General features: G+C 39.3%; 1 protein-coding gene across 2 annotated transcripts; it reads left to right on the top strand.

Annotated features, from left to right (window-relative positions):
- The first annotated feature begins 31614 nt into the window (after window positions 1-31614).
- Window positions 31615-69515, top strand: LOC143855713 (uncharacterized). Of its 2 annotated transcripts, XM_077365796.1 has the most exons (15): window positions 31615-31860; window positions 32809-32936; window positions 33124-33195; window positions 33264-33377; window positions 37547-37615; window positions 37727-37783; window positions 42931-42984; window positions 43051-43113; window positions 43284-43346; window positions 52081-52245; window positions 53602-53757; window positions 58891-58971; window positions 59103-59164; window positions 59333-59463; window positions 69168-69515. In XM_077365796.1, the coding sequence occupies exons 1-14, from the start codon at window positions 31710-31712 to the stop codon at window positions 59412-59414; spliced, it is 1317 nt and encodes a 438-aa protein (XP_077221911.1). In that variant the 5' UTR covers window positions 31615-31709; the 3' UTR covers window positions 59415-59463; window positions 69168-69515. The 2 variants fall into 2 exon arrangements, with proteins under 2 accessions (XP_077221911.1, XP_077221912.1); XM_077365797.1 differs by lacking the exons at window positions 37547-37615; window positions 37727-37783.
- The last annotated feature ends 2574 nt before the right edge of the window (window positions 69516-72089 follow it).

The raw sequence follows: 72089 nt of genomic DNA, 5'->3' as shown, positions 1-72089 counted from the left end.
TATGGGCTTATAAACATGTGGAATACCCAAAAGGCTTACAACTATTAGCTTATCTCAAAGAGTATCTGCTCCTCCTATTATGGTTCTTCTCTTCATATTAAATTTATGTACATTTCTCATTGATTTTACTAATTGTGGGTTGTTTATCTATTCATTCATTTTCTCATGAATTCATTTTCTCTTAACTTTGCTGAATATGTATATTTTATTATTCACAAGTTTATTGAAGGGTTTTATATCCAGTTTATTATTACTTGGCTCGCCGATAAATTTCCTCTTCTTCTCTAAAAAACCCATATCTTCTTCTATAATATTTTATTTGTGAACCTGATGAAACGGAGTGACTTGGATTACAGGATCAAGTTGTTATCACCTCATATGCATGCTATAAGAGATATGGAAGATGAGGAGGTGCGGAGGTGCGGAGTTTCTCCTTTGAGATATCATCATGGCAAGTAATATCTGATGATTGCTTTGGTTTCAGGCTTTCGATTGATATACTGTGTTGTCGCCTAGCCTAAAAATCTAATGTTGTTAATCACTATTGCAAGTTTCGTTGGCGAGGAGCTTTTCTACTGCGCAACTTTGCTGGTTTGCCTCATAAACGGGATTTGCTACAGTCCATCTCTTAAGGCATTTCGCGGATGGGCTGTTGCATGTGAGAGCAGCCACCTTATGAATGCAGACAAAATCTACTGAATAGTGAGCCTCTGTGGGAGCTCTCACATGCAACGCCCATTCGTGAAATGCCTTTTGCGATGGACGCTAACAAATCCCTTTTTAAACACTTATTTATTAGTTATTTATTTATAACCATGGTTTAAAATTTCGACCGAAATCCAAAATTTCGAATTTCGGTGCAGACTCAAGGTGGCAAACAGGCCATGCCGGCCCGCGGCCCGGCAAGGCACGGCACGGCAGGAATAGCTACAGTGAGCGTGCCGTGCTGGCCCGGCACGAAGTCGCAGGCTGTGCCGGGCCTTGTTGGCCGGCACGGCGGGCTGGCATGGCGGGCCGGCACGGCATGGCCCGTTTGCCAAGGCACGGCACGGCACGGCATGCCCGGCCCTGCCCGGCACGGCACGGCCCGCGAGCCCGGTTCCCCTTTAGAAAATGCATTTTTTTTTTGTAAAACCCGAAAATACCCCCCAAAAGTTATTTCAAACGGCTAGTTTGTGGGGTATTTTCGTCCAAAACATATATTTTCATATAATCTTGAAAATACCCCCAACAACTCTTTTTTGGGGGGTATTTTAGGATTTTCATTGTTCAAATTTTTTACATTCCCTAAATACCCTCCCCAACAACTTTTTTTTGTGGATATTTAAGTCATTTCATGTCTTTTACCAAATTAACCCCCCAACAACTAGTTTTGGAGGGTATTTTGGATTTTTATTGTTTAAATGTTTTACCTTCCCTAAATACCCTCCCCAACAACTCTTTTTTGTGGATATTTAAGTCATTTCATGTCTTTTACCAAATTAAGCAGCCCAACAACTATTTTTTGGGGGTATTTTGGGAAGTCAAAAAATAACTCACTCAATCCTATAAATACAATTTTCCACCCCCTTCATTTCTCACCAAAGCTCACTCTCTCTCTCTCTATTATCTAAACTCTCAAATTAACTTCTCTCTCTCTCTAATCAAATTCTCTCTCTCCTTAATCAAGTTCACCCTCTCTCCCAATCAACTTCTCCCTCTCTCTCTCCAATCAATTTCTCTCTCTACTTAGTAGCACTAAGTACTCATCAAGAAGGCGGCGATTGGCGGCGATCAACAAGAGGGCGAGATTTTTCTCAAATAGGTTGAGGTTGGTACCCATTTAAATATTCAATTATAATTCTCCTTTCATTAATTTTTTTTAAGCCTCTCTTAATGACCGATTCGGAAGAAGTTTTCTACCCCAACATTGGCCATGACAATAACCATGTCATGGGCAATGATGAGTTAATGGAAGCTTGTTTTGGAGGTCAGTGGAGTGAAGACGAGGTTGAATTTGGAGTCGAAAATGAACCCAACCTTAGTGCTAGTGGGAGCCAAGCTCATTCTCGCTCTAAAGTTAAAAGGGGTAGAACTTCAACTGTTTGGTCTACCTTCACTCGTGAAGAGATAACACGTCTAGATGGGAAAGTAGAAGTTAGGGCAATTTGTAAACATTGTAAAAGGGATCTTAGTTGTAATGTTTCGGGTGGAAAGGGCCACTTAAAAAGGCATGTCGATGCTTGTGGTAAAAAGCAGGGCCCGTTAGACCCTAAGCAAACCCAACTAAGTCGCACATCTAGTTCAATAGGAACATTTTCCTACTCTCATGATAATAATAGAAGAGAAATAGCCACATACGTTATACACTCCGAGCAACCATTTGTTTTTGGAGAAGATAAACGTTTTGAAAATATGCTAAACAAGCTTTAAATCCTGCTTTTAAAAGGGTACCTAGAAACACTCTAAAATCAGACAGTTGTAAAAATTTTAATGAATATAAACAACAATTGATTTCATATTTTGAAGGATTTAATGAGAAAATTGCACTTACTTCCGATATTTAGAGTACCAAAAAGGGTTATTCATATATTTGTGTAACCGCATACTATATCAACTCTAATTGGCTTTTAGAAAAAAGAATTATTAGCTTTAGTCTTATTGATTACCCACATACTGGAAATGTTATATCAACACATATTTTAAATACTGCTCGTGAATATAATATTACAAAAAAAATTTGTTCTATAACTCTTGATAATGCTAGTAATAATATTTCCGCAGTAGAGTTATTAAAAACTGAATTGAAACCTATTTTAAGTGGAAAACTTTTTCATATTAGATGTGCATGCCATATTTTAAATTTGGCTGTTCAAGATGGTTTAGCTCTTATTGACCCACAAATGGAAAATATTAAAACTTATATTACATTTATCAATTCTTCAATGTTTAGAAGACAAGAATTTGGAAAATTATGCAACACCTATGGAAAAGAATTTTCTAAATTCAAATTAGATGTTAGACATAGGTGGAATTCAACTTATTTAATGTTGAAACATTGCCTCCCATATAAAAATTTAATTCAATCATTTGGTAATGAAAATATACATCAACCTCTCCATTACACTGTAAGTCTCCTAGAATGGAACACTTGTGAGAGTTTCATGAGTTTTCTTGAAGTTTTTTATACTACAACTAATGCTTTTTCTGCTGTTTACAAACCAACCTCAAACATAATTATGAGTAACTTATATAACATCACGCTTACTTTTAAAAAAAAATAGAACTGAAAGACATGAACAAATAATTGAAGTCATGGAGGCTAAATTTAAAAAATATTTTAATGAAATTCCACTTTTATATTCCTTAAGTACAGTAATGGACCCTAGGTTTAAGTTACAAGGTTTAGAAGTCTTGCTAGAAGAGTGCAATAACAACCTCGGTAATGATCCTGAAGATTCAGGGAATAATATAAATGAAAATAAATCATTATTAAGGTCTATGTATCATATATATGAGGTGGAACATGGACAAAGAAGATCCAGTTCTTCTACGAGCTCGGGGCCTAAAAATAATCCAATTTTTACTTTAATAAGCCTAAAAATAGCAAAACCTAGTAGTGTTGGTGAAGCATCTTGCAGTGAGTTATCATTGTATTTGGAAAATGAACATTATATCAATCCCGAAGAATGGGAAACTTTTGACATTTTGCCATGGTGGAAAGCAAATGAGAAAACATATCCAGTACTATCCATCATGGCACGTGATATACTAACCTCCCTCGGTGTCTACAGTAGCATCAGAGTCTGCTTTTAGTTCAGGTAACAGGATTTTAGAAGACAAAAGAACCAAAATGTCATCAAAAACATTGGAGGTATGTGTGTGCTTGAAGGACTGGCTTGATGCAGATTCTAGGATACAAGGACTGGAAGGCTCAAGCTCATCATCTGAAGATTGTTGAAGACTTTTAATTTAAAAGTTGTATTTATTTTTTCTCTTTTCTTTTCTTTAAAGGGTTAGAGGCAAGGTTCTATGTCCTCCTCAGCTCCTCTTTTCTTGTTATAATATTTGATATTAATAAAATTTAAAGGTGCCGCCCGGGTTCCTGGATAAATATTCCTGGCACAATCGATCTTTGTTTCTAAATTACTATTGTAAAGTAATTGTAAATAAAATTGCCAAAAGGGGACCAAGAAAATTGTTCACAAAATATGGACAAAAAAATAATTTGAGAACAGAAATGTTCTCGGAATTCCGAGAACATTTCTTGGAACTCCGTGGGATACCCACGGTGTTCCGACAAATGTTCTGTTTCAAAAAAAAATTCTCAGAACTCCGTGGTTATCCCACGGAGTTCCAAGAAAAATTTTAATTAAAAAAAAAAAACACGGGCCAGCACGGCACGGTGGGCTGCAGGCCGCGGGTAGTGCCGTGCCTAGCCTTGAGGATTTCGGCCAGTGAACCCTTCCGTGCCATGCCGTGCCCGGCCCATGAGCCTTTCCGAGCCTCATTTGATCGTCACGGCACGTTTGCCACCTTGAGTGCAGACCGACACCGAAATCCGTAAAACCCGAAACGGGTTATTATTTCGCCGAAATTTTGGAAATTTCGGAATTTGAACCGAAACCCCGGCAGGCTGCTTACAAAATTTCGGCCGAAATTTCCGAAATTTGTACGAAATTTCCGAAATTTGTACGAAATTTCCAAAATTCCCATGAAATTTCCAGATTTTATTTTCCCAACTTTTGTGCAAGTTGGGAAAATGCGTTACTTGTGCAAGTTGGGAAAATGCCTTGCCATGATTAGACATAAGAAGCCTTGCTTGTGAAAAAATTTTGTCCCCTTGTGTGCAAGGCATGTGAAATTGTCATTTGTGAATATGTGATGGCACTAAGGCACATGCCACATGGCAGGGCATCAATGATTCAATGTCATGATTTAATTGCATGTGAAAGTCTTTTGTTACCTTATGCCCACTAATGTATCATCAGTCCATCACTTTTGCAGAGGCATGAGGGAATCAAATTTTTTAAATGAGGGAGCCATACCATATGTAATCTTTAGTTCTTTACTTTTGAACTCTTTATTCCCTGTAATGAAGTAGGATGGGAAGGCTATGTTGAGCTTCAGTTAAAAAACAATGTGCTATGAAGGGAAATATATAGCTAAAATTTCTGGAGTTGAGCCCTGAGTTTGAGTTTCTGTTTTTTTTTTTTTGAAAAGTAAGTGAAAATTCTGTCATTTCTATTAATTTCCCCAAGCCAAACCTTTAATTAATTCAAGTTGGGTGAAAATGTTCAGACCTTGTGTTATCCCTAAAACAATTTTAAGGTCTTGAAATGAATTTAGACGGTTATCTAAAGAAGGAAGTTGTTGATCAAATTCTGTCCAGGTTTGGGAAGGAGGCTTCACTTGCATTAGTATAAATGGATATCTGTACATACATGTTAAGATATTATTGTTGAATGATTTTTGTTGTCTTTTTTACTCATTATTAAAGAAACAATTTTTCGCTCATCTTTAGTATTGAAAGAATGACCTTGGCAGTTATACTTGACAGATGTATAGCTTTATTGATCTTTTATGTTCTTAAGCCTATAAGGCTATGGTTTTAGTTCTCTAGACTAGGCGTGAGCATGTCAGTTAGCACATCTTCCTCTAAGTTAAAATTCCTTTTTGGAAAATATGCAATTTATGTGTGAAGAGTAACTGTGGTTTAATTGTTGAGTTGGTTAAATTAAAGGATTATGAAGGTTTGGAAAGTTTGGAATATACTTGTAGTTTCAAGGGATTTTTTTTTATTTTAGCAGAAATTTTCTGGATGTCTTAAGATGTGATGACAATAATCTTACTAGTTATGCTAGAAGAATTTTGATAAATGATCTTTCAAATTTTGCACTTTCAATTATATGCAGAACTTTTTATCACATTAGGAAATTTCATATGTATTTCGGTGGTGGTTATTTCTTATTATTCATTATATGGTGAGATCAAAAATAGCCTTTTCTCCTTCTTCAAGTGTTTTCTCTGAGTCTTTTAAAGTAGGCTGCATTTTTGTGTGTTTTAGAAAAAGTATTATGAAAATAAATTATGAAGTTTGAAATAGTTGTGAGTTATTTGTTCTTTAAGTTGATCATAAAGAGACTTATGGGATTACATACTTATTGATTTCATTTTCTGTTTCGGTTTACTCACAAAAATCGTAGTAGCTATGATAAATTGGTGTAGTTTTAAAAAGAAAAAAAAAGAAAAGAGGAAGAAAGGGTGATGAAAGCGTTAGCCCAAGCCCATCATTAGGGGACTCACTTAGTCCGAGTAGCACTCCCCTTTGTTATAAGACTTGCCAAGTTTTTCTTAGATACCTTAAACCATAGAGTCCTCCCTCATTGCATGGGCAATGATGAGGATACTTGAAGCCCCATAGGAGACATGCTTTGTCTCGTTAGTATTAGATGTTTCCTACATAGGAGACATACTTTGTCTTGTTAGCCCCTATTTAAGTGATATTATTAGAGAGACTTTGGCTCATTCATCCTTTGATAGCGATATTAGAGAGTCTTTGACTCATTTTCCCCCATTTCCTTTAGTATTTTTGGTTAGGATTTCTCCTTAGTGTTTTCGTCGCTTCTCTTCTTTAGAGACTAGCACAGTCGCATTGGAGCTTTGCCTTCTAGGATCCTCTTATTTTCTTGTCTTTGACATTAGTTTACCAGGTTTAGGGGTTTCCCCTGTTAGCCCTAGGGTTTGGCCCAGGGTGTTTACTTTCTGTGTTTCCTTAGGTCATTGACCAAAAGGGTGAAATCAGAAATTTAAAATCCAAAAAACACTTGAAATTTTAAATCCATAAAACACTTGAAATTTTAAATCCAAAAACAGTTGAATATTTCAAAATCTCAAAAACATCAAAAATTTAAAACATTAAAAACATTTGAAAAGCTTTAAAACCCAAAAACATTGAATATTTTAAAACTAAAAAATATTAGAAATTTGAAACATCAAAAACATTTTAAAACCTTAAAAATCTAAAGTGTTGAGTGTTTTAGAAGAGGTAATTAGGAGAATTCATATTCGAACTACGTTGGCTTGATCCTCTTCCACGAGGTACGTAGTGCAGCTTGGGATCCATATCCCAAGTCCAGCCAAATTTTGTAAATAAATCATTCGAACTCTTTCAAAAAGTGCAAAATATTTCATAAACCTGTTTTCGAAAAATCTTCCTCTAGAGTTAGGACTTTGTCCTAGATAGAGAGTTTTAGAGTTAGGGTTTGGTCTTTGATTTGTTGTGTGCTTGTTTTAAAGTTAGGGTTTGTCCTAGAGTTATAGGAATGCCTCCGCCCGATCAGTCGGCGATCCACATCACCAACTGATGAATAGAATAGGATGCGTTAGTCCGCCCTTTGTTTTTCTTAGGAAACACAGTCTAGTTACACATAGGTTGTAGGAACCACCTGTATTAGTTTAGGGCTAACCTGCATTTAGTTAGGGCATATAGGGTGTCCTAAAATTCACAATTCACTGGAATTTAAATAATCACACAAGAAACTTTAATAACTAGTCTGGTCTTTTAGATCGAGTCTAGGATAGAGGTCTAGGTGTCTTAGGCATCCTAGCTTAGAATAGGCGCGAAGAACTACGTTGCTCTGATTCTCGTGGAGGCGGGGATACGTAGGCTTCTTTGGATAAACATCAGACCATCCGATGACTCGGGCTCAATCGTTTAGAGTCTTAGGATTTGTTATGCTGTGTGTTTTGCTATGTTTTCTTACTTTCATGCGCAGACCTTATACCTTTAGCTGTAGCATGCATGCGTTCGACCACCAGAACTTAGACACCCATTAGGAATGTCACTCATAACCTAGCTGTGCTTAGGCGACATATCTTTTATTTTATTTTATGTGTGTTTATTATTTCATCCCCGAGTCGTGCATGATTAGGTAGACGTTCACTCGGGGATATTTGTTCCCATTTCACATGATTTTTACCCAAACTTCTTTGGAGTTAATGAAAATGGCATAAGAGACCAAGTGCTTGCACTCGGACGAATTGGGGGTGCTCTTCAGACCTTCTCCATTCGTAATCAGGCACGAGCCCATATATATTTCTGGCTATCCATTGCACAGAGGATTTGATTTTGGGATTCCATGGCCTATCCATGGATGGCGACTCTGAGTTATTTTAGGTACGTCATGGTTTGGGGATTTATCCTTCGATCAAGAGGTATCTCATTTATCGCCACTCGTGCTATGCTATGAGTGTGGCATCCGTTTCGAGAGTTCCTTAGCAGAGCTCTCTTTCACGTGGATGATCCATAGGTAGTGTAGGGACTCGTTTTCTCATCGTATCTCAGATCGGGATCCACATTTATGAGATTATGAACATAACAAAATCATCAGAAGTAGAGATGTTATATTCAATGAGAATTGCATGTATAAAGATAGACAACAACAAAGTGGAAAAGGTGAAACAGAGTTTTTAGAACTCGATGAGATTGCCGAGTCATACCTAGCGTGCAGAAAATTCTAGAAAACTCAGATGATGATTTTGGAAATTCAAATGGTGAGTCTGCAAGCAGTTATGGTGATAATCTTCAAGTGCAGGAATCGGAAACTCCTGTTTTCAAAAGATCTTCAAGACAGATTAAACCTCCTGAAATGTATTCTCCTGCTTTAAGTTATATTTTGTATACTGATTCGGGTGAGCCAGAATGTTTTCAGGAAGCATTGCAAGATGATTCCAAAATAAAGTGGGAGCAAGCCATGAATGAGGAGATAGCCTCATTGAAACAAAACAAAACTTAGGATTTGGTGAAGCTGCTAGCTGGAAAGAAGGCATTGTACAACAAATGGCTATACAGGGTGAAAGATGAAATCAGGGGAACGAAGAAGTACAAAGCAAGGCTTGTGGTAAAAGGGTTTGCACAAAAGAAAGGTATTGACTTTAAAGAAATATTGTCTCCTGTTGTTAAAATGACTTCAATTCGTATTTTGTTGAGTATCGTGGCTGTAGAAAATTTACATCTTGAGCAATTAGATGTCAAAACTGCTTTTCTCCATGGTGATTTGGAAGAAGAGATCTACATGCATCAACCTGAAGGGTTTGAAGTCAAGGGGAAGGAGAATATGGTTTGCAAATTAAATAGGAATTTGTATGGCCTCAAACAAGCTCCAAGACAGTGGTATTTGAAATTTGACAAGTTTATGCAAGTTTCAAATTTTACTAGATGTGTAGACACTCCATTTTGACCGAACCCTAATTTTCAAAATCGAATAAAATTCCGAAGTCGAGCAGGTGCCTTAAAGTCAACCTGAGTCCCGAAAGATTGATCCTTGTGTAAATTCGGGAAGGCAGAAGAGGGGCGCATTATCAAAGATGTGTGTGCCAATACCAACCCCGCGGGTACCAAAGAAAAGGAGCGATATATTTGTCCCTTTTATACTTGGGACAGCCTACTCAAGTGCAAAAAGGAAGAAATAAAGTGCCAGGTGGGGGTTGCCCATTTAAGAAATGGGGCAAAAATATATCATTTCCCTTTTTCTAGCTTGGACAGCCCTGTTTTGCAAAAAGGGGTAGTTACAAATACACTATAGAGCTATCCAAGGAGGAAGGGGGGGTCTGCATATACCATTTCCCATTTTCCTTTAAAACCCAAACGAATTAGGGTTTTTAGAGGAGGAGCCCCATTTTCTAAAAAAAGAAAAGAAAGGGAGAGGAGGGCAGCCGCATAGCAAAAGCAGAGGGAGAGGAGAGCTCGCAGCGAGAGAGAGAGTTGCAGGGAGAGGCCACCTCCGACCATCCATAGTAGCCACCCTTTTTTTCTTCTTTTCTACCTCCACCGCCATCACCACCCTTATCTTCATCTCTCCCCAACTCCGGTCATCTTCTCCGGCTGTCCCGCCGGAGATCCAACCGTTCCCATCTTCTCCGAGCACTCCCCACTCCGGCCATGCCACCTCCAACCCATCTTCCCACCACCATCTCCTCCACTTCCTTGAACTTCTTCCTTTGAACCCAAAACCCACTTCCCAAAACCCAAAACCCAAAAGCTCAGATTTCTGCAGCCGCGAGGGAGCTCCTCATTTGGGCGAGAATTGCAAAGAGAGAGAGAGAGAGAGGGATATAGAAATGAGGAGCCGGTCATCTTCTCCGGCACTCTTCGTTGCCGCCGGCCATCGCGCGCAAGATCCGAGACCAACCGCCACCTTCTTCTTCTTCTTTTTCTTTTTCTTCACAGCCACCACCTCCAATCGGAGATCCGACCACCATCGCCACCCTCCTTCCACCACCTTCTATACCCTATAAACACCACCATCTCAAACCCCCTCTAGGTCTTGCCACCACCAAAAACCATTAGAGCCACCACCTCTAAAAACCCAAAACCCATTCTCGTAAGGAAAAAAAAATCACAGAGGACCCATTTTCTAGAAAATTACAGAGGGAGAGAGAGGAGGCAGCACAGAGCCGCAAGAGAGGGTGGAGAAAGGGGATTTGCGGCCGCCGATCATCATCCCCACCTCCGGCCGAAATCCGACCACCCTAACACCATCAGCCGCCCTTACCCCCATCACAGCCACCATCAAACCCATCTGATCTGTCTCCTATTTCTATCCCTTCCTTCACAGCCATCTGTCCATCAAACGCTCCCCCATCTCCGGTCCCCACTCCATCCGCACCACCCCTTTCCACCTCCGGCAAACCCATTGATTCCGGCAAGCTTGCCGGAATCCAATCAAACCCACGCCATCCGATCTCCCCATCTCCATCAAATCCAACCACCTCCTCTCACTTCCACCGCCAACACCATTGCCACCACCACTTCGAAACCCACATCAAATTCTCCACCGAAACCACCATTATCATCAGACCCCATCAGATCCCCCATTCTCTCCCATTTCCAGTGACATAAATCACCTTCTTTGGCCACATTTCGCCATCCTCTGCTCATAAACCCCTCAGCCATTTAAAAGAAGAAGTTGAAGGAGGCTTGTCTCACATCTCAATGCGCCCAACGTCGAATCCTGTGGCTACGGTGATTCCCCGGGTATCGGAGAAAAGAGCGAAATAGGTAATAGATGTTCTCTTCTTTTATTTCTATTCCGGCAGATTTTTCTCGTTTAGTTCTTCTTCTTCTTCGATGGTGCTTGATTCAATGGCGCGTGCTTGCTTATCTCTATTTAGAGCATGATTTTGCTTGGTTAAAAAACAGAGTATTCTGTTCGGTTCTAAGATCTGATCTTGCATTTTTGCGGACAAGGCTTCCTTTATGAAAATTTGATTTGTATATCCCAATCAGCTTAAGTGGTCGTCTCCTTGCAAAGCCATGAGAGGGTGATTTCATTGTCTCTTGAGTTTCGATTCTAGATTACTTTCTCAGTTTGCTTTTGGACGAAACAGACTGTGTAAACTTCTATCCTTGGATATATACATAGGGTTGAATTTAAATGTGCTTAAGATGTTGTCCTATGAAGTTCTAGTTTAGAGCATGCTAATTGATTTCTGAATGTAGGGCTTATTTTTGTTTCGGTGCAGCATTGGGATTCTCAGATCTTGATTAACCTTTCATCTTGCTGATTGTATCCATTTGGTTGGAAAAGCATCATCTGGTTTATATTCTCATTGTTATTCTTGTCATCGGTTTGGGTTCTTTTGGCCCAACCTTATCACTTCTATTGCTTAAAGGTTCTGTTGATATGATCATGCCTCTCAAGCAAATGTCATATAATCCAAATTCCTAGAAGTCTCAGGTTTCGATGTATTATGGTTGAAAGCTTCCTTGCATTCTTTTACCTCCATCTATGTTTACATGAGGTTATACCTGTTAAATGTCTCCAAGAGCTTAACTGAATATGATTTCCACCAAGCAACCTATGTTTAAGCTACCACATTCGCTCTTCGGCAATTGTTTTTCGTGGCTTCATATATATGTACATCAAGCATAACTCCTTCATTGTTTTCGTTGTGATCCTTTCTTCAGGATTTCCTCCCTCTCCAGGCATACTCTCTTCACGTTCCTTCGGGATTCCCTTTGCATTTCAGGATTTCATCGATCATGGGAACACTTCTCTCGAGGTTAGGCGATGACGGAATGTTTCTTGAGCCAACCCCTTGCCCTTCCTATCATTTTTCCTATCTTAGGGTCTTCACAAAAGGGTTTGAGGGGTTTCCTTTCTTTCCGGGATTGTTCTTTGCGCTTTCCTTTGGATCATTTTTGAGTTTCGGGATCCCATCGATTTTGGGGGCTCTTCTCATCTTTCTCTTGGGTTCGGTGACGATGGAACGTTTCTTGAGCCAACATCTTCCCTTCCTGCCTTAAAGTTCTCGCAGGTTAAGGGATTTCCTTCTCTCAGAGCGTTTAACTAGTTAGGACCCTTCCTTAGTGGCTGATTGTTCAGTAGTTCTTTCTATAGGGTTCTTGTCTGTCCCTTTTGTTTAGAAGTCTGACCTTAGGGTTAGAATCTCTTTCATCTCTCGTTTATTTAGGGTTTTCCCTCTCAGGTTAGATATTGTCTCCTTTGGAGATTGATTAGGGCTCATTAGTTTTGTTTTCGTCTCTTCGAGATTGTTCTTTTCTTTGGGACTTTAGTCCCCCCTGTTTTGATTTCTTTCCCCTTAGGCTTTAGGGATCCCGTTTCCCTCTAAATTACTCTACCGCGATATGGTGGGTAAGGAGGCTCTTCTATCGAATCCCCTTGAACCGAAGGGTGTTAACGCATCTTTTAATCGTCAAAAAATATAAAAACACTTCAAAAATATTTGAAAATATCAAAAACCTTTAAAAAAAAGTCTAAAGTGTTGAGTGTTTCTTTTAGAAGCGTAGTTTGAGAGTTCGTTTCGAACTACGTTGGCTTGATCCTCTTTCACGAGGTACGTAGTGCAGCTTGGGATCTTTATCCCAAGTCCAGCCAAACATTTGTAAATAAATCATTTAACCCTTTTAAAAATACCAAAAATCTTTCAAAATATTATTTTTTGAAAAAATCTTCCTTTAGAGTTAGGACTTTGTCTTGGATAGAAAGTTTTAGAGTTAGGATTTTGTCTTTGATTTATTGTGTGCTTGTTTGTGTTTGTTTTAGAGTTAGAGGTTTGTCCTAGAGTTATAGGAGCGCCTCCGTCCGGTCAGTTGGCGATCCACATCGCCGACTGATGACTAGGTCTTGGATACGTTAGCGATCCCATTATTTTTCTTATGACGCACAGCCTAGTTACACATAGGTTGTAGGAACCACCTGCATTAGCTTAGGGCTAACCTGCATTTAGTTAGGGCATATAGGGTGTCCTAAAATCTACAATTCACTGGAATTTAAATAATCGTTCAAGAAGCTTTAATAATTAGTCCGGTCTTTTAGATCGAGTCTAAGATAGATGTCTAGGTGTCTTAGGCATCATAGTTTAGAATAGGCGCGAAGAACTACGTTGCCTTGATTCTCATGGAGGCAGGGATACGTAGGCTTCTTTGGATGAATATCAGACCATCCGAGAACTCGGGCTAATCATTTAGAGTCTTAAGATTTGTTGTGTAATTATTGTATTTCTTTTGATGTGTTTTCTTACTTTCTTGTACTGATCCTATACCTTTAGATATAGCTTGCTTGTGTTTGCACATCAGAACTTAGACACATTTAGGCATGTCACTCATAACCTAGCTATGCTTAAGCAACACATATTTCATTTTATTTTATGGGTGCTTATTATCTTTATCCTCAGGAAATGCATGCTTAGGTAGACGACTCCTGAGGATTGTTCTCATTTCACATGATTTTTGCCCAAAACTCTTCGAGGTTAATAATAAATGGCATAAGAGACCAAGTGTTCGCACTCGGGCGAATTAGGGGCGCTCTTCAGACCTTCTCCATTCGTCATCAGGCACGGACCTTTTGTATCTCTGGTTATCCATTGCAAACAGAGCATTTGTTTTGGTTCCATGGCGCATCTATGGATGGCGACTCTGAGTTATTTCTAGATATATCTCGGTTTCGAGCCCTGGCTCCGGATCAAGATGTATCTCTTTCTTTTTTATATCGCCACTCATGCTATGCTATGAGGGTGGCATCCGTTTCGAGAGTTCCTTGGTAGAGCTCTCCTTCACTTTTTGGAGATCCAGAGGATGTAGGGACCCGTTCCCTCACCGTCCTCAGATCGGGGTCCACAAGATGTCATTCTGATCACTGTGTTTATTTTCAAAAGTTTGAAAATGGAGATTTCATAATTCTTGCATTGTATGCAGATGATATGCTTGTTGTAGGATCAAATATGCAAAGAATTAATGAACTCAAGAAGAATCTGTCCAAAGTCTTTGACATGAAAGATTTGGGTGAGGCGAAGCAAATTCTTGGCATGCAGATAATGAGAGACAAAAAGCAGAAGAAACTGTGGTTATCTCAAGAAGCTTATGTCGAGAAAGTATTAAAGAGGTTCAACATGGATAAGGCGAAGCCAGTAGCTACTCCATTGGCAGGTCACTTCAAACTTTTAAAGGATCTGTATCCGTCAACAAAGGAAGAAAAAGAGTACATGGCAAAAGTGACATATTCTTCAGCTGTTGGAAGTTTGATGTATGCAATGGTAAGCACGAGACCGGACATCGCACATGCAGTGGGAGTTGTCAGCAGGTATATGCAGAACCCAGGAAAAGAGCATTGGAAGGCAATTCAGTGGATACTCAGATTTCTCAGAGGTACATCCAATTATTGCTTATGCTTTGGGGGAGCTAACATAGATGTGCAAGGATATGTTGACTCAGATCATTCAGGTGATAGAGAAAGAGGAAGAAGCACCACGGGATATGTTTTCACTGTAGGTGGAACAGTAGTCAGCTGGATTTCAAATTTACAGAAAGTGGTTGCTCTTTCATCAACAGAAGCAGAATATGTTGCTATTACTGAGGCTAGCAAAGAGATGATTTGGCTTTAGAGATTTATGGAAGAGTTGCGTAGAAAGCAAGAGAACATCATACTGTGGAGTGACAGTCAAAGTGCTATTCATCTAGCAAGGAACTCAGCATTTCATTCGAGGACTAAGCATATTCAGTTGAGGTATCACTTCATTCGGTCAGGTTTGGATGGTGGACTACTAAAGCTTGATAAGATTGATGGCAACAAAAATCCTACAGATATGTCGACAAAGGTGATTGACAAGGAAAAGTTGGGCCTTTGCTCAACTTTGATTGTTCTTCATGTATAATTGATGGATGCGAGAGCAATAAGTCATGAGTGAATCTATTCAGCGGAAGTGCAAATATCAGTCTTCAAGTAGGAGATTATTATTGGTAAAGCCTGATCTCAGTCTAATCTGGAAAATACTGTACACTTTTTCCCGGGTAGTTTTGTACTTTCATGAATTAGGGTTTTTTCTTTATTGTAACGCATTTCTAAACGCCATGTAAAAGGATGTGATATCAGGAGACGCCCTAGAGAGGTGTGAGGGTTTGTAATCTCTTCTTCAGAATAGTGGAATCATTGGCTTGTCGCTCTGCCGTGGACGTAGCCCATACCAAACTGGTTGGGTGAACTAGGTAAATCTGTGTGTTCTGTTTGTGCGATTTTTGTTTATCTTTGCATCGTTATTCTACTGCGTTGTTAATTCCTAACATTTTATTTTATTTTTAGTTTGAGAGATGTAATGAAGACAAATATGTATTTTGTGTCAATGGCCATTTTGGTCTTTTGTTGGCCTAGCTTCCACATGTGTGAGCCACACATGATTGCTCCATCTTTTCCCACTACCCACCTATTTCAAAATCAAACTCCGTTTGAAACTCTAAACCCACCACTTCCCTAAGCATTAAAGTCTCCATTTTCACATACCCACTACCACTTACCAAACCCATTACTTCTCTATTTTTTTTTTGACTAAGCTAATCTCATTAACTCCATTTTGTAGAGATTCTCCACTAGCTAGCTAAACCTCCATTGAAGCTTTCTTGTGTGCAAGCTAGTGTAGACACCCCATTTTGACCATGCCCTAAACCTTCCAATTTTGTGCAAAACCCCATCAAATCAACGAGGTAAGGCCCCAAACTTCACCCTAGGCTAGCTTAAGGTCCCAGCTAGGCTCCTGGAAAATTTCGTCGAAATCCGAGTGTGTTTGCCTAGCAAACGAGCCAAGGTAAGTGTCGTAATGCAAATACAAAAGGGGGGTGGATTATCCTGGATAGAGCCGAACCCGGGCCGAATAGGACAAAAGTTGTGGGTGCGCCATATCAATTTCCACGCGCCAATCAATCTTGGGGTGTCAATATCAATTTTATATTTCTCTATAAATAATGGATTTAAGCTCATTTTTTAAAAAAAATCGCAGAGAGGGAGAGAGAGAGAGCAAAAACTCATTTTCCAAGCTTCTTCTTCATCTTCTCCGATCAATCCAACCGGATTCTAGCCTAACTCCGATCCGATCCAAACCCTAGATCTGCACAGATTAGAGAGAGAGAGAGAGTTTGGCTGAATCCCTATCCTAGCCTCCATTTTTTCCGGTCGAGCTCCGGCCAGCGTATTTCTTCCATCTTCTGCCTGATTTTTTCTTTAAAACTACTGTTCTCTTTTTGTTTCTTTGCATAAACCCTAGATCCCCTTTCTTAAAACCCTAAGATCCGTTGTTGTTAACCTTGGAACCCTAGTTTAGACACTCAAATTTCAGTTTTGAAACCTTTGAGTCATTGTTCCATTCTCGGATCCACCGGATCTGTGATCTGTTGTGTTCGAAGCCTAAGATTTAAATTCTTGAAAATTTGGATTCAATTTCATTTTCTCCAATGTTATAAACTTCAAAAGGAGAAGAAGAAAGGAGTTCATCTGCTATAGAAGATAAATTGAAGTTGCGATTGAAGGAAGGTAGTTTAAGAATTTCTCGTTAGGTAAGTAATTTGATTGAATTCATGATAATCTCCTTAATTCGATGGTTCTATTCATGTTTATTTGATGATACTTAGTGCTTCGATTGGATCTGATCATAATTTTGCTCTTGATCATGATGTTATGTGTGATTTGTTCTTGAAAGATTAATTTTTACAATTATTTTCAGTTCTAAAACAGAGTTAGATGGAAAAATAATAAGTACTCCAAAAATTCATTTTTGCATAATTTGTATTCCAATGATCTATGCCTGATTCAGCAAATATATAGTTCAGCTCTACCCTTAGTTGTTTTCACCAACAGATGTAGGGTTCAATTCTCTCCTCAATCGTTTGCGCTACAGGATGCATAAGTTCAGTCCTTGTGCCTGTGGTTTAGCATGTCTCCTAAATTCAATTTGTCTCATTTACAATTCAGCTCATGATTTAGCCCATGAGTTAACCCCTGTTTTGGATCAGCCCATTCACTTGCAATGCAGTCCAAGTTTTTACACAATAAAATCAGCCTATTCACTTTGTAGTTCAGCCCATGCTCCGTATGTCGTAAAAGTTCAGCTTATCCATTTGAGGAGCATCTCATGGACTATAGTTGTCTTTGGATTTTGGCTCATATATGGTGTGGTTCCTTTATATATGTATGTCATTGGTATTCCAAAATGGGCATTATTTTGTGTTGAAGATAGCATTACTTCCCCATTTTATTTCTCAATAGTTGACCCCCAAGGTCATTTATAACTGGTAATGAAGCCACCTTGGAGATGTAATAGCGTGAATGCCCGTTGTTGGCCACACCCTCAATTCCTTAGTCATGAGGATTATACAGATGTTTAATCTTCATGATTTTCCTTTGCAATCATATTTCTATGGTCCTGTGTCCTTGGGCTTAGGATTGTGTGCTAAATCTTAGTTATGTTCAGATTCTTTTTTGGACCTGCCATGTCTACGAGAAATTGTAGTGTGAGATCACACAGTTCTTACACAATTGTCCCATCTTGAAACTGTGGAAGGAGCACTCAATGATTTTTGCAATGGCCAGCAAGCCTGGAGAGTTCAGCCATTTATATTCCCCTGAAACTCTTCCTGCACCCTTAAATGGGATCTGGGCCATCTTAAAGAATAATCAAGTGCTGACTTGGCCAGAGAAAGTGCAGTTTGCCGTTGGTCTGGTTGGTGGACAGGCTTATGTTGAGGCTTAGGATGGTTTAACAATTAAAGAATGGATGAAAAGGCAGACCTATTGAGGAAGCAGACGGTCTAGAATTAGCCGTTGCTAAGCTTTTTGCCACTGCTAGAAGAGATGGTTCTCAATGGAGCGAGTATGGTGCCTTCACTCATTGTATGCAAAATTTGTCATCCGAAGGGCAGATTTGAACAACTGTTGCTGGGCATAACTTGGGCAACCTGAACATGTTTTCTCTGCTGGAAACTCAGTCAATGCTAGTGTATTTGGTGCCATAAATACATCTCATGTAGATTCTTCCTGTAGGCATGCTGGATGGTCGGAAAGAAAATCTCGCCATCATAACTGCAAACAGGACCACTAGAAATTCCCCCGAATAAATGCTATTCATGATGCTATTCAGCGGACAGAGTTATATGAATATTCAGGAGTGTTTGGGAATTCTCTGTTTTTCTTACTACCATTTCAGCCATATAAGATCATCTGCACCCCACATGCTGGCAGAAGTTGGAAAATTTTCATATTCTTTAAGGTACCGTCAAGCAATATTAAAGGCACTGAAAAAATTATGGATGTGCACTAGAAGTAGAAACTTGGAAGTCATTGCTATCATCCCTTGAAGAGCGCATTCGAACTCACCAACAGGGTGGATGCGGCACAAATTTAGCCCCTGCGAACTTGTGGGTAAATCCTTCACCTTTATGGATTGATCTATTCACCGTATGATTGGTGCCCCACCACCACCTACACCGTCAACTTCTCCAGGTAACTTTCCAAGTAATGAATATGATAATCACTCGTTGGCCCAACCAGAGGTAGCATATAATCAATCGGCGATGGCTATGTCATCTTTGATGTCATCTGCATCAATGGAACCCATAAGCGAATAGATGGATGAAAGGGCGATGAAGGCGATAGCCCAAGCCCATCCTTAGAGGGATTTATTGGATCATGATAGTACCATCTCCCCTCTTCTTTCCTCTTATTTAGGTAAAGAATCCTCAGTCTTTTAGATACTCTGAAACCTTTAGCTCTTCATTGAAAGGGCGATGAAGGCGATAGCCCAAGCCCATCTTTTAGGGGATTTGCTTAGTCCAAATAGTGCCCCCTATTCCCTCTTCTTTCTTCCCCTGTATAGAGACTAATTTAGTCTTTTAGATGTTTTCCCTTGTTATTTATTAGCCCTTACCATTGCAAACGGCGATGAAGGCGCTAGCCCAAGCCCGTCCATAGGGGACTCGCTTAGTCCAAGTAGCACTCCCCTCATTTATTTTTAAGGCTTGCCCAATCTTTTAGATGTATATTCCTTAAACCTTAAGTCCCTCTCATTGCAAAGGCAATGATAGCGCTAGCTGGACCCACCCTTTTAGAGAGACAAGCTGTGTCTCAACAGAAAAATCAAACCCTTTTAAAGAGACAAGACGTGTCTCAATAGAAAAATCAAACCCTATAGGAGACAGGCTTTGTCGCATTGGTCATAGTTGTCCACTCTGTTAGGAGACTTGCCTAGTCTCACCAACATCCATCTTTATCTTCTTTTCTTCTAGGAGACATACCTTGTCTCATTGGCACTTCCCTCTTAGGGTTGTGTACTAGAAGTCAGTCCTTTAACATAGGAGATCTGTCATTAGCTAGAGAGTCAATCTTTTAGGAGTTTGTCTTATCATAATAGGGGTTAGGATTCTTTCCAACCTCTCATCAAATCATGTGATTTTTTTTATCCACTCTTGCAAGGTTTAGGATGCTGTCCAACCCTTGCAGAGTCGTGATTCTGTCCAATTCCCCCGCAAAGCATAGGATGCTGTCCAACCTTTGTGGGATTTTAGAAGTCTGTCCTACCCTTATGATGATAGGATGCTGTCCTCTTGAGTAAAAAACATCTAAAACATCTAAAAAACCAAAAATCTCAAAAATCTTGAGTCATTAGGAGTAGTTAGGAAATTCTTTCCGAACTACGTTGGCTTGATCCCTTTCCACAGGGTACGTAGTGCAGCTTGGGATCTTTATCCTAGGTCCAGCCAAACCTTTAAAAATAAACATTTCAAACCTTTCAAAATTACAAAAATCTTCAAAACCTTTTCAAAAAGATCTTCCCCTAGAGTTAGGAGTCTGTCTTAGCTGTTTGGGGTGTTTTAGAGTTAGGAGTCTGTCCTGATTTGTATTGATATGGTGTGTCCTATCGTGTGAGTGTCCCTAGAGTTACGAGGCCTCGAGACGATCGGTTAGACATTTAGTCGAACCGATGGCTAGACTAGGAAGCATATAGTCAGCCCGTGGCTTTCATTAGGTTGCACAGCCTAGATACACATAGGATGTAGGGCCCACCTGCATTAGCTTAAAGCTAACCAACTTGCATTAGTTAGGGCATATAGAGAGTCCTAAATATTACAATCCACTTGAATTTAAGCAATCGTATAAAAAGCTTTAAAAATCAGTCGAGTCTAGTGGATCGAGTCTAGGATAGCGGTTCTAGATGGTTAGGCATCGTAGTTTACAATAGGTCATCGAACGACGTTGACTCCGATTCTTCCCGAGGCCGGGATACGTAGTGCAGCTGGGATAGACGGCCATCTTGGTCCGAGTCAAGTCGCATTAGAGTTTTAGGATTCATTTTGTCCAGTCATGTATAGAGTTGATTTGTGTTATATGTTTTGCTGTGTTTTCTTACTTTCATGTACAGATCCTATACCTTTAGCCGTAGCATGCATGTGTTTGCGCACCAGAACTCAGACATCAATTAGGTATGACATTCATAACCTAACTATTATTAGGCGACACTTCTTTCGTTTCTTTTATGTGTGCTTATTATTCATCTCCGAGACATGCATGATTAGATAGACGTCTTCTCGGAGATATTCGTTCCTATTTCATATGACTTCCGCCCAAAACTCTTCAAAATCAATAATAAATGGCATAAAAGACCAGGTGCTTGCACTTGGACGGACGAGGTGCTCTTCGGACCTTCCAAATTCGTAACCAGGCACGAACCTTTCTTTATAATCTCTGGTTATCCATTGCAACAGAGCATAGTATGGGATCCTTGGCCCACTTCCTTGGATGGCGACTCTTTTTTGTTTAAGGTACGCCTCGAATCTGGGCTAGTCCCCAATCGAGAGGTATCTCACCTTATATCGCCATTCATGCTGTGAGAGGCACTTCTTTCGAGAGGTCCTTGGTAGAGCTCTCCATTCACGTGGATGATCCATAGAGACTAGCGCGTGGGGGCTCGTCCCCATGCCTCTCTCGGATTGAGGTCCACAGCTAGTGTTTGAATCAAAGGCCACCTTTCCCATATTTTGTCTATATATTGAAGCCTACTTCTTGAAGCTTTCCTCTCGAGCCCTTGTCTACTTGTAGTTTTGTTCTTCTCTCATATATATTGAAGCATATCTTGTTTTGGCATTGTTCTTCTTCTCTTTTGGTTATGGATCTTGAACTTGTGCAAACCTCGGTTTCACTATTTGAGAAGCGGATATTCTGGTGTTGTGAAATCCGTCTTTCTCTATTAAAATAGAGTTTTTTTTCTTCATTTTTGTGCTACTTTGCATCATCTTCTCATTCATGCCCTCTCAATTATCTCCTCTTACAGTCCCCATACCCCTTTCCCAACACCTTGATAAGGTAATTCCATGAAAAACAAGGTCATGGTTGCCCAACATGGCCACGAATTATCATCTCTCATGTAAAAAATTTCTCTTCTGAAATCCTTTTGATTTTGATTAAAGCAGGTGTTATCAAGATGTTTTGACTTTATCAAATAAAAAATATACTTACTAAAAATAAAAAGCTTACTCATTCTCTTTAACATAATGATTAAATATTGGGAAATGTTATTAGGATGACCATGTTTTGATATGCTGACAAGCCCATTAAAAAAGAAATGATATGCTGCATTTGTGCAATTATAAAAACATGGTTGTGCAGATAACATTTCCCTAAATATTTTGTAAAACAATCACATTTTCTAGTGACATGAGCAAGTGCTGCGCGTGAGAGTGGAAGAAATGTTCCCGGACAGAATTATTTAAAAATTATTAAATTTACTTTTTTTATTCAGTGTTGATAGAGAAAAAAGTGATCGGATTGGGCCCACCCCCAAAATGATACTAAGGAAATGATAAATTCGCCCCCTTTTCTTCCCCAGGCAACCCCCTTATAGTGTAAAAATAGTAGTCATAAATACAACTGAGGGGATTGCCCAGGGAAGAAAAGGGACCGAATATATCGTTTCCCATGATATTATCATGAATCGTTTGTGGGTCCCTCGATGGAGATGGGGTGATGGCGTAGCACAAAATATCACTTGATCAAACAATCCTAGCCGTTGGCTTGATTGATTGCAAGTGGACAATGAAGAAAAAACTAAGCCATGTTCTACAATCAACTTTAAGATTGTCCAACGTGTGTGACTTTAGACTATCACCTCAGTACATCACCATAAAGGATCTCACCAGATGAATGGAGATCCTTTCAACATGATGTGGGTGGATCCAACCCTAATTGTTGTCGGAAAATGCCAAAAAGACAATGATTGTTAGCCTCTTTCCTAAAAGCCACTTTTGGGCCCCACATTCAAGACATGGATTTGATGCCATCCGTCGATCTGATTGGCAACCAACGGCTGAACCATTTCCATCGAACCCCACCTCGATTGGATTTCTAAAGAAAATCTAAACAGTTGATTTTGGTTGTCTTGGATACCCATTTGGATTTCTCACATTTTGCAGTTGAGATTTGGATCTCGATCAAATCCTTATATGTCCAAATCAGTTAGAAAAAAATATGATTTTCAAATCTGTTGTGCAAGACATTATTTGGAAATCCATATTTGTGGCAAGTACATTCACCCTCCCTGCTCCTCGAGTAAGAGTGCAACTTGGGTCGCGTGGGTCGGGTTTACCAAAACCCTACGCTACCCAAGAATTATCTCGGGTCGGGTTGGGTCAGGTTTAATTTTTTCCAGGAAAACCCGAGATTCGTTAACCCGACCCTATCCAAAATAGTTTCCCGGGTTGGGTCGGGTCTTTTCATTTTTTAGCGTAGGATAGTGATAGTGACTAATTTTAAAGATTGTAGGGGAAAAAAACAAATCTTCACACCCAAAATCTCTAAATTTATATCATCATGTGTATAGATTTAAGGAGAACACTATATTTTCACATAACAAACATGATCACCTCAATAAAAACAACTGTAACAATATTTTGGAAAAGAATTTCCTATGTTATTCAAGAGATATATTTAAGATAGTCAAAGTACACCCATAAGTCAGGTTGGGTACCGGTTTCGGGTTTTTGTTCTCTAAATCCGGCCCTACCCAAGATTGAGTCGGGTTTTCTTATTTAAAACCTGACCCTACCCAAGACCCATGATTTCTAAAACCGACCCATGTTATTTTCAGATCAGGTCAATGCGAGTCGGGTAAAACCCGACTCAGGTTGCAGCCATATTCTTGAGCACTCCCTCCCCTATCCCTCTCATACAACATGAGCATGAAGATGATTGATGCATTTTGTATCCAAAATTCAAATCCAAACCAAACACAAATACATAAGGTATCCAAACGTGGCCTTATGTCACTCATGGCAAGGGGCTATGATCGCATGGGTTGCCCCACGATAGTCTTCAAGATCAACGGTCTTGGGTACACATACAGTTTGGATTAATCTGTGCAATGACTATCAACCTAGAGAGAGAGAGAGGGAAAAACATGCATTAGCGATTCTGTCCTCTCTTAGTTGTTTCTTCCTTTTGGCTTTGGAATCGGATATAAGAAACAGAAAACATGGGTGGCCAAATCCATTTGGGGGTTAGCAAACTAAGTGGAATCATATAATGCTTTGTTTCTTCATTCGAGCCCGTAGTTGTGGTGGTGGGCTCTAAAAGTAGGAGTGCAATTTGGTCCGGGTTAGGTTGAGCTTTTGCTAAAAAAATGAATTGGAATCAACCCGAACCTGACCGATTTTATTGTAAATACTCAGCCTGAATTCACCCCCAAGTTACACCTGTACTCCAAAGTTTGGTTATCCAAACTTTTCATTAGAGGTGGGTTCCATAGCAAATGAGTCATGCCCCTTAAAATTCCTTTCTCTATGTAATGATCATGTTGTTGGGTTTTTCGCCGAAGAAAACCTACTTTAATTACGAAGCAAATAAATATATGGATTAAAGAAACAAAATCAACAAGAGAGCAATAACACAAGAGAACACAAAAGATTTACGTGGAAAACCCTCCAACGAAGAGGGAAAAACCACGGGGCGAATCCGACGAAATATCCACTAATCAAATAAGTAATACAACGTCTTTCTCTCAAGTTTTCACCCGAAACTTGAGCCAATACAAGAAATAAAAGAGATAAAGGGTTACCTCGTTGCGAACAACAAACCCACTTTCTCACCAAAAAATACCTACTTCGATCTCCAAGTAGAAGAAGCCCAAATCCTTGCAAAGTCTCTGTGCAACGAAAGGATCTAACAACACGGTGAGAATCTCCAAGAAGAACGTCCCAAAATAGGCCCTAGGTTTTGACTCCAAGCAAAACCCCTAAACAAACAAAGAAAACCTTGTTTCTTTTTTTCTCTTCTTCTTCTCCTCTCTCTCTCTCTCTCTCTCTCTCTCTCTCTCTCTATTCGCGTTTTTAGAAAATGTGCACAACCCACTATTTTTGGCAACACACCCACACACGGCACTGTTTCTTTCTTTTTTCCATGGCACACACCACACCACCGACTCTTATTTCCTATTTCAATAAGGAATCGGTGTGTGGTGTGGGGCCTACATGGGCTGAACCACAACAATCTCCCCCTCCAAGGCCATGAAGAGGAGACACCAACCTTGACTCTCACTTGGAGTCCATGCTAGCTATGCCTAAGCATAGCTCATGCTTTTCTCTAGGAACAACCATAGTCAAAATATCAAACGGATTCTTGTCAGTACAAATCTTCTTCAACTGCACCAACCGTTTTCGATCACATCACGGATCCATCGGTTCCTGAAAATCCATTCCATTACTGTCCAGTGTTCTTTGCCTTTATGAGATTGTATCTCCTGAAACCTATTTGGCTCCCCCTCACGAGTAACCAATATATAATCTGAGGTAGGATATCACGTTGATGGTCGATGCTCTCTAGTAGATCTTCTAACCTAAGGTTCCACTATCTCTGTCTGTGGGGGCGCTCCCCCTGCTCATGATCTATCAGAGTATCATGACCACTTGCATCTGATCCGTGATCACTACCATCTTCTTGCACTTCTCCCCCATGTGTAACATGCTCAAATGGAGAATGAATAGAAGTAAGATCAATAATACCATCAACCACACTCATACCTTTAAGGTCTTCAACCCTCTCGAAATCTGCAAAACTCAGATCTGCATAGAACACCACATCTCTGCTTCTGACTATCTTCTTCTTTTCAAGATCCCATAGTCTGTAGCCAAATTCTTCATTTCCATAGCCCACAAATATGCACGGAATAGCTTTATCATCAAGCTTCAACCTTTGCTCTTTGGGCCCATGAGCAAAAGCTTTACATCCAAACACCCTCAAATAAGAGTAGGAAACATCTTTTCATGTCCACACTCTTTCTGGAATATCAAAATCCAATGCAGCAGAGGCAAATCTGTTAATTAAGTAGTAAGCAGTGTGAACTGCTTCTCCCCAAAATGACTTTGGCAACTTAGCCATCTTCACCATGCATCTGACTGTCTCACTAATAGTGCGGTTCATCTTCTCTGCCACTCCATTACTAGGAATTATCTTTTCATGTCTTATACCATATTTAGAACAATAACCTTTAAACTCTTTTGATGTATACTCTCCCCGTTATCAGTACAGAGGCACTTCAAAGGTTTTCCTGTCTCTCTTTCTACCATGACATGAAATCTATAAAAACATTGGAACACTTGGTCTTTTGTTTTCAAAAAATAAACCCACACTTTCCTGGATGCATCATCAATAAAAGTGAAAAAATACCGATTGCACCAAGGGATTCCACCTCAAAGGGACCACACACATTAGAATAAACCATTTCTAAAACATTAAATTTTCTTTCTGATGACGCAACAAAAGTGACCCTAAGTTGTTTATCAAATAAACAATCATCACAAGGGTCAAGATGCATACCTTTGGCAAATGGAATAAGTGCCTTCTTTGCCAAAATCTGCAACTCTTTCTCACTCATGTGATCAAGCCTCTTATGCCACAAGTTAGGAGAACTATCTTTGGTAACATTTTCCACATCCTTGCACACTTTTGCATAAGTCTTATATAATGTGCAACAAACCTTCCCCTTTGCAACAATGAGTGAACCTTTGTTAAGCTTCCATATTCTCTTACCAAAGTAGCTTTCATAACTTTCCCTATCCATTTCTATCCCAGAAATCAGATTAAAGTGCATATCAGGAACATGTCGCACATCCCTCAAAGTCAACGTGCTATCCAACATTGGTTTCTATGCACACATCACCAATTCCAACAATTTTTGAGGGACTAGTGTTGCCCATCTTCACCATACCAAAGTCCCCTCTTTATATGAAGTGAAGAACTCCCTGTTAGGGGTAGCGTGATAAGAAGAGCCTGTATCAACAACCCACTCTATACCCTGGTCTGCAACATGTAAACACTCTTCTTCTCCAAAAGAGAGTGTTATCACATCTTCATCAGACATAGTAGCCGTAGTGTCTTTATCATCATCATTTTTCTGATTTTTACCTTCTTTTTGTTCTCTTTTGTAAACCCAACAATTCTTCCTTATATGACCCTCTTTGCCACAATGGAAGCATTTTTTCTTCTCTCTTGAATTCGACATTTCTCTGGATTTGTCAAAAAAATTTGACCCTCTGCTTTTACTTCTATCCCTGTTCTCTGTGACAAGAGCCTGTGCATGGTCTGTACCCGTTGATTTTTTTTTTCTAATCTCTTCATTAAGTAAGCTACTAGTAACTTGGCTCATACTAAGTACACCATCTGGAGCAGATTTACTAAGTGAAACCACCAAAGTTTCCCAACTGTCAGTTAACAAGCTCAAAAGTAACAAAGCCTGGAACTCATCATCTAGCACCATCTTCATTGAAGACAACAGATTCACTATGCTCTGAACTTCATTCAGATTCTCTGCAATTGAACCACCTTTTTTGAACTTCAGGTTCACAAGCTTTCTAATTAAGAAAGCTTTGTTCCGAGTAGTCTTTCTCTCATAAAGACCCTCCAACTTTGTCCAAAGCGAACGTGCAGATGTTTCATTAGACACATGATGGAACACACTGTCTCCAACCATTGCCTAATATGTCCAACAGCCTTTTTATTCAACTTTTGCCAATCCTTATCAGACATGCCAATTGGCTTGGCCTTATCACCTTCAATGGGTTCATAAAAATCCTTACAAAATAGAATATCCTCCATCTTTGGTTTCCAAATCATCCAATTTGATCCAGTCAACTTGATCATAACTCCTGAAGAACTCTCCATCTTAATCCACACAAACAACTATGCTTCCAAACAACCTCGGCTTTGATACCATTTGTTGGGTTTTTCGCCGAAGAAAACCCACTTTAATTACGAAGCAAATAAATATGTGGATTAAAGAAACCAAACCAACAAGAGAGCAATAACACAAGAGAACACAAAAGATTTACGTGGAAAACCCTCCAACGAAGAGGAAAAAACCATGGGGCGAATCCGACAAAATATCCACTAATCAAATAAGTAATACAGCGTCTTTCTCTCAAGTTTTCACCCGAAACTTGAGCCAATACAAGAAATAAGAGAGATAAAGAGTTACCTCGTTGCGAACAACAAAACCCACTTTCTCACTAAAAATACCCACTTCGATCTCCAAGTCGAAGAAGCCTAAATCCTTGCAAAGTCTTTGTGCAACGAAAGGATCTAACGACGCGGTGAAAATCTCCAAGAAGAATGCCCCAAAATAGGTTCTAGGTTTTTATTCTAAGCAAAACCCCTAAACACACAAAGAAAACCTTGTTTCTTTCTTCTCTCTTTTTCTTCTTGTCTCTCTCTCTCTCTTTTTCTCTATTCGAGTTTTTAGAAAATGTGCACAGCCCACTATTTTTGGGTTTTCCCCCAATTGGCAACACACCCACAAACGGCACTGTTTTTTTTTCCACGGCACACACCACACCACCGACTCTTATTTCCTATTTCAATAAGGAATCGGTGTGTGGTGTGGGGCCTACATGGGCTGGACCCACAACATATGTTTGGTGGCCATGAAATTCTTTTCAATGGAATATTAGTTTATCCAATGATGAGAGAGGCCAACGAGAATGGGAGAGTGAGAGAATTGAGGGGGCATGAGAGAGGAAAGGGTGAGAAGTGGTTGAAAATATGAAAAAGTCTACTCAAAATAGAGTTTTATTTTTCCTATATTTCAGCCACTTTCCACATCTCCTCACTACCGCCCTCTCAATTCTGCCTCCGTCCTTACCTTTTCTTTTCTAACCTTCTCACATCACTTGGCAAACTAATACTCTCTGGAAAAAAAATTGATGTTTGCCAAACATGGCCTAAGCCTTTTAATTTAGGACATTTTTTTTCTTTAGAAAAATTCTAAAAAGAAGGTGACGGTTAGGCTAACTGCTACTTGTTGGGCCCCACTTGTGTGAACATGATCAGATCCAACTCGCAAGTTTGGCTGATCTTCGTCGACTTTATTTTGATCGGATGATCTTACCCCATGTATCCATCAAGCCTCGTTTTGGCCTTGTTTGGATTCCAGGAATGTTATAGAAAAAATTTGGAAGTGAAAATTTTTCTTTATTTTTTTGCATTTTCATTGTTTGATTAGATATGGAAAAAAGCAATTTAAACCACCAGAGTTCAATCAATAACGATATTGAATCTATAATCATAGACCTTCAATGTATACTGATATTCCTCTAAACAAGCCATAGCCATCTCATTTCCCTCTAAATTGTGGAGACGACAAAAATTTCCTAAGAAAAATATATTTTGCTAGAATTTTTTTCCTGCAATCCAAATAGGCCTTAGGGCATCTTTGGATTGCAAGAAAAATATTTCTTGGATCATTGAATCGCATATGGGCGCGATTGAACGGTCATAATTCAAACCGAACTAGAAAGACACTATTCATGGGTGCTTTTCACACTGAAAAGTCACCAGAGGCCAATAAAAAGTGCAGAACCCAGTCATTTCAAGATAGAAACGAATTTATCCATTTCTGGTACAATTCTCAAGACTTCCCGTGCAATTATACTCTCTTTTGTATCCCTCCAAATTCGTTTTTTTCTACTGTTTTCATTGTTGTTTGTCTAATTACTATTATACTGCAGTAACAATAATTAGATTGATTCTCAAGGCTTATTATTCTCTAAAGGGCATTTCGGATTTGACTCCGCTTGTGCATAGTGTCGTCAAATATAGTAGGACATTCCTACTGGCTTCATTGTATCTTGGAGGCAGTTCGCGGATCCCCTTTGCACACTTCTAGTGGGGGCAAAATTTGTCTTAAGGAAAGCGATTTCGTGCCTTGAAGCAAACCAGTTTCTATTCTTTCTTTTCCAACATATACAAATTATCTACAACATAATCATATTCCTCCAAACAAGCCATAGCCATCTCATTTCTCTCTAAATTGTGGAGACGACAAAAATTTCCTAAGAAAAAATTATTCTGCTAGAATTTTTTTCCTGCAACAGGCCTTAGGGCATCTTTGGATTGCAAGAAAAATATTTCTTGGGGGGAATTTTCCAAGGAATTTTTTTGTTTCCACGATTTAGAGAAAAATAATAATTTTTAAGGTTATCATTATAAATTAAAGGATTTGCTAGCGTCCATCGCAGAAGGCATTTCACGGATGGGCTGTTGCATGTGAGAGCAGCCCCCTAGTGAATGAAGACAAAATTTGCTGGAAAGTGAGCCTGTGTGGCTGCTGTCACGTGCAACAGCCCATCTGCGAAATGCCTTTTGCAATAGACGTTAGCAAATCCAAGCTTGAAACCGAACACAAATGGGAATTGAAAATTTTTTTTAATCTATTCCTTTCCTTTCCTTTCCTTTCTTTGTTGGCGACATCATCTTTTCTGATTCCTTTCTATTTCGGACATCCTCCGACATTCAAATGACCCAAGTGATCCATGGCTGATTGGCTGATGCACTATTTCTTGTCTTATTTATTGAGCATGTTTCATTCCAAGAGGATTCCCTTTTCTAACATAACCTTTTAAGCCTTAGATTTGACTCTATCCTTTTTTATTCCCTTTTCTAACAAGTATTAAAGGGATGAAACTTGAAAGTCATCCCTCATAATTGTTGAAAATGATATTGCATACATTCTATACATTGAAAGCTCGTTATACAAAGTATTTATATTATGAGGAATTCTAGACTGAAGGGAGCCATTGCAAAAAAGAGGTGAAAGAGCTCTCCTATTGGCTGCACATCACTATCATGTTTGACTTTTCGGCCGTTATCACCATCATGCATTAATAACGGCCTAAAAGTCAAACATGATGGTGATGTGCAGTCAATAGGGAAGCCCTTTCCCCTCTTTTTTGCAAGGGCTCCCTTCAGTTTAGACTTCCTCTTATATTATTAAGAGATATTATATAGTGGCTGACCGTGATGTCCCGTCAAGGTGGCATGTCAAACGTATCACCCTTGATATTTAATCCTAGCAGCATCTTAAAAAGTATGCTGCTCTTGGATCAAATATCAAGGGCGGTACCGTTTTGACGGCCAGATACCATATAAAAACTCTATTATTAAAACCCAAAACATGCACATCACCTACCTATTAAATTGGCTATTTATACCGAGTTTTAGTGTATTTACTTTAGCACATGATCATTTTCATATCAAATCGAGCCCCTATAACTTATTGCCGAAATAATTTCATCCCAATTTTTCCTAACTGTTTTTAACTTTAATTAAGGATATGATACCGGTACAACTATGTTTTAATAATTGCACAAACTCAGCTTGTCTTTTCTTTTCTAACTGACTTACTAGAGCTTTTTGGGAACCGTAGTAATCTTTCACAGCTCTGTAAATGTAAAAGACAAGATGAGGTGGCGAAATTATTAAAAAATGGGATTTGCTAGGGTCCATCGCAAAAGGCATTTCGTGGCTGGTCTGTCGCATGTCAAACCAGCCACCTGGTGATTGAAGACAACAGCTTTTGTCTCCATTCATGAGGTGGCCGGCTTACATGCGACAGACCAGCCGCGAAATCCCTTTTGCGATGGACTCTAGCAATTCCCTATTAAAACATGGTTATTCGATATCATATTCCTTCATTTATTGTTTCAAATTCAAATTTCCACTCGAACCACGTGGAGGGTGATACACTGATACACGTTTCAAATTTCCTTCATTTATTGAAAGGGAGATGATTTTTTCAACCCCCCCTGTAGGATTATGCTCTCCCCTTGTAACTGAAATGTGGGCAGACTTTGACGCTTTTTGATGTAAAAATTTTTTTACAAGTGGGGCGGATAATCCTACAGAGGGTGCATGATCCAATAGCCGGGGGTGAAAAAATCATCTCCCGTATTGAAAATGCAAACTGATATATCCCCCCCCTTTTCTTACTAGGGACAGCCCCCTTTAGTGTAAAAAACGCTATACATCCCATTTTTTCCCATTTCCGTTGCCTCTCTGTCAAACAAATGTTTAATACCTGAAAACAACTCTAAAAAAAAAAATCCCTCTTTTGAGTTCTTTGCTTTCATGGCGATTATCAAGTTCTTAATTTTCTCGATCTTTTTCTCTCTCATTTTCCTCAAAATCGAGGCAGATGCATCGATCGAAGAAATAATTTCCGCATCCGAACCATTGAAAATCGAATTGGGGCAACTCAAGTCTAAGATCTCTGTTTTAGGTCAGTTCAGATTCATATAATTTCTTTTTTCATTTTTTTCGTTGTTTTTCGTATGTCGTTAGGGTTTTTGTTTGGCGATCTTTGTTTTGTGGTTTGATTTGTTTCTTTTCTCTGTGTTTTGGAAATTTCTGAATAGGAGAAATGAAATGCTAGGGTTTTATGAACTGAAGGTTTTAGTAAATCTCGTGCCTTTTGCATTCGTTTCCTTAAATTAAGACCTATAGTTGCTGTTTGGATTGCAAGAAGGCGATTTTTTTATTTTTTTTTGGGAAATTAATTTCTTTTCACGATTTAGAGGGAAATGATATGATTATGGTTAATTTAGAGGGATATTATCATAAATTGAAGGTCTCTCTAAGTAAAAATTGAATAGGGTTGGTTCAAAATTTCAAAATTTCTTTTTCGTGTGTAAAAATGGTAGCGTACTTTTAAAAATATTTTTCCTTTTCTTTGTCATAATGGAGAAATCTTTTTTAGACGGAGCAGTGGGTGCAGTGGTTTCGTAAGTAGTCTCCAAAATCACTGCCTTTGATGTGTTTCTCATTAATGCCTATGATACGGATGTTAATATGTTTTTGTAAATTAGTAATATGGGAGATACCTCATATTCACAAATCCATGGACTCATGTTTTGTTGATGAGTAATATCTAGGTAGATTGATTTTTTTACTATATTGTATGTGATTTATGTTCTAAATATCAGCAGTTTATCATATTTTGGACCACCGGATGGAATCATGAGCTCATGATTTTTTTTTTTTCACTAGCATTTTGGATGCTTTTCACTGACCATTTCTAATTTGGTCTACATGTTTTATTTTGAATTTTCTTATCATGGGATTGAGCTTACTGGTTAAATATTTTTTTTTTTTGGTGAATGAGTGTTAGTTGGTTTTCTTTTTAGTATATGAGTTGTTATTTATGTGTTTACTTATTTTCCTTTTGAAGAATCAAGTATCGATGACAGAACACGAGAATTGAAAAGCAAGGATCAAAGCATTGCACAGATGAAAAATGACATTAAGGAGAAGTCAGATAGTATTTTAGCTTTACAGCATGAGTTAGAATCACTTCAGGTGGGTTTTGAAAACCGCACAAAACAATGTTGTATTTTCATTTGGTAGTCATTTTGATTTTCAACGTTTCACTTGCATAGGAATTAAAACCAATTCGTACTGACTTATGTTTTCTTATTTAATTCATTAAGTTCTCTAATGTGAATGTAAGGAATTGTTCTTCATTTTCTGTTCTCCTCCTTTGTAGAAAAAGGGGTCTGTAGATGCTGAGGAGCAGGTGGGAAAGGCTCATGCACGAGCTAGTGAACTTGAGAACCAGGTTAGGGAAGGAAAATCTCTTTGGATACATATGGATAAGTGGTGAATTCTCTTTATATTATTCCACAGGTTGAGAAACTAAAGACTGAAATTGAGGCACAAAATAGGAAAAGTTATGCTTTGGAAGCCCGAGCAAGTGAAGCTGAGAGGAAAGTGAGGGAACTGAATTTGAGACTAGAAAGTGTAAGTATCGTCCTCAGTTTGATTGCTAACAATGCGTACATTTCTTGTCCAAGCTGTTATATTCACGTAATCAAATAAGGATGACTCCAATTTGTTTCGATTCATATAAATTGGTTTTACTTTTGGGCAATTTGAAATAATATGCTAGAAAAACTTTAAAAAGTTTAAGAAGGAAAAATATAAGGTGGTGAAGAAAATTGCTTTGTAAAGTTTGTAAAGTGTTCCTTGCTTCGACTAAAGAAAATATCTTAACTCTATTGCTATAAATATGTATTTTACATGGTAATGACAATTACCCATGCTGGTAATGAATGTCAAAATGCTCTTATGCGTCACAGACTCTTGTACAATACTTGATATGCTGACCACAAACTATACAGATTCCAAAATCAATTCTATATACGACACAAGAACAACTTATCTCAACATTCATTAGGTTGGGGGCTGAAGCTCAATGAATGTTAACTTTCTCTTGAGCCATTGACTGTTGTCCTTTGTGACTTGTGAGAATCTCATTAAATTTATTTGTGATCTGGTCTCTAGACTAAACAAGAGATATACTTGTGCTTGGATGATCTTTTCATTGATGAGTGGTAGTTCGTATGAATATGTTGCTTTGTGTAATCAAGGAGATTGGGAAAATTATATCGGGGCATGATTTTATTTTTTTTGAAATGGAATATCGAGGCATGATATTGAAGGGGAACCACAGACTTGGTACTTCCATATTATAATGTTTATGCTATTATCGCATACTGATTTGCTATACAATCTTTATCTGCCAGTGAGCAATATGAGGGAAAAAAATCCACCCAAAGCCTCCTCATAAACTATCAAGTTCTTTAATCTGAAGTCAAGAAAGCACCTAACCTCTTATAAAGTACAAAATGTCCTTTCTAATCAATCAAAAGCTGCAATAGTGTATGCCCCCTCCTAAAATATAAATTATTTTTTATTAGTTGGAAGTTGCAAATGTACGAACATCTCATAAAAAAAGGATTAGGTTCTTGCAAGAAATAGAATGGATTGCTGTATCCTTTATAATAGTCAACTTTAATGGCTTTATATCTCTGAAGTGCACCTTTGAAACAACACCTAAACATGTTTTTTTTCTTTTCTTTTTTGCTTGCTCCAATATCTGATATTATTTCTTCCCGCAGGCTTTTATATGCTACATTCCGTTTCTTGTAATTGTTTCAATTAATATTTATTATATTTGTTATTCGGTAGTTTGTGGGTTGATAAGTCCTCGCTATTTTTCCTTCAATATCAGTTGTTTTACAATACTTTTTTTCATGAGGAATCTCTTGCCCAGCATCAATTGTTTTATAATATTTTGAAGATGCTTGGGTAATGTGGGTTTTGTTTGGTTAACTAGATTATTTAACAATATTTTGAAGACTAAGAAGATGCCTAATGAGTGGAGGGAGAGTACATTAGTACCTATTTATAAGAATAAAGAGGATATTCAGAATTGCACCAATTACCGTGGAATTAAGCTAATGAGTCACATCATGAAACTTTGGGAGAGCGTAATTGAGCATAGACTAAGAAAAGAGACTAAGGTGTCAGAGAATCAGTTTGGCTTCATGCCTGGACGATCGACTATGGAAGCTATCTTCTTGATTAGGCGGTTAATGGAGAGATTTAGAGAAAATAAAAAGGACCTTCATATGGTTTTCATTGATTTGAAGAAAGCGTATGATAGTGTTTCCAGGAGTGTTATGTGGTGGGTCCTTGAAAGGAAAAAAGTGCCTACTAAATATGTTGATATGATGATTAAGGATATGTACGATGGAGCGGTAACTAGTGTCAGAACTACGGATGGCACGTCTAGTGAGTTTCCAATTACAATAGGACTGCACCAAGGATCAGCTCTATGCCCTTATCTTTCTACTCTAGTTATGTATGAACTTACGGAGGGTGTCCAAGATGAGGTGCTTTGGTGTATGTTATTTGCAGATGACGTAGTATTAATTGATGAAACCAAAGCAGGGGTTAATGCTAAGTTAGAGTTATGGAGAACTACTTTGGAGTCCAAAGGTTTTAGACTAAGCAGGAATAAGACAGACTATATGGAGTGCAACTTTAGTAATGTAAGCAGGCGAGGCGAGGATGTAGTAAATATGACTGGACATGAGGTACCTATCTTTCGCTATCTTGGTTCAATCCTACATAAGGAAGGAGATATTGAAGAGGATGTTGACCACAATAAGAGCAGGTTGGTTGAAGTGGAAGAATGCTTCAGGAGTTCTGTGCGACCGTAAAATACCTACCAAGATGAAGGGAAAGTTTTATAAGACAGCTGTGAGGCTAGCCATACTGTACGGCTCAGAATGTTGGAACACCAAGAAGCAGCATGTGCATAAAATGAGTGTAGCGAATATGTGAATGCTTAGATGGATGTGCGGCCACACTAGGTTAGATCGAATTAAAAATGAAGACTTTCATAAAAAGGTGGTGGTGGCACGAGTTGAGGAGAAGATGAGAGAGCACTGCTTAAGATGGTTTGGGCATATCCAACGTAAGCCTTTGGATGCTCCAGTGAGAAGAAGTGACTCGTGCCAAGTTGATGGAGTAAAAAGAGGTAGGCAACTTAGGTAGAAACAGTGAGGAAAGACTTGAGGGCTAGGAACATAACAGTGAACATGATCTTGGGGAGGAGAGAATGGAAGAACATGTGGATGAACCCAGTTAGTATCAGGATTAGACTTTCAATTTGAGCTGGGTAGATCCTTTCACCTTCTTCATGAAAATTTTCTAAAGGATTCATTAGCTGACCCCAACTAGTTTGGGACAGAGGCGTAATTGAGTTGAGTTTCATCAGTTGTTTTACTATGCTTCTTTTTATGAAGATTTTTTCTCGTTCTCCTTTTTTTTACACCCTTATACCATTGATATATGCTATGCATATTTTCCTTGTTTCTTATTCGAAGTGCCATAAAAAACTTATTGGAATTTACAATTGGGGTTTTAAATGGGATGGAATGCTATGGGTACTCTCACTGCTCTATAAATCTATGTGAACATGGTTTCATGAATACTCTCTCCTTATTTGAATGATATACATATACACACGAGGAAAGGGTTTCTGTGCTCGAGTGCAGATAAGCTTATCTGCGCTCGAGCACAGAAACAGGGGTGGGGTCACTTTTTTTTTTGGGGGGGGGGAGGGGATCCAAAGCATTCATTTGATGGGCCCTTTCATGGATAGGGTGTCCACCAAAAATCAGCTCTATTGGATCAGCTTAGGGTGCCCATTTGTGAGGTGGAAAAATGGGCAGATTAGTGGACAAACAGTATCTGTCCATTTTCACCCCCACAATTGGACACTCTATGGTGATCCAATGAAGCTGATTTTTGGTACACACCCCATCCATGATGGGGCCTTCCCAATGAATTCTTAGGATCACCCCCCAATGTAGCCCCACCCCTGTTCCCTGCACTCGAGCGCATATAAGCTATCTGCGCTCGAGCGCAGGAACCCTTTTCTTTTTCTCTCTCTCTCTCTCTCTATATATATATATATATATATATATGGAAATGTTATCAGCACTACTGTATTTTCATGAGGGCACTCCTCACTTTATTAAGAGTATGGTATGGCCCGCACCATAAGATGATCCAAACCGTCCATTAGATGGGCTGCAGCCTACATAGGTTGTGCCCGAAAAATTATTTCCATAGGTTGATCCTAACCCTCCGATCTGTAGAGGGTTAGGATCAAAACTCTAACAATCAGATCGGAGGGTTAGGATCAACCTATGGAAATGATTTTTGAGGCACGACCTATTTGGGCTGCGGCCCATCTAATGGACGGTTTGGATCATCCTATGGTGCGGGCCATACCGTACTTTTAATAACGTGAGGAGTGCCCTCATCAAAATACAGCAGTGCTGATAACATTTCCCTATATATATATAATGCAGGGGATCTGCTAGGGTCCATCGCAGAAGACATTTCGCTGAGCGTCCATTGCATGAGAGAGCAGCCACATAGGCTCAGATTTTGTCTCAATCATTTAATTCATCTGACATGGCTGCTCACATGCAATGGATGCTCCGCAAAATGCCTTCTGCAATGGTCCCTAGCAAATCCCATATTGCAGATGCTTGGTGTTAGGAAGTTTTTGTTCTCACTTCTACTTAATTTTTTTGTTTCTTTTGCAGCTCCAGAAGATTAATGATGAACAGAAGAAACAAATCCGTAAAACTGAACGCGCTCTTAAAGTGGCAGAGGTGGACTATGCAGTAGTTTCTATTTGGCAGTTTGCTATGTGATGGTGCTCATGGATTCTTTTTCTCATTTCTTTATTTGTTTTGCATCTTTTCTTCTTTTATCTTTCATAGGAAGAGATAATGAAGGCAAAATTAGAGACCACATCAAAGCATAAAGAGTTGTTGGAGGTAAGGATATGAATGCAAATGCTTTAGTTTGTAGGTACCAGTGCTATTCAGTAGTAAATTTTCTAACATAAGCCTTTCCAAGAGATGGTTTTCCATCTGATTTATCAATATCCCATGATGGATTACCCTGATAATTGGTAATGTGTGAGCTCTTCTTTCGTCGGTCCAATAAAACTGTGCATCATAATAAGACAGCTAAAAGGAAGTTCTCATTTAGCGGCTAGACTATGTTTTTTTTTCCGAGGATACAGCTACTTAGAGTTAAATAACTTCTTTGATGTTTGAACTCTGAATTATGCATGCCTAGTCTTTTTTTTTTGAAAGATGACAAATTTCATTAATATTCAGAGAGCATTCGGGACCAGGAGTCCCATCCTGCAATACAAAATATTAGGATGAATTGGCACGGGCATACCGAAATCAATTTTAAAAGTAGCAAAAATAAGTTACAAAAAACCAACTATTCCTTTTCTCTATTGTACTACGCATAATTCTTGAACTACACCTGATTCTAATCTGCACATAAATCTTTCCTCTATTCCATTGTCTATTCCTTTCTTGACTAATAATAGTAAAAAGAACTCCCAGACCAAAGTGCCTCGGCTAGCGAAAGACTATGGTCTCTCAAGCTATTGAGGAGCTAAATCTTTTCTCAACTCATCTAGGATCTGGAATTGCCTAACGCAGATATTGACCCCTACGACACGTTCATTCTAGCAAGCCACCTTACCCCCAACCTATAAGACTGAAACCGACATCACAAAATCCACCACCCCCGTACTAAGTTCCCGGCTACCTGCGACCGTCCTCTTCCCAACCAAGCTCTATCAATTATATCAAACAAAAGCTTCATATCTAAATAGTGTTCCACCAGAAATCAGGAAGACAGATCCACAAAAACGGATTCTCCTTACATAAGATCTTTGACAGACAATACAGAAAAACGGATTCTCCTTACATAAGATCTTTGATAGACAATATAGGCTCCCTGGAGCAGTAAAGCGTAGCAACTTCTCGAGATAAGTTCTCTTACTCTCACAATTCAGGTTCTGTTTCAGGCTTTCAGCTGCCTTGATTCTTTATATTTTTTCCTCCGCGACTCTGGTTCGCATTGCAAGGAACATTTCTCTGGTCTTGCTTAGATCCTCCTGATAAGAGATCCCAAAAGCGTCTCCCATCGCTAAGAAATCGTTAAAACCCTCCAATTTTGGGTGCCCAGGTTCCTTGAGAGTTGGTGGTAACAAAATGCCCTTTCCTTTATCGTTTCTAGTGGACTCATTAAGCTGCATTAATCGCCGACCATCTTCCACCTTTGGTAAACTTAGCCCTCGTTCTGAGTTAGCGCCCAGGGCCTCGCGCCTAATTTCCAAACTCGAGATCGCCAATTGTTTCTCCTCCTCCCACAGACGCCTTCGGGTTCGCCTTTTCTTTTCTAAAATCTTGTTGAAAATAGGCAAATTACGAAGGTGCGTGTGAAGTTCTTCCTCACTATTGAAGGTGGTCTGGGAAGGAGACAATCCCGAATTTCGACTAACTGCTGCCCTTTCTTTCATCAATTGTTTCTTAAGAGGAGAGAGTAACACCTCACCAGGTATAGGCGATTCCTTCCTCTAGCTTTTCATTATATTTAAGGGTTTTTGAGAGATCCAGGCCTTCATCCACGAGGGTAATTACACCCTTAGCTGCAATGCTTGTGTCCTCAGATCGATCATTGCCAGACATACTTGAAGTCTTGAACTAGGTGAGGTTTGCAGGATTCATGGGTAATGGTGATTTTCGGAGTCATGATTTTTCTTTCTGACTTCCTTTTTTCGATACAAACACTTAAAGTACTCATAGCCCACTACGGATAGCCAAGATACGAGCATCCTTCCCGAGGCCTCTCCTGAATTTACCTTTACCCAAGCGTGTACCCTTCGCATCGACACTCTTACCTTCCTTAAGGAACCTATTTTTTAATTTTAAAGCCTTCAGCTCCTTTGCCGACTTTAGGCTAAAAGAGTCTACGACATCTTTTCTACCTGCCTTTCCTTTTGTGCCACGTGGAACTGCCAATACTGATTTCCTTACATTTGGCAGGCTCACAGGTCCCCTCAACATAGCCTCCCTACTTTCTGACGAGACATGGGTGATCTCAGAGGGGACAGGCAGGTAGGTGGACAATTCAAAATTTGAAATGGGGACCACCGCCGGCTCCGTTCCACGCCCAGTGGCCTCTGCCACCTTTTCCGATGGACAGACCGCCGCCGGTGAGCCTTTATCGATGGAAATCTGATCAGATCCTTAAAAAATGGGCAAATTGTCTTTACTACAAGATTCTCCCACCACCGACATTGCCAGAGAACTTATACTATCCTCAGACACCACCTTAACTCCCACCGAATAAATAGTAGAATCTACCTAATGGATTGAGGGATGGATTTCCACAAGAGGTATATAACCAGGGCAGAGGCAAAGGCCAAACAGTGAGTGTGATCCCCAAAAGGCTGGGTCTCGAGGACCTGACCCAGATGTGAACCAAGAATCTCCACCGTGGTAGCAGACCATGCATGAATTGGAATATCATAAAACCGCAACTGAACTGTTCTAGCCCCTGTATTATAAGCAGGGAATCAGGGCTGGAGGGAAGAGAGATATCCCCCAAAAGCCTCACCTCCACGTCGGAGAATAGAAGTAGCCTGAACCTCAGAGTCGAAACGAAAAGGGATATCCACTGTGCTAATAGCGAAAGGTTTTTCCAACTCTGGAAGGCCCCAGAAATGTTTGGTCCAAGCCCAGACATCTTCTAAGAGCCATGAGCCAGATTTTAAACTTCCAGTAAGACAGTTCTTAAGATTTCTTTTTCTATCTTCCACTACTAAAACTGGAACGTCCAAACATCGATCGTCGTCAAGAGGGGCGACTTGGATCTTTTTGGGTCTCCAAACTAAGTTAGGGTTCTCTCTATTTCGAGGTTACAAGCATTTCCTACATATGGTGCGAGAGCCAAAGTTTCTATAATTACATTTTAAGCACAGCCAGTCGCTCCCATTCGAGAATGGCCTTCGATTAGATTCCACTGCTCTGCGACCAGGAGCCTCCTCCCCCTGGTGTCCCAATCTTCCAAACTTCCCAAAGAACCCGCATGCGATCGAGGTGGGGGCCATTGAGGCCAGTGAGATCTTTGCGCATTAGCTTCTTGCCCAAGTGAAAAAGGGATCGTCTGCAGGATAGGTTAAAAATCCCAAGGGATTCAAAGACTTCCATAGTAGAGTAGCCTCCATCTAAGCATGATAGGAAAGGCTCTGATAGTTGCTCAAGGTTAGATCCACACACATAGAAAAAATCCGACGATTGTTGAAACGCAGCACCTCCTGGAGGGATATTCCGGCGACTTCTGAAGACGTCCCTGATAGTCATCCCTCAACTACCCCTTCAATGTTGCCATCCTTTTCTAGATGCTTTCGTTCTCCTCTTCAAGTGCCCCACCAAAAATCCCTCTTTATGCATTATCCTTGGAAATCCGCATGTTGTAAAACAGAAATTCATGATCGAGTTGTCTAAATTATGCATGCCTAGTCTTTTTAGCTATAAGGAATATTTTAACCATAATACCGGAGGTAAGTTCCTTCTACTGTATAAATCAAGGTAGATTAGATCTGATTTTTAGGGCATTGCCACCTTTTTTAGACAGCTGAGGATGAGTTTGTTGACCTCACTCATTTACGCGCTCCCCCAACACCACAAACTGTTTGTCTTTCCATCATTTCCAAAACGTTTGCTTTGATCTTCTGAAGATCTCCACGTATGGATTCCCAAAACTCTGAAGGTGCAGACACGGCGCAAGATCGACCTCTCTGATACCAATTGTTACGAACCCTAATCGGTTCGTAATATGATTCGATCTTCTTAGAGGGAAGATCGGCCTCTTGATCCACTCCGAGGGAAGGATCAATCTAGCAAGATCTGATCTTATTCTCTAAAATAACAAAGTAATTTATTCCATTCTAGATGGAACCCATCTAGGCACGTATCACAAACATACACAAGTACATCAGAGAATTAAAAAACCTGATTGAAAACTTATCTTTCATGTCAGTTTCAAAGTGGTCGGTTCTCTGGAGTACTTGATTGCTCATTTTCCTCTGTGAGCCGTAGAAGTGTGGCTTGTGTCCATCTCTCCTTGGTGCAAAATAGATGCCATTCCCACTGGAGGACTCGCCTTATTCTTTGGATTTCATCACCCTATGGCTTGTTGGCCTCTCACTCTCCTCATGAATTGTGGAACTCTTCAGAAAATGCTAAGCACATGTGAACCTTCATCCCTCTGGGCCTCTCAAACCTGGGATGAAGAATACTGTTGTGGAGTTTGGAGTAAAAATATTGAAAAACTAAAAAAATGAGAACTTGATATATTCGATTTGTATTTGTTTAAGTATGAGAAATAGCCCGCCCCATTGAAAAGGAGATTAGGTTGGAGGTTGAGGGGTCATTTAGTAAATATCCACTTTGTGAATAGACAACTTTTGCCTCTAATTTGTGATTTTTGTTGAAACATCAAATGGGCTTGTTAAGGGTTCCTTGATGGGCCTTGTAATACACCCGTTTGCCTCTAACATGTGTAGGCTTTAGTTTTTTTTTGCTTGCATACTTGACCAGGCTCATCTTTACTGCCATCAATGTTTTTTAGCTCCAGTTTCTGAAAAAGAATCATGTCTTTTACAAGTAGTCTTCTCCTGACCTGATTGTTCGTTCCCTTGCTGCTCCACACCCTTGCGAACTCTTACATTTTATTCATTTCATGTCTCTTGGGCTTGTGCTGTGGACTGACAAAGATCCATAGACAAGCATTTGAATCCATAGATAATGTTAGATTTTTTTTTTTTTTTTTATTTTTATGTAGCTGTAAGAGGTGGTGTTATTCTTGATTTGCTTTGGAGGTGACTTTCACAGCTATTGGCATTTTTTTTTCTGGAAAAAAAACAGCTATTGACATTTTGAATTATCTTTTTATTTATTTTTTTATGTAGCTGTAAAAGGTGGTGTTATTCTTGATCTGCTTTGGAGGTGACTTGGGGCATTTTTTTTCTGGAAAAAATCGGCTATTGACATTTTGAATTGTTTAGTTTTGATAGTAATACCTAATTTTGATTTCATGACATGATCAGGTTCATGGAGCATGGCTACCACCCTGGCTTTCGACTCATTTAATTCTGTGCCAGGTAAACTTATGCAGATGATTGTTTAATAAATTAAAGACACACCTTCTTCTAACACTTCACTTGCAGTCATTTGCAGAAAGAAACTGGAATGAGTTTGGGAAACCGGCCTTGGATGTTGCCATACAACAGGTGCTTACTCTTTCCATGTATGCAATGATATGGAATGGTTAAAATGTTTTAGTTCTGTGCCATGTCTTCATTTTTTTTATTTTCATGCATTGTCCAGTAGATACTTAACTAGATTATGTCGTTGAGAGTTTGCATACATGACTGGTTTTTGCATTGTAAAATTGTGTCAGGCATCCGAAAAATCAGCACAGGCCCAGAAATGGGCTGAACCCCACGTGGAAACAGTTAAAACTGTGAGTTACTAGTACAGATTCTCTAATTTTCTCTTTTTTTTATTTTTTATTATCAAATATGGCATAGTCATTGCTTTGAAACATTATGAGATGATTATGCTCGCTACTGTCATAGTTGGGTCTATGGATTTTCATTTAATATGTTTAATCCTGATGAACTAGGACCGTTGAGTTGAGTTGAATCCTGATGAACTAGGACCTTAGAGAATTGAAACCATAGTTGCCAAAAACTTGCATCTTGCACCCACTATTATTTGTGTTATTTCAGGAAATTACTAGATCAATGGCTTGGTGTGTATGATTTTGATTTTCTTAATGTTATGTCCCCTCCCCTCCACGCACCCCACCACCCACCCCCCCGCGCGCGCCATAGGAGATTATGGTAAGAGCAAAAAAGGTTGCAAGGAGCTAAAACCACTGGGGTGAGGTGACCCCAAAGAGACCAGAAAAGCAAAAGGGAATGAAGTGACAATCCACTTTGATGTGTTTAGTTAACTCATGAAGGACCGGGTTTATAGCAATGTGGACAACCCCCTTATTGTCGCAATATAACTGTGCTGTGGACGAAGATTAAATACCCATTTCTGATAATAGAGAGCGCAACCAAGTCAGCTCTCCATACGTATGTGCCATGGCTCTATATTCAGCTTATGCACTTGATCTAGCTACCACATCTCGCTTCTTGCTTTGCCACGACACCAAGTTACCTCCAACAAATGTGCAGTATCCAGTGGTTGATTTCCTATCTGCTGGAGTTCCTACCCAGTAGGGGTGCAACTTGGGCGGGCTCAACCCGAACCCGTCGGGTTCAACCCGGGAAAAATTCAGGTTGGGTTGAGTTCGGGTTGATGACTTGGGCAACCCTACCCGAGTTCAACCCGATATTTTTAATAATTTTTTTATTTTTTAAGCTTAAAATCTCGGGTTGGGTCGGGTCGGGTCGAACCTCGTCGGGTTGGAACTTGGGTCGACCTCGGGTTGAGGCCAACCCGACCCGAGTTGCACCGCTACTACCCAGTCTGCATAGTGAACCCTTGTAGTCTTAAGTGACCATGTTTCTTAAACAAGCCTTTCCCTGGAGCACCTTTCAAGTATCTAATAATCTGAATCACAGCCGTCCAATGGGAGGTACGCGGCGACGTCATGAACAAGCTTTCCACTCTTACTCAACTCAACTCAACTAAGCCTTTGTCCCAAACTAGTTGGGGTCGGCTAGTGAATCCTTTAGAAAATTTCCATGAAGAAGGTGGAAGGATCTACCCGACTCAAATTGACTAAGTCTAATCCTAACACTAGTTGGGTTCGTCTACATGGATCATTTTCTTCCATTCTATCCTATCCAAGGTCATGTTCTCTGTTATGTTCCTAGCCCTTAAGTCTTTCCTCACTGTTTCTACCCAAGTTGTTTTCGGTCTGCCCCTACCTCTTTTTACTCCATCAACTTGGCACAAGTCACTTCTTCTCAATGGAGCATCCAAAGGCCTACGTTGGATATGCCCAAACCATCTTAAGCGGTGCTCTCTCATCTTCTCCTCAATTGGTGAACAAGCTGACCACTCCTACTCATGATTTTATTTGGTTGAAATCCGAAATTTCTGGATTTCCCAAATTACGGCCGAAATTTTCGAAATATATATTTTTTTCAAAATATATTAACATTTTGAAATTTCAGAATTAATTAATTAATAACTTTTTATCTGATTTCGGGATTTCGGCTGAAATTTCGGTTTCGGCCAAGGCCAAAACTGAAACCGAAACCGAAATTTAAAATCCATGCTTCTGCTGCATACGAAATGTCAGGATGAGTGACAATTAGACAGATCAACTTCCCAACCAACCTTCTTTACCTGCTAGGGTCATCTAATAAGTCTCTCCAATTTGGAAGAAGCTTTACATTCAGGTCCATAGGTACGACAACATGTTTCAGTCCCAGAGAACCTTTCTCCTCTAATATAATCCTGCACATATTTCCTCTGCGATAATGAGAGGCCACTGAGAGAATAGGCTACCTCAATTCCAAGCAAGGAAGCACGGGTACTCTCCGGAGGCCCACGCGCCCGTATTGGGTGCGGGTACGCCCGGGTACTTCTTGGGTGCTTACTGGGTACGCATCCAAATAGTAAACAATTCAAAACTATTTGGGGCTCACATTTCGGCTCAAAATTACATTTAGGGTCTGTTCATTTGAGATTGTGACAGCCGATTGAGAGCCCAAAACTGATTATTGGAATCAAAATTATGTTTAATTTTGAGTCCAATAATCTGTATGGGGCTCACATTTGGGCTCAAAATTACATTTAGGCCCTGTTCATTTGAGGCTGTGACACTGACAATGATTTGGAGCCCAAAACTGATAATTGGAGTCGAAGTTTTGTTTAATTTTGATTCCAATAATTTGTTTGGGGCTCACATTCGGTTGGGAGTTGGGACAATCCCAAACGAACATGGCCTTTAATTTTTTTAATTTTATTAATATATAATAAAATATAAAAATATATTTTATCAATTACGTAAATCAATAGTTCAAACCGCACTCAAAGGTAGGGCTTTTCCCATTGATATAGGAACTTCTGTACCAGAAACAATGGTATCTCCAATTATAGCCCCTCTGGGATTTAAAATATATGTCTTCTCACCATCCCAATATATTTTATTCAGCGTACCCCCAACGTACCTGTATCATTTTTTAAAAATCACGTATCCACGTACCAGTATCGTGTCGTACCCGCACCCCGTACCCGTATCCCTGCTTCATAGATTCCAAGAAAATACCTAATGTGGCCCAGGTCTTTAGTGGAAAATTCTCTCTGCAGAAGGATCTTCAGCTTCTGTATGCCTATCCTGTCATTACCAGTAATGATAATATCAGATCATCCACACACTATCAAGAAGAAAGATCTAGCATCCGACTGATGGCTAAACACTGAGTGATCAATCGCAGACTGCTTCATGTCGAATCGCTTGACATCATCACTGAATCTTCCATAAAGGGATTTACGAAGATGACAAACTGAGGAGCGCATCTCCCCCTGAGCAACATAACCAGTAGGTTGCTCCATATATGCCTCCTCAGTAAGATCAATGCTTGTGCCAGTATTCCTGAGGCGTCTGCCCCATCTCCTTCTGGTCGTGTTACACAGGATGATTCCTTGGTTGTATCCTGTGCCGAGTATGATGAGCTCTTGCGTGCTTGTGAGACATAAGCAAGCAGCCCACTGCAACATTTGCCCAGCAAGGTAGTCACCCTTCCTGTTTTCTTTCTAGCTCAGGATCTTGGTTCATAGATTCAGGAGCATTTGGTCATATGACTCATAATTGAGGTTGGAGAGTGGCTGCGGTTGTGGGATGGTGATGTTGGAATGTAGAGAAGCGCGGATGTAGGAAGAGATATGGGTGGTTGCGGCAAAGGAGGAAGGAGGATGGGGGGTTGCAGCAATGTAGAAGGAGGATTGGGGGGGGGGGGGGGGTGGGGGGTTGCGGTAATGTAGAAAGAGATATGGTGGGTTTTTGGCAATGTAGAACGTAGGATGGGGGGTTGCGGCAATGTAGGAAGAGATATGGGGGGTTGCGGCATTGGAGTTAGGGTGTTGGGAGTTAGGGTTAGGGTTTTGGATGGGGCGGCATCATGCAGTTGGGAGGGATGGCGTAGGCAGCTTCCAAGAGTGGTCCCGAAGGCGCCGAAACCCTAGGGTTCTGATACCATGTTGAATGGAGAGTGGGAGGAGAATGTGAAAATTAGAAAGTTGGTTCCATGGTTTGAAATTTCGGTTTCGGCATAAATTTCGGACCTAGTCGAAACCGAAATTTCGGCTGAAATTTGGTAAATACACACGAAATGTCGATTTTTTGGGCCGAAATTTTTGGCTGAAATTTGGGAAAGGGATAAAAAATTAATATCTTTTTTTCAAATTTCTCCGAAATTGACAAAATTTTGACCGAAATTTGGTACGTTTCGCCAATTTCGGTTTCGGAACGTTTCGGTTTCGGAACGTTTCGGTTTCTCTCTTGACTGAAATCCGAAATTTTGGATCGAAATTTCGGATTTCGGTCGAAATTTAAAACCATGGTTGGTTCTCCCCATCACCAATGTGTGTGCGTATATATTTATTTATATAAATACAATGACTAATATACCCTCCTAATCGTGTACAGTACATCTAACAAGAACCAATGAAGATTGGTCACCAATCCCCAAGGATATCTCCGACCGATAATACAGCAAACTCTTTTCTCGTAGTCGGCCACATAATGATGAGATAATTTGATTTCCAAAATTAGTTTCCATAGGGTCTTAGGATTATCATGAATATTCTATATTAATACAGTCATATTGAGTGCTATTCGAAAGGATCTTTCCTCTATCTCCAAATGGTCTATTTAAACCATCCCAGGTGATACAAAGCACTATAGGATAGCCTTCTAAATCTTATACATTGCCTTGCAATGAATAAAATATGGTTTCCTCCTCTCTTCAAAATGTAACATAGTAACTATCAAGTCGCAATTCTTTCTTCTTTAGCATCTCATGTGCTAAGTTTGCCCCCTCCATTGTCGTCTAAAAAATGATCCTACATAGAGAAGGTTATTTGTTTCCTAAGTCATTTTTTGGGGCACAAACCCTTCCAAACACAAGCTATAGAGAAAGCTAGACCCTCATCAAGGAGAAAGAAGAACATAAAATTCTTACTAAGAAACGTCTGCAATGATCTGAAGTCCGGATCCTTGTATTTCATAGTGAGACACTTACACACTCCCTAAGATACCAAGGACCAAAAGAAGATATTCCTAGTCATCTTTAGACTTTTTTTCTTCTTCTAAATATCACTCCCAAGCCCCTGTCCACCGAGTAAGACTTGTTAATACTCACTTTCTTTATGGGTCGGTCACCTATACAATCTCGCAAAGGCATCTCATAACAAGAGTTCCCATGACACAAGTAACCTATACAAGCTCGCGTAGGCATGGCTTAACAAGGATTCCCATGACACAAATCCTTCTAATTTTTTTTTTTGAAAATTGACATATTTCATTAATATTAAGATAGCAGCTGGGAGCGGTAATGTAGAAAGAGATATGGTGGGTTTTTGGCAATGTAGAACGTAGGATGGGGGGTTGCGGCAATGTAGGAAGAGATATGGGGGGTTGCGGCATTGGAGTTAGGGTGTTGGGAGTTAGGGTTAGGGTTTTGGATGGGGCGGCATCATGCAGTTGGTAGGGATGGCGTAGGCAGCTTCCAAGAGTGGTCCCTAAGGCGCCGAAACCCTAGGGTTCTGATACCATGTTGAATGGAGAGTGGGAGGAGAATGTGAAAATTAGAAAGTTGGTTCCATAGTTTGAAATTTCGGACCTAGCCGAAACCGAAATTTCAGCCGAAATCCCGAAATTTCGGTTGAAATTTGGTAAAGACACACGAAATGTCGATTTTTTGGGCCGAAATTTCGGCTGAAATTTGGGAAAGGGATAAAAAATTAATGTCTTTTTTTTCAAATTTCTCCGAAAGTGACGAAATTTCGACCGAAATTTGGTACGTTTCGCCAATTTCGGTTTCGGAACGTTTCGGTTTCTCTCTTGACCGAAATCCGAAATTTCGAAATTTCGGATTTCGGTCGAAATTTAAAACCATGGTTGGTTCTCCCCATCACCAATGTGTGTGCGTATATATTTATTTATATAAATACAATGAGTAGTATACCCTCCTAATCGTGTACAGTACATCTAACAAGAACCAATGAAGATTGGTCACCAAAAAATCCCAACCCTAGAAACTGTTACCCAAAGAGACTTGTTATATGCCCTTACCATCTATACATTTTCTTCATCGAGTCAGAACCTAATAACCAGTTCCCATGGAACCACCCCAAAAAACCTTTTTAATCAAGTCATCAGAACATCAGAACTAACCCTGGCATAAAAGCTACCACACACACTCTCTCAATTCCATCAATAAAATTCCAATGTCCAATTCCAAATCCATATCTTCAGGGAAGAAATCTGAGGCAAACTGCGGGTAGGGAACCTCTTCAACCGGATTCATCCTGATTGCTATCAACTCATTTATCTTTCTAGTGCAAAGAGATTGCTTCGCCTCCCATTCTATAACCCTCAAGGTGTTTGCGACCTCCAAACAACCTACGAAAAACAGAAATTTGTAAACTGGTAGACAAAAGTCCTTTATATTGTATGTACCTGTTAAGGGAAAGTATTCCCATGCAATCATCTTATAATCCTCCTGAAACTGTTTCCATTGATGTTTAATAATACTTTTAACTTGTTCAGGGATGGTGGGAGCTTCCACCGAGGCTTTTGCTCTATTATATCTCAAGTTACGAACCCACCGCCGATGTTGGAACCACTCGGGGCAATCCGGGAACCCTCTCTGAAGCCTTTTGAAATTTCGAGGGTTCGAAGAAGAAGAAGAATCATCCATTTTCCTAACCTAGCTAATATTGTGCTTACCTATGCTTAGGATGACCAACACACTATTTAAGTAAGGGATCAGGCATGATAGAGACAGCCTAGAGGCCAAAGTCACCCTCATAACGCACAGGAAACTAAGCTAATAATCAAAAGGGTGCACTCGATTATAGCGCCATAACTCCCTGACCAAAAGATTTGCCTTTTCAAATGCCAGGGATAATAAGACAAAGCTTACTAGTTTTCGTAAGCCTCAAGAACCGTTCCTTAGCAAGGCCCCTAACATGGTACTCCACTTTTTCCCAAGCCCCAAGGCGCCATAAATGAGTTACTGCCCTTCTACTGGCAAAATCTTTCCACCGTCATAACTTTTCCAAGTACCCTAGACTTTTTAGACAGTCTCAGTCATCATTCAAGACATCCTTCCACGATAATCTTCTGCACCTCAAAATAAGATTCCTTCTAATAGATCTTTCCACTTTTCTACCTCTCTCCTGCAACACTCCCTAAACCCACGCCAACTAGCCCGACCAAAGGAAGCTAGAGGCAGTCCCAGATGTTCATCCAGAGACGGTACAAACCTTAGGTGTCGTACCTCGATACGATGAAAGGCTAAAGACAGCTTTTTGAAATCTAGAATTTTTCCTAGCCATCCTCAATTGGTCAGAAGAAGAAGGGAAGGTGAAGCCAGAGTTGGGAAAGGCACCCTGTACTTTTCCCGCCCATACTCCTGATGGTTTGAATTTTGAAAATAGGGGGTCCTGCTCTGATGGAACAATGGTTTTTCTATTTTGAATTTTCTGGATGGGCTCCGGGCGGTCTTCCACCGGACAATTATCCGCCCTGGCCACCATTGGGCCGGCCAGGATTCCCAACCCAAGGTTGAGAGGCTTAACCACAGGGAGGAAGGGTCCTTGGGTTGATTGTAAACAAGAATCCCCACAATCAATTGCAGATTGAGGCCCCTTTGACTCCTGAATCAGAATACCCACCGTGTAACAGTGGGCAGATATCCATAAATTGGCTAAGGGGTAACTCAGTTTCCATCTAGGTGCGAGGATCTTGACCGATACGAAACTCATACAATGATTATGGTGACCTTCCATGTTAGCCCAGACATGTAGGGGAATGCCATAGATATTGACCCATAGCTCCTCAGACCCTTGGATGAAATCTTGGTTCTAAACGGCGAGGGAAATTAGAACTTTTTCACACGCCACTTCTTTCTTAGCTAGGACTTAGGTAGCCATATCCACCGAGCGAAACATAAATAGGACTTCATCCTTTGATAGGAGGTAAGGGCAAGGAAGGGTAGGATATCCCAACAATTTTTCGCCCAAAGCCATAGATCCTGGATGGGTATAGCCGGGTCTTTTCTTTTTCCTACTAGACACGCATTTAGGATATTAAGCCTCATTTTCACCTCTGGGCCAGAGATCGAAAGGGACGGTATTCCTCCTTCAACAAAAGGGGAGGTCAGTCCTGAGTCCGGCCAAATGTCTCTTTCCTGGGTCTCAATAGCCGGCTCAGCTGGGGTTAATGTATTTCGCTTTTTCTTCTGTTCACACCAGCGACATCTGCTCCGCCACCTAAAATTTAAGTAATTGCAAGAGGAGCAGTACCAGTCTCTCGATTGCCACAATTGTCTCATTTTGACTTTGTTTTTTTCCCTCTCCACTACTTTACCTCTGTTTTTCCCATGGCACGGTCGGCATTTACTCCTCCATTTAAAATTATCACAAGATGAGCAAAGCCAGTCCCCCGGCTGATGGTTGGACATCCCTGCCAAACTGATAAACTAAAATCCAAATCCTTCTAAAATTTAATACCCTCCAACCTTCCACCAAATAACTAATCTTATCATTAAACTTGAGACGAGATGAACAAATAGCATGCTGTGTCCCCTAGCTCATATTCCTATGAGTGTCCCTACCCAACAATCCCACTCATGCGAACCCATCCCATATTTGTCCTCAATGATTCTACGCCAAATAGTCATCTTTTTACCAAATTCCAGAGGCACTTGCTTTAGAGAGCCTTATTCTCAACCTCAAATTTCTCAATGCCAAGACTGCTATTACTTATGGATTTACAAATCTTCTTACAAACAATGGATGCTTGCTTTTTGCCTACCTTTCTTCCCTTCATGTAAGAAATCCCCTTGTTATGTGCATTGTTCTCTCTTGTTTTGTCTGTTTGGAAGTTCATATTATTTAATTTTTTTTAATGGCGTTCATATTATTTTAATAAATGGTTACCGTGAGAATTTCAGATGAATTGATTCAACAATTCTCTTTATTTTCTGATTTACCATGTGAAGAGATGGATCCCTGCTTTAAAGGAACAATGGGTGGCATTCATAACCTTTGTTAGACCATACATGCAATCAGCAACTACTAGAACCATCGAATTTTATAATGCATCCAAGAGTACCCTCATGCCACATATTCTCAAAGTACAGGAATTGACAACTCCATACTTCCAGGTATTTTTCATTTTCCTGTGCCTGGATTGGGTAATATATTAGATGGCTACATGAAGCATCACTGTGATTCAGATGTACAATGATGCTCATTGAGTGGCCTCTCTCTCTCTCTCTCTCTCTCTCTCTCTCTACTTAAAATGGATGGGTATAAACCTCCACAAATCTGTCCATTTTTAATCTACACAAATGGAAGGGTTAGGATGATCCTATGGAGCTGATTTTTTGTGCACACCCTATCTATGTAAGCACCTATCAAATGAATACTTTGGTTCATCCAAACAATGTGGGCCCACATGACATTTTGAGGGGTAGCGCAGATACTTATCTGCGCTACCCCGTTTATATATATATATATATATATATATATATATATATATATATATATATAGAGAGAGAGAGAGAGAGAGAGAGAGAGAGAGAGAGAGAGAGAGAGAGAGAGCTCACAAACCATTAGGGGGGCACATTTTTTTGGGGGATCCAAAGCATTCATTTGGAAGGCCCTTCCATGGATAGGGTGTGTACCAAAAATCAGCCTTATAGGATCATCCTTACCCAATCAAAGGTGGAGGGGATAATGGACAGACACTGTGTCCATGTTTCTGCCCATTTTTCCCCTCCACAAATGGCAGGGTTAGGATGATCCTATACGGCTGATTTTTGGTACACACCCCTATCCATGGAAGTGCCTTCCAAATGAATTCTTCGGATCCCCCAAAAAATGTGGACCCCCCATTTTTTGTGAGCTCTGCTCAGATAAGCTTATCTGAGCAGCTGCTCACAAACCATTTCCTGTGTGTGTGTGTGTAGAGAGAGAGAGAGGAAATGGTTTGTGTGCAGCTGCACAGATAAGCTAGTTGTGCATGGCTGCACAAACCATTGGGGGGGGGGGGGGCACATTTTTGGGGGGATCTAAAGCATTCATTTGGAAAGCCCTTCCATGGATAGGGTGTGTACCAAAAATCAGCCCTTTAGGATCATCCTAACCCTGCCATTTGTGGAGGGAAAAAATGCGCAGAAACAGTGTCTGTCCATTTTTCCCCTTCAACTTTGATTGGGTTAGGATGATCCTATAGGGCTGATTTTTGGTACACACCCTATCCATGGAAGGGTCTTCCAAATGAATGCTTTGGATCCCCCCACAAATGTGGCCCCCATTATGGTTTGTGCAGTCATGCACAGATAGCTTATCTGTGCAGCTGCACACAAACCATTTCCTCATATATATATATATATATATATATATATATATATATATATATATATATATAGAGAGAGAGAGAGAGAGAGAGAGAGAGAGAGAGTCATTTTGCTTTGTTTTACTGCATGTATTTCATAGATTGTTTCATTTGATGACAGGAAGCCAAGAAGGTTTCTAACCCATACATTGACCAAGTTGCCACCTTCACAAAACCTCATGTTCATAAAGTACGGGTCGTTCTGAAGCCCTATAGCGACAAAGTAGTCTATACGTCTGGGAAGTTTCTTAAATCAGCTACAGTGTACCATCATCAGGTAGATTCCCGGTTACTGTTTAATTTGCAGTGATATCCTTTATTTCTAAATTCTGCTTCTCTATGTTCATTATACAAGTCCATATTTTTGAGGTTTCCTCTGGGTTTTTTTTGTCCAAGTTATTTGCCGAGGCACAAGGAAAAGGCTCGTAGCCACTTTATCAGATAGTCCAAGAATAACTGAAATAGTAAATCTGATGCATCTTCAATTGACTACAATCACCTTAAGAAAATACAACAGACCAGCAACTAAAGTTACACTTGATGAGACCTAATGACGAAGGCCTATTGGAACCTTCTATGTGGTTAAAAAAATTATCTTATGAAGATAAACATGTTGTTTGCAGAAAGAAAAGCTATTTATTAACTAACCATTAATAAATGGCTATTTCCTGACTTGGAAGTGTTCTCACTCTCTTCTGTGGACATTATATGACTGCTATATACTCCGGTTGCCTCAAAATAACGCTGTGGTGTGACGGTGATGATTGGATTTCTTAGGCATCTTCTTTTATTCAAAGTTTGAGAGAATATCTGTTTGATATTGGTATTGTTTATCTTCCATTGGTAGGGGGATGGAGGGGTTTAGTGAAATATAGACTGCGGAAAAAGTGAAGCCAGATCTGTGGATTTGAGTATTATGGATGATTCTTCTTAGATTCATATTTTCCTTTCGGATGGGTCATGATTCAAGTGACACAACGATTTCGTAATGGCTCATATTGGCCATGCCTTCTGCAACAGGAAAGATGCACTTAAGTTTTATGTATAATTCCACACTTATGTTTGGTGGTATTCCTACCCCGCCCTGTCCTTTTAGAGCCTTGTAATGAGAAACAAGTTTTAAGTGACCAGTTCAATTTAATGAGCTGATCTCTCAGCTAGGTCTTGTTTGATTTGTGGAACACCGTTGGAAATAAATCTAGGATTTCTGGGAGAGTAATACGGGAAGTTCCTTTATGACCAACCCTACCAAGGTTTGCCAATTGGATCATGGAGGTGGAGATGATTTGAAGACATTCTGTTTCGTATTGTGTGCTGACAGCATAAGAAGAGTTAGTTTCATTCTTTCCATCTTTCCTCAGAAATGGTGGGACTGAATGAATCATTATGAATGGCATCCCTACCTATCTCTAAGGAGGTTAGATTGTCTTTGTTGAGGCTTACTTCCAAAGTGTTAGCAGCTGTTATACACTAATGTAGACAGTCCCATGTGCATATGGTCTTGGAGGATCAGATAATATGGAATGCTACGTTATGACCAATCCTATGAGGTGTTTGTGTAATTGGACCATGGAGCAAGAGATGATTTGAGGACAGAGGATGACTTAGTTTCATTCTTTGCACTTGCCTCTGAGATAGGTAGTGAATGAGTCAATGTGAATGGCATACCTAACTATCACTGAGGAGGTTTTGTTGACTTCATTAAGCCTTTTAAAGGATCACAAATATTGGTTTAGCACACTGATGTAGGACGGTAATAACTTCTATGATTCAACCATGGAAAATGATTAAACGATTGAGATTTTAAGATTATCCATGACTAAATTTCAGTATGTAATCAATTGACAAATAGCAAGAATTCCAAGAAGTCACAATTCTTGTAAACAAGAAATTTCAATAACCCCCCAAAATGCATTCCAATCCACGTAAGAAATCTTACAAGGTCTCACAATAGCAATATGCCTATGCCGAAGGTTCTGGACCTCAAAAGGGGTTTTTGGGTAGGTTTCGAGTTGAACAGAGTAACAGACACAAGCCGGACAGTTGTCGAAGGACACCGGCATGGTGTAGACTATGGGGTTAGGAAATATGGGTGAAAGGGATGAGTAAAAATTAAGGGCTTGGGTCCTAAAATAGGTGATTAGGTTAGAAAAAAATTGCTACAAGGTTTATGATAGGTTTGGATGGGTGTAGACATATGCTGGGAGGTTGTCGAAGGGTGTCAGGAAGGAGTAAAATTAGTTTTGGACAAAATGAAAGGGGCACAAAGCATGAATGTATTGGGATGGTGTTTCTAGGGTTGGTGAATTATTTTTAATGGGTCTTCTAGGGGTTTTGAGTAAGACAGGTGTTAGAAGTATGTGTATGTGTGTGTTGATGCCTAAGGGCATAGCTGTCATTGTGCTCCTCTCTTTATATAAATACATAAGTGAGGGGGAGCTATCCTCAACTCACTCTTTCTTTCTCTCATTCTCATATCCTCTTCTTCTTCTAACAATAGGTTTAGGGTTTTGGCAAGATGGGTTATGGCAGAAAAACAGAGAAAATAGTAAATCAATAGATGACAAGTAATAAAAGTCAAGGTTTTAAGTTTTGACCGAAATCCGAAATTTCGGGTTTCGGTCGAGGACGAAATCGAAATTGGGTTAAATCGAAACGTTACAAAGTTTCGATCGAAATTTCGTTTTCGTTTTCCTGAAATTTCGTGCCTAAATTTAAGGGATAAGACAAAAAAAATCGGTTTTTTATTCATTATTTAATATTATCCCGAAATTTCAGCCGAAATTACCGCCGCAATTTCAGTAATTTCTCTGAAATTTTGGACGGGATAAAATATTACGTTTTTGGATTTCGAGAGATTTCAAATGAAATTTCTGCTACTTATCTCAAGGCTTCACACCGTGAGTTTCTTTGGCATCTCACCAAAGAATCCTTGGCATCTCATTAACAAAGAAGTAAAAGATGAAGCCATTTTTCTCCAAGAAGCTCTCCATATCTCATAGCAAAATGAAAGTAGTGTTTTCTTTTACAGACCCAACATAAAGTATTTATATCAAATCAAATAAAAAACCCTAAGGACCAAACTACCCTTTTCTAATGACTTAAAAGACATGTTCCCACTTAAAATCTCGTAATACATGTGCAGAGCCAATTTAAAACAACCATAGCTCACATAACTTAAGTTATTTTGATGCAAAAAGAAGACCCTATTACCCCCTATAACTAAAAAAGACTCATAAAAGACTCTTTTAGCTCCTTAAAACTAAAAGAAAAACTCAAAAAAATAAAAAATAATAATAATTCTAAGATTCAAAAGGGTCCGCATGATATAGGAATCATCTTTGATAGTGTATGTAGACGAGTCGGGCATTTGAAATGTGTCTGCATCATCTGTCAATCATTTGTGCCGTCGGATAGTCGATTTGAAACATCTGGATCAAAGAATCTGGTCGTCCATCCAGATTGAAGTCAACTCATTGTCCCTATGTCTCCTTCGCCGTTGGTATACTCGAAATCCTGAGTCTGGATCCCCATCACACACCTCCTTATTGGTTTAGTAGGCCTCTAAGGACAGATCCCACTTGGTTAAAAAAGCTTGGTATAATGAATGAACCAATGTGAATGGCTTTCCAAACTAGACTTTATTGAGGATAACTTTCAAAGTGGAAGCCTATGTTTTTGACTGATACATGGAGACAGTCCCAAGTGCTCTTGGTCTTGTGGGATCATGTTCAAGCCTTTTGCTAACCTCTATTAAAATTTGCTCATGCAGTGAAGGTACTTATTTTAAGAATCATGAATATCTTAAACCTTATGACGTTAGAAATCCTGCAAGGATGTATCATGCTTGGTGAAAGAAACTTGATAATGATCAATAAGCAAAGATAAAATAAGTTTAAGCTGTAGGCTTGTAGAGCAAACACTTCAGCCTCAGTTGACTCTTTGATCTGGTCCCTAACCATCTCCAATGCCCCATTTTTATTTAGAGGTGGACTCCTCAAAGAAATCGACACCATAAGCATTTCATTAATTTTTTTTTTTTTTTGGTGAATGGCCAGATTCTAATAAATTGACTTTTCTAAAGAGCTATTATTTGAGTATTATGTTAGATAATTGTGATATTTCAGTTTAGACTTCTCATGAATCAAAGTTATTGATGGGAACATGGTTAAACACTTAAACTTATTTTTATGAAAGATATGAACAGAACTATTTGGCATGTTCAAATGCTCACTCATGAATTATAATGATGAAGACATTTAGTTCCGATATTCCTCTATAATCGCCACTTAAGACAATAAAATGCAACACCAGTGACTCATCAAGCAGAAATCATTTGATGATTGGGACATTTAAAGGTAAATGCTCGATCCGGAGCCCTTAAGGTCCTCCATTTCCAAGGTAGATGTTTGACCCTCTCTGGCTCATCTGCATGCCTAGCTATATTTCAGCCCCAATTGCATATACCAGACAGAGAGAGATAGACAGAAGAAGAACAAGAAAAACAATGGCATTGCTCATTAGAAAGAACTTAGCATCAAATTAATCATATCTGATGTACCTAGATAGACCACATAGAGATGCTGTAGTAATTCACCGTATTAATGCTCCTAAATTGGAGAAGAGCAGGGTTCTCCACAAGACATCACCATCCATCCTTTTTTTTTGAATGATAAGACATCACCGTCCATCCTCAACTGGCAAATGTCAGAATATCAAATGAATCATACAAATTATGATATAAATACGAATTAGTATGCATTATATATGTTAAAAAAGAAAGACCAATCTTTTTATGCCTATGAATTAATGACCAAAAGAAATACCTCCTAGTTGCACATCAAACATGATTACATGACCTCTGATTTCAATGTTTGTCTTCCTTAGTTGGTTGACCATATGGTAATCTTCTTGTGTATAGAAATATTATTGGTTCATTTAAGGACCCTGAATTATTCACCGTAGGAGGCAAAAAAAATTCAAATGTAATTGTATGATGTTCACAAAGAGGAATATGAGATGTACGACTTATTTGGAAATTGAAAAATTAACGGTATTGTGTCCCAGTTCTCAACGATCTTTACGTAAATTCATTAATTATTTACCATTTTTTTTTTGTAAATTTTTGTTGGTTTTGGTCACTTTACAATAATTTGTCTGCTAGCGTCAATTTATGAAGATGATTTTTTTTCTTTTTACCAACTATTGCGGTGCTATCGTGATTTTATGTAAAATTTGGTATGCTGTCAAATTTCTCAATTTGGTAAATGCAAGAAAATCAATTCAAAAGCTTTGCTATCCCTGGCCCTTTTTCTCTCCATCTCCGTCATTCCCCCCACCCTCCCCTCTAATTTTATAAAAACTTGGTGCTATTGAGACCTCTCTTAGTATTTCTTTGATTCCTTTGTAGGTCCAGGCGACAGTCCAGGAACAATTGAAGAAACATGAGCTAACAAAACCTCTTGCAACTAAAGAACTGGTGTGGTTTACGGTATGTTCTAGTTAAGATTCTGTGTGTAGACCTTGATAACTGTGTTTACTGTAGTAGTCATTTCATTTTTGTTCTCTTGACAGTTTAATTTGTATTATGTATCTGACGTGGTCATATTTCAATCATTGTAGGCCTCTGCTTTGTTGGCTCTACCAATTTTCTTTCTATACAAGTTGTGTTCAGACATTTTCTGGTCAGTTTCCTTTTTTCTATTTGTATTTATATTTTAGTTGGTAATAGCTTTTTGATAAGTTTCATTGGGGACTCCCAACCCCATTTCATTTTAGTCCTTTCCTTTGGATGATGATTTTCACTTTGAGGTCATGTTTCCATCTGTTTTTTCTTGTGGACAACTTTGTAGTAAAACGGCAAGGAAACCTACTCGGAGTGCCAATACAATCCCTGCACCTCGGAGGCCTAAGCGCCGACATGCTGAGAAGTAGAGTGCCTTGTGGTATTTGGATGTAGGCATTTGTGATATTGAGAATGAAGGTATATTTGTTATTCCTTAAGAAGCATTACTGCAATTGCTCGTCAAATTATCTTTCTGATTCTTGTCTGAGTACTTTAAACATGCGAAGAAACATCATGAACGCTTGCTTGATGTTTGTAAAGTTGTTAGCTTTTCTGGATACTGTTTAACAACATTCTTGTCAATGTTTTAGAGAGGGTTAAGCTATGATTTAGTCGACATTTATTGCTGACACCCGTGTCATGCCGGCATGACACATGTGTCCACGTGTGTTGACACTCCTTTGGACACTTTTAAATGCATTGCTAGAAGTGTTAGACTTAATGTGGGCGTGTGAATACAATTTTAAAAAAAATGTTGGCGTGTGGACACGTTTTTGTACTATGTCAAGTGCCAAATTGTATTTTATTATTGAATATTGTGTTTACCTCTTTTTATTATAAACTCCTCTTAACTAATATTTGTTGTTATAGCCCCTCCCATAAACTTAGAACCCTAAACAAACTCTATTCCAATACTATATCCATTGTGTCATATTGGTCTCCCTTTCTCGTTGTATATTGCAGACGGAAGAGAACTAGACTGAATTGATGAATGCGTTGCTATTTAATTATCTCATGTTTGTTTTAGATTAGAGTTGATTTGTAACGACCCGAATTTTTATTGCACGGATCGCTACGGGCAACAAAACATATTTATTCCTGTAATTACATAGCTGAAGGTTAAAGTACATGGGCAACAAAACATATTTATTCCTGTAATTACATAGCGAAAGGTTAAAATACATCCTGAATTTACAAAAATCCCAAGTATGACATACAAAAATCCCAAGTATGACATATTTAAAACCTTTTTACATCTGAGGAGATTGACTAGGTTCATCATTTCCGTATTTCCTCAAGTTGCTTTCACACTTCTCATAACTAAGGTTCCTCATTGACAAATACTCCTGCATCCAAATTTTCAAATCCTGGTGAGCAAAAGTGGGTTAGGAGAGCAGGTATACAGAAACTTCAACAAGTAGCTGAAATCAATAATAAGAGACAGTTTTATAAAAATATGCAGTATTTTGTGTAGAATATAATGTGAATTTAAAACTAATACTAATATGTTTTTTTAGAGAAACAACTTAACCAGATAGTAAAACAAACCATTTAAAGCCCAATAGTTTCCAACTGTTTATATTTCTGAAGTTTCCTGTAACGATCCGTCTCACCCTCGTATTGTCCGCTTTGGACTTGGCCCGCTTCCACTTTTGGGTAAGTCGACGACTCAGAGGTACAAACATGTCACGCGAGAGAGACTATCGCACATTTACCTCTTCCATTTCTTTCATTTCTCATTTTCGTTCAAACTTTTCGTGCATATGAAATTCAACATTTTATTTCATTTTCCAGAATGAAACACATTTCATCATTTTGAAACAAGTATGATTTGATATTTCTCAAATGTAAACAATGAATATTTGAAGTAAAACAGATAAGAAATATCTGAATAAAACAACATATAATCATATCCCTTATCACTTTCATTGAGAAAAGATACCAGTCGAGTCTAGCTATCACCTGCCTTATCAAACCTGAGAAGTGGGAATTTAAAGATGCTTGACCTTGAAAATGACAACAATTAGGGAGAAGTGATTCTCCTAGCCTTTTCCTTCTCCGTCTCTTCCTCCTTTTTCTTTCTCTCCTTTCCTCTCTTCTCTTTCTTCTCTCTTCCTGGCTGCTCCATTTATAGGAAAAACTGAGGGGAGTAGTAACATGTGAATAGTTTTTATGCATAATAAATGTTTTTTTTTACCGGGTATTACATGATTAATTCTAAGATTTATTATTTTATTAAGTGAATGTCATATATATATTATTACAAATTATGATAGTAATAAGTAATTTTGTATGTTTGTACGTGTCACCGTTTCTAGATTTTTAGATGCATTCGTGTTGAAACTTGACTCATGAATCCATATTCACAAATCATGATTATATATACTATGTATTTTAGCCGTGTCCCAGTTTCCAAATTGTGGGAGTTTGCTGTGTCCGACACTGTATCCATGGTAGTGTCGACACGCGACACTCGTGTTAGCGTCCAAAAATGATAGCGGTTAAGTGACTTACTGGGACGTGTGGAAAAGAATTAGCAGAGTTTTTGAAATTATTGAATAGTACGAGGACTAATGGATGATTTAGTATCCACTGAATGTTGATGCTTTGTTGAAGTAATAGAGGAAAGGGCCCCTTGACTGAGTTGAGTAAGGGTCAACATTTAAAAAAAAAAAAATACACCCCTCAAGGGGTGAGATAAATATACGCCTCTATCTCTCTCTATGTCACAAAAATCGGCGAGATTTTGAAAATCTCACGATAAATTTGCTCATTTTTTGTTTAAACGTTTAAAACACGTTTAAAACTAATTTATCACGATTCGCGACGTTCTAATTTTTTTTCAGTTTGTAAAACCAATTCACATAAAACCTACGAGCGAAAACATTATTTTCGTCTGGGACTCAACTTCTTTCTTGGCGCTTTCCTTAAGAAAACCAAATTTGCTTAAAACCTTAGAAGAAGAAGAGGAGGAGGTTAGTTATTTTTGTTTTTTTTTTCCTATTGTGGTTATTTTTTATTTTCAATTTCCTTGGTTTTGTTTGCTTGTGGAACTTCTCTGCTCTTTCTGAGAACAAAAAAGTTTTTCTACTTTTTGTTGGGTTTTTCTCTGTTCTCGCAAAGAACAAAGAAGTTTTTCGATTAGGAAACTTTTCGTTGGGTTTTTCTACTTCTTGTTGGGTTTTTTTTCTGCATGCTTTGGGTTTTATACATGTGGAACTTCTCTGTGCTCTGCAAGAACATAGAAGTTTACTCATATTCATTTTAGTGAATATAAATATGTATTTAATTTGATATTTATACTAAATATAAATTTATTTATTTATATTTTATTGGATTTTATAATCCGTGAACTTATCTGTTCCGATTAAAAAATATATTTTTTTTGTTAACTTACCAACTTCTCCAAAAGCTTAAGCTGTTGGAGAAAGGCATTATTTATCTTTTATACTTTAACACTCCCCCGCACGTGTGGCCCACTTGGCAAACACGTGGCACATGTGGTCCCACTTTGGGCCGACCATCGCATGTGGATTTTTGCTATCCGGGAGGTTTGAACTCGAGACCTTTGGCTCTGATACCATGTTAACTTACCAACTTTTCCAAAAGCTTAAGCTGTTGGAGAAAGGCGTTATTTAAACTTTTAACATTTTTATATTTAATATTTAATATTTTAAAATAATTTTATTTTTACTATTTTTCCCGATGTAAACCTGAAAAAAACAGAAAAAATTATATATCTCAATATTTTCCCTCGCCGATAAATCCCCGAAGATGAGATTTGTAAAATAGTGAGCATGCCGATCTGCCTCTCCATTGGCAGAGCGGATGACATGTTGGAACGACGTGGCATGCACATCAACAAGGTCCAGGATCTACTCAATAGGATCAACAACCTTCGTACCATGTTGAACCCGACAAATGACATTGACTGAGTTGGCTTTAATCACGAGAGAATCAAAAGGAGACGAGTACACAAGGCAAATCAAAAGGACACACCAAACTACCCATGAATGGAGCTCCAAATATTCCTCGCCAGGGAACAATGAATAAAGTGATTGCTGAAATCCTCACTCTCCTTACATAAGATGCATCTGTTTTCCAACAGAAACCATCTGGGTTTTCAGAAAATCTAGGGTCTATCTTCTCCAGGGCCATAGACCAACGCAATGCTTGCTTTTTGGCAGGACCTGGATATTTCCAAATGAGGCCCATAAGAGCTTGACCATCATCATCCACGATGAGAGACCTAACAAAGTGGCTAATAGAAATGACACCTTGAGTTTCAAAGGTCGACACTCAATGAACTCTCTGATCTTCCTCCCACCCAAGAAACCAACACCTTCCCTAAACGACCTAATAACTCCAGAAGAATCATGGAATTGGGGCATTATATATGGTACAGTTAAATTTCTTCTTGCCTCATGAAGTCATTGCTAAACATAGGAAATACCACAGCTTGAAAGAATTACAAGCCATTCCCTATCTATCAAACGGGTCGCAATAAAGCACTAACTTTTCACATTATAATTCATCCCATCACATTCTTGACTCTGCACTGGCACTCAAATTGACACCTAAAATTGAAGCAACTGTAGCTTGCACATAAGAAACATGTTACAGTTTGCATTCATGGCTTTACTGAAGAACTCCGCATTTCAGGAATTCAAAGCAACAAATGGAACTGATATAATGTGACATGAGAAGGAACTGATATAATGTTACATGTTAGTTCTCACAAGTGTAGTGGCGAGTAAATCCATTATGTATTTTCGCTGTTCATGAAAGGCCGAACTTGAAGATTTATATAATACCTTGCCATCACCATTAATAGGAAAGCACATGAGCACCGCTGTGCAATGTCTTGTGTTTGCATTGAAGACTTAATGCTGGTCTTATCGACATTTTGTTGCTTCTTGCAGTTATAGGAACAAGAGATAATTCTAAAAACGAAAAATAGCATACAAGGGAAATAATTGTATTATTTCAATTTGGTTGAACTGACTGCTGCAGAGGTGGTGAGTTGAAGTGAGATAGGCTGCAAGTTTGACAATCTCTATCTAGGCCTTGTCACGACCGTCCAAGTGGAAGAATTATTTGATTGGTTCCAAGTCACATAGTGCAAAATATTAGAAAGAAATTAAACTCAACGAGTTCGTCGTTGTAAACAGGTATAAGGATTCCTCCTTTGGTGGGACTCCTTGAGGGAGTGGGAAGCAAAACTATAGAAAGATATCACTCTCCTATTTTTGCTCACAACACACAAAAAAATAAATTAATTAATTAATTAAAAGAAAAATCAACAACACGATTTTAGGCATTCAAAACCTAACCCTTTCCTTCGCTCACAACACAAAAATAAATAAATTAATTAAAAGAAAAATCAACAACACGATTTTAGGCATTCAAAACCTAACCCTTTCCTTCTCTAAGTCCTATGATAAACGGTTTAGATCGAATTTGTGTTTGAGATATACCAGGAGTTTTCCCAAATTTTTCTTATAGATTTGGAAAGCCAAGTTTTTTCCTCCTAACATCGAGTGCTATCTCTCTCACTGCAGGTCTGCACATTACAAGGTACTGCTCTCTTCTATTTCCAAAAGGCATCTTTAGCCATCGACTTTAATAATTCCCAAAAACATGTTCGTTTTTTTTTTTCCAATTTCTGTTTGTGTGTTAATATTCTTAGAGAATTATAATTATTTTTATATGAAAACCCTGCTCACTAAAATCAACCCAAATCAGTTTAGAATTGATTGAAGGGTTGAAATAGGAGGAGTCTCTCTTTCTTCCATGTGTATATGTGTTGAATCACAGAGTAGTTCATAAGTGAGCTTTCATGTGTTTGTGTGTTGGATCACAGAGTAGTTCAAAAGTGACCAAGCGAAGGTGATAGTCGTAATCCCACCCTTGCATAATTTAGTATTTCTCAAAAAATACTTTACGGCCCACACCATCGGATGATCCAAACCGTCCATTTGATGGGCCACAATGTAAATATCGGCAAGCGTGGGAGATGAATATCTCTAAGGCGGCCATTGTTTCTGAGCTCGAGGAAATGCAGGGTTTTTGTAGCACGTGCTCCAGTTCGAGCGCATACTAAGCAAAGGGTTTTGCAGTGGTAACGGAAATGCCCTTGTTTGCTTGTTGCTACTAGAAAAATCAAAAAGAAATTTATGGTGAACCTCGTCTCATTAGAACAGTAAACAGGAGACTTCATTGGACACATAGTCTGGGGCGCTAATGCCCCAACCGACACAAAGTAAGTCACATAGTGCTACGTTTCTTTTGAGATAAGATGATGGGAGATGATTTTTTTCACACCCCACTATAGGATTATGCGCCCCCCTGCTCACGGAATTGTGGGCAGACTAACGCTTTTTGACGTCAAATCAGGGCGCAAAATCCTACAGAGGGGTGAAAAAATCATCTACCTTTAAAATTTGTTTTAGGCCAGAACATGGTCCAAAGAAACATTACGTAACCTTATTTGAGATTTGCATTTTGCTAGGGACTTTGCATGAGAGAGCAGCCACACAAAAAATCTGAAATCCGAAATTCCAGATTTTGGTCAGGGCCGACACCAAACATACATGACTTTGGTGTCGGCCCAGATTCCAGCCATTTCTATTTTTCTTTCTTTTTTTCTGAAATTTGTGTTGTTACTTACAAAATTTCGGAACAGGGCCGACTATTTTTTAATTACCAAATTTCGGTATTTCAGCCACGGCAAAAACCGACACTGAAACCGACATTTTAAACCTTGTGTGAAGGAGCTTGGGAGTAGAAATCAGAGGTGTCTCACGGCTACTCATGTGACAAATGGGTAACTATTCAGTTCCAGGTGAGAAGCGGGTCTGGAAATCAATGGCGGCAATTAAAGATGGTCTAAAATGTGACATGGAGTGCTCCCTGTGTCGTTTTTTGAACTATATTAGGTACCATATTCAGTGTAGAATATGCATGAAGTGATGGTCCAAGGTAGATGGGGATGTTCATCCCCCAGAACTAGAAGCTATCACTAATCCCCACCTTAATGTGGGAACTTCCCGAGGGCCCTCGTAGATGTCTATCCTCTGGTCTGAGATCCTACATTTGTGCAACGACTTTCATCCACTTATTGGATGTTCGGGAAACTCTGGATTCCCTTTGGCAGGGTCTAGAGGTGGTTGCTGGTCGGGGTTGGATATGAGATTCATGGAGGCGTATGGGAATAGTTGGCCTGCTAACACTCGGTGGTGATCTTGAAGAACACGGTGGATGAGAAGGATTTCAGAGATGTTTGCTAGGGATTGTTGGCTATTGGTCCACTTTTGTGGATATTTTGGAAGGATGGGGGACTAGAGAGTGGCGGCCTATGAAGCACGGGTACGGGTACGGGTACGGGGTGCGGGTACGACACGACACGGGTACGTGGGTACTTGATTTGCCAAAAAAACAGGTGCTGGTACGTTCGGGTACGCCGAATATAATAATATATTTTAATATTTTATTATATATTTATAAAAATTAAAATAAAATAAAATTGTAGAGCAATCAAATAACAATAACATCACCAAAATGGAAAATTCTAATATTATTCTTCATTTCTTAAGTGATTAAGTTCCATATTTCATAACATGAGGCATCAATACATCATTCATTAGAAAAAAAAGTCTGTCACCAGTGTGTTGACCAGTGCCTGACAAGATGAATAATTTTTAGAGACCAAATTATGAGATTTTTTTATCGGACTTTTGGGATTTAATAATGTTTAGACAAAATAGATTTTATGAATTTTTAAAATTTGAAAAATACCCCACCGTTTGGAAGTTAAGAAAGTTAAAATTTTGACCCGACTCTTTTTCTTTGAATTTTGTACTAGAACTGGAGAGTTGACTTTTTTTCCTTTTAGATTTGGGTGTTGAAACTATTTTTAATAAATCCAAAAGGGGGGTATTCCGTTATTTACATGTAAATCTTAAGTAAATGGGCAATAAAATAGTAAAGACATTTACAGGAAAGTAGAGAGAAGTACAAGAGAGGAAATAGAAGCAGCAGGAAGAAGCAGAACTAGTTTTGTTTTTTTTTTTAAAAATGGGGTACGTACCCGGGGCGTACCCGGACGTACCCGCACCCCATACGTGTCGGGTGCGGGTGCGGGAGCCCCGGGAGAGTACCCGTGCTTCCTAGGTGGCGGCTGAAGGGGTCTGCTTAAGTGTCGCTTATGCACACATTGGAGGTGTTTGTAGTCCTCCCATCGGAGGCTGACATAGAGTTGGAACCCTTTGTCTGGTTTGAGAGTTGGGCTGTTCTGGCTGTCTATGCGATATGCTTCTCTAAGCTTGGGGTGTATAAATTTGAGGCTCTCGACGAGCTGTTCAGGGAGGTGGTGATGTTTGACCACTCATGGGGGTTTGATTGGAGCATCATTGCTTCAAGGAGGGAATAATGCTGGTTTGGGCTACTGGAGTCGCTTTGTTTTCAAATATTCAACGTCGATTCATTTGTTTGCCTTTTGGGGTTTGGTAGAGTCTTGAGAGGTTAATTGTAGGAGGGGAGGAGTCAAGTTTTGTAGCATGTGATGGAAAACCTGGGCAGTGGTTGCATCCACAGGTTAGGGAGAATTATGGAGATATCCTTTATCCGAAGGACATTGCCCATGACCTGTTGACTATGGCACTTCACTACAGTCAACTGTGGTATTTCGAAGGGGCAGAGGCGAGAACAAGTGGGTGATTATATTCAATTATTTATGTGCCCATGAAGATTGCTTGTTGGAATATTTTTTAATGCCATTGCATGTTGGAATGTTGGGGGCCAGGATAAAAAAAGAGAGATGTTATCAAAGAAAGCTTGTTGAAGTAGAAACTAACCATCAATATCTTCATGAGACTAAGAGGGTGGTGGGTCGAATAACTATTGTTGGTCTCACAGGAGCTGGTTGGTGCCTCAGGAGAATCCTTGTGGCGAGAACCATGATCTTCTGCAAATGGAACAAGAATTCCACGGGGTATATATTCTGCTCTGGGCTCTGCCAATCTGCAGACAATTTCTAGTGGGTTTTCATGATAGTTTATGGTCCCCTTGCTGATAAGAGCAGAAGGGCTTTTTGGGAGAAGTTGGATGCAAAAGCTTGAGGGCGGTGCCTTGGTGTTTGAGACGAGACCTTGATCACCTGGGGTTCATGCAAGAGCTAGAACCACTCCTTGCGTGACAAAGTTTGCTGATTTCGTAGATTAGAACTTCTTGGTGTGCCATTGTCAGGTGCTGAATTTACACTGTCCAACCATCATTATGAACCTTATTTGAGCAGGTTGGATAGTTTTTTGGTTGCTGGCTACTGGTTTATAGGTTTCCTTGAACTATGCAGAATACCTTGAATCCATGATGAAACCGACGTGTGATCATTGTCCAATTAAGCTTGAACCATCAATTGGTTCTAGGGGCCTAGTGCCATTTAGATTCGCTCATGAGTGGCTTAAGGAGCCCAATATGGTTGAAATAGTAAAGGAGTGATGGGCTAGTGCCTCATTTGGGAGAGCTGGAGAAGGTGGGTTCATCTATTTGGTAAGCTTCGTTTCGTCAAAGTAAAGCATAATATTTGGGCAGATAGAGGAGGGTTTCCTAGGATGTCATAGGCGTTCGTTGTATTGTTGATATGGGTAGAAAAGAGGAAGATGTGCCATTGGTGACCATGTTCGGTCGCGGCGTGATCTGTGTGTTAATTCTGAATTACTTGTAAAATATAGCATCCCCACTTGTTACTTAAGTGAAGTGAGTTGGTTTGTCTATCTTAAAAGATTGAATAAACTTGTGGCGAAAAAAGCCAAGTGAACCAGGTCACTAGGCACTCTCCAAATCCCAAAAACAAACTAGGAAAATATCTTTCATACTCTAATTTTGTTTAGTATTTTCGCTGGAGCTTTTACCTGTGTCTGGACTTTTGCTGTAGGAGTGCAATTTGGGTCGGGTCGGGTTGAGCTTTTGCTAAAAAATGAATTGGAATTCAACCCAAACCCGACCAGATTTTATGGTAAAAACGCCCCAAATTCCCAAAAATGGACCTGATTTGCATCCCTATTTTGCAGAAGAAGAAACAGAGCATCGTCAATAACAGTATTGGTTTTTTTTCATTGCAGCCACAGTAATTCTGTTCTGTGCGATATGGATCTGGTGTTTTAAACACGGTGTGTACTTTTGGAGCCAAGAAATTTTGCCTTGGCGGGTTTAAAGCCCTTTGTTAGGAACAAGTGCTCAACTTTCTCACAACTATTCAGGTATTGGGGCAATGCCTTTTATTTATACGTTCCACAGATATATTTTTTCGTAGACAACATGTCTTCTTTCTGGAGCTTCTGTGTTTTTTTAAATGGTAAATTCCATGTCCTTTTACTAGGATTGTAGTACGTGCTAGATTTATTTGAGATCAATTGCAGTGCCTCCATCTTTTGTAAGGTTCCATATTTTATCCATTTCGGATTCAAATATTTAAGGCGTGTTTGGCTGCCATGAAAAATTTTTCAATGGAATTTTAGTTTATCAAGTGGTGAGAGAGGGCTAGGGAGGGTGGGTGAAGGAGAGACTAGAGAGGGTGATAAAAGGCTGAAAAACAAGGAAAAACTAAGTGGGAGGAGGTAATCGGGGTAGTGCAAATCATGGCAGAAACAGATAATGGTATTGGGCCAGAGGAGAGTAATGGCAGTAATTTGCTAGGTGCTGAATTATTCTGGGTTATATACAGGCCTTCATCTGCTTATCATTCCAGATCGGAGGGTCATCCTGAAAAATAACATTCCCAACAATTATGTAGACAATGACCCTAATTGGAACCTCTACTGACCGGGTGCATAAGCACTTAATTGAAACCATAATTAACACCAATCCAAAGGAATAGATTAAAATCAACGCCATACCATCAATAAACTAAGGCTCTGTTATGACAGCCAATTGTGAGTGCCAAACCCATTATTGGACTCAAAATTATATCTAGCCCCTGTTCGTTTGGGATTGTGGCAGCCGATTGTGGTTTTTGAACTCAAAATTATGGCCCTTTTCATTTAAGATTATGACAACCGATTGTGAGGGCCTAACCTATTATTGGACTCATGCCACAATCCCAAACGAACAGGACCTAGACATAATTTGAGTCCAATAATCGGTTTGGCGCTCACAATCGGTTGTCACAATCTTAAACAAACAGTCCTACATACCTCTTTTCCAACTCGTCTGAAAATCATTGCTAATAATGTTAACGGTTTCACAGAGTCCATATTTGATGACGCCTACATACCTCTTTTCCAATTGTAGCCGAATTGATCTTAATCGCCTAACTCTTCATATTTGATGATCTTTGCTTACATCTTTGACATGCACGATCATATACACCCATTGGAGATACGGAGATTCACATGATGAAGTAAGGACAGATGATTATGAAAAGAAATTGGAAATTCTATTGTCTTAAAATTGGAAGTAGGCCAAGCGGTGAAAGAATTTGAAATGATGATAATGGGCAAGATGCATTACTTAAGGTAATGTCTTATAACACAGTTGATTCCTTAACAATCGGATAGACATTTGTAAATAAAATGCAGTTGGTTATTAGAATCTTTGCCCCTAAGATACAATACTCGACACTTGTATGGAATCAATGGCTGCAACCCGTTGATTCACAATGAATCAAGAGCTCAAAAATAAGTAAAAGAATAATATTTGTATGGACAAAGAGTACTTGAGAATGAGAGAAAGAAAACTAGAGAGCTTTTCTTTTTATTTTTCAATGATTTACACCCTATTTATAGAGTTAGAAGGCTCCAATTGACGTGTTGGTGTCTTTTTACGTATCTCTCCTTTTGATTTTTTTTTTTTTTTTTTTGGGTTGTGAAGTGGTAGTCTTTGCTAGTTAGAATGTCTTTTGGGAGTATCATTCTCAACCATTGGATGAGTTTTCCCAATCATGGTTGAGATCAACCTACAATGAGAAGGCATATAGGTGGTCATTGTTGGTTATAAAGTCTTTTGCAAGCATCATTCTCAACTATTGGACGAGTTGTCTCATGAATAGTTGAGATCAGCCTACAATGAGAAGGCATACATAACATAGAATCATTTGGGAGCATTAGTCGTGACCATCAAGCAACCAACGTGCACCCATGACCTTTAATATAGAAAATCAAAGTACTTACTAATATACCTAAATGTGTTTTCATGAAAAAGCAATCAAAACTATTAATTTTAAAGTAGTGTTTTGAAAAAACCCTGCCTAGTCCAAAATAAGGATGACAAGATTGTCCGATAGATCCAAAAGGATCTTAATGTTAATGGGCAGGATTTGGGCACAACAGGTGGATCAGAATCGTGTCCATTCGATTCATATCGTAAGGTCCGAAATTATTGACCACGACCCAGATGTAGGCACAAAATCTGATGGGGCGTCCTAGGTCCGGAATCGAGGTCACCAATGTATGAAAATACCCATCAAATATTCATTTATTTATGTTTATTCATGGCGGATTTTTTCCTTTTTTTTTTTTTTTAATTTTCTTTTGATGACAAGTTTCTCCATTCTCCCAAGTTTCTTCCATCCTCCCTCTCCTAACCCTAAGTCCTACTGGGTACAATGGACAATCCAATTCGAATGGATCGTGCATGATCTAGACTCAGAAATTAGGATACGAAAAAGATCCGACCAATAAGAAATCGGAACAGATCAAGACCAAGGCATAGGATTGGATTGATTTTGACACCCCTAGTCCAAAGATCCTATTATTGAAAATATTTTTGGTTCATGAATCGTGACTTTGTTCTAAGCATTTGCTTGGTTCCCACTTACAAAATCGTTATGTTTTCGAAATAAAAGAACCCATATGAATAGAGAGTTAAAAGAGAAAGTAAGGTAGCAATTTGATAAGCTTCTTGCAATATGAGCTGTTTTCAAGTCCATGGCCACCATAACAAGTAAACCATCGCCCTATCCACAAAAAAAAAATCCCTTGAAGTTTAAGAAAGAATAGGCGTGTGTACAAACATAAAACCAGGTATGTTACTTGGTAGACTATGTT

This window comes from Tasmannia lanceolata, unplaced genomic scaffold (assembly GCF_043159265.1).
Source record: "Tasmannia lanceolata isolate RefF3 unplaced genomic scaffold, GAP_Taslan_0.1 ptg000023l, whole genome shotgun sequence".
In the NCBI taxonomy this organism is placed as follows: Eukaryota; Viridiplantae; Streptophyta; class Magnoliopsida; order Canellales; family Winteraceae; genus Tasmannia; species Tasmannia lanceolata.
The sequence above is the reverse complement of the archived record's forward strand: the minus strand, read 5'-3'. Positions and strand labels throughout refer to the sequence as shown.

What these genes read in the sequence shown, in the direction of transcription:
- LOC143855713 (XM_077365796.1), top strand. Translation starts at nt 31,710, where the DNA reads ATGGCGATTATCAAGTTCTTAATTTTCTCGATCTTTTTCTCTCTCATT. An exon ending in TGAATTTGAGACTAGAAAGT is followed by an intron (nt 33,378 to 37,546) that starts GTAAGTATCGTC and finishes TTTCTTTTGCAG; the next exon opens with CTCCAGAAGATTAATGATGA. An exon ending in AGCATAAAGAGTTGTTGGAG is followed by an intron (nt 37,784 to 42,930) that starts GTAAGGATATGA and finishes TGACATGATCAG; the next exon opens with GTTCATGGAGCATGGCTACC.